The sequence below is a fragment of the Musca vetustissima genome, unplaced genomic scaffold (assembly GCF_032173495.1).
Source record: "Musca vetustissima isolate MV318-11 ecotype Yass unplaced genomic scaffold, APGP_CSIRO_Mvet_v1 utg5255, whole genome shotgun sequence".
NCBI lineage: Eukaryota > Metazoa > Arthropoda > Insecta > Diptera > Muscidae > Musca > Musca vetustissima.
In genome coordinates, this window is record NW_026878903.1 from 50,922 (window position 1) to 104,111 (window position 53,190).

At 36.6% G+C, this 53,190-nt stretch overlaps 2 protein-coding genes across 2 annotated transcripts; one reads left to right on the forward strand and one right to left on the reverse strand.

Annotated features, from left to right (window-relative positions):
• The first annotated feature begins 32,243 nt into the window (after window positions 1–32,243).
• Window positions 32,244–40,937, forward strand: LOC133323677 (eIF-2-alpha kinase GCN2). Its single transcript, XM_061532596.1, has 7 exons — window positions 32,244–32,297; window positions 32,468–32,649; window positions 34,309–35,442; window positions 35,635–36,991; window positions 37,058–38,938; window positions 39,017–39,186; window positions 40,809–40,937. Exons 1-7 carry the CDS (start codon window positions 32,244–32,246, stop codon window positions 40,933–40,935), a joined length of 4,905 nt encoding a protein of 1,634 aa, XP_061388580.1. The 3' UTR covers window positions 40,936–40,937.
• A 670-nt stretch (window positions 40,938–41,607) lies between these two features.
• On the reverse strand, window positions 41,608–45,099 carry LOC133323687 (polyribonucleotide nucleotidyltransferase 1, mitochondrial). Its single transcript, XM_061532606.1, has 6 exons — window positions 44,969–45,099; window positions 44,475–44,894; window positions 43,860–44,403; window positions 42,961–43,088; window positions 41,907–42,813; window positions 41,608–41,823 (listed from the first exon to the last, which is right to left on the reverse strand). The coding sequence occupies exons 1-6, from the start codon at window positions 45,097–45,099 to the stop codon at window positions 41,608–41,610; spliced, it is 2,346 nt and encodes a 781-aa protein (XP_061388590.1).
• Window positions 45,100–53,190: the final 8,091 nt, after the last annotated feature.

A 53,190-nucleotide genomic window follows, 5' to 3' on the forward strand; every position in this document is an offset into this window, starting at 1 on the left:
AAGGATTGTAGGGTGTGGGTGTAAAAATTCTTTAAAAATCAACGACCTTAAGATGTTGGTGAACAAATTCTTTAAAAATCCACGACCTTAAGATGTTGGTGAACAAATTCTTTAAAAATCCACGACCTTAAGATGTTGGTGAACAAATTCTTTAAAAATCCGCGACTAAGTACCCTAGGGTGTTGGTGTAAAAATTCTTTAAAAATCCACGCCTAAGGATTGTAGGGTGTGGGTGTAAAAATTCTTTAAAAATCCGCGACTAAGTACCCTAGGGTGTTGGTGTAAAAATTCTTTAAAAATCCACGCCTAAGGATTGTAGGGTGTGGGTGTAAAAATTCTTTAAAAATCCACGCCTAAGGATTGTAGGGTGTGGGTGTAAAAATTCTTTAAAAATCCACGCCTAAGGATTGTAGGGTGTGGGTGTAAAAATTCTTTAAAAATCCACGCCTAAGGATTGTAGGGTGTGGGTGTAAAAATTCTTTAAAAATCCACGCCTAAGGATTGTAGGGTGTGGGTGTAAAAATTCTTTAAAAATCCACGCCTAAGGATTGTAGGGTGTGGGTGTAAAAATTCTTTAAAAATCCACGCCTAAGGATTGTAGGGTGTGGGTGTAAAAATTCTTTAAAAATCCACGCCTAAGGATTGTAGGGTGTGGGTGTAAAAATTCTTTAAAAATCCACACCTAAGGATTGTAGGGTGTGGGTGTAAAAATTCTTTAAAAATCCACGCCTAAGGATTGTAGGGTGTGGGTGTAAAAATTCTTTAAAAATCCACGCCTAAGGATTGTAGGGTGTGGGTGTAAAAATTCTTTAAAAATCCACGCCTAAGAATTGTAGGGTGTGGGTGTAAAAATTATTTAAAAATCCACGCCTAAGGATTGTAGGGTGTGGGTGTAAAAATTCTTTAAAAATCCACGCCTAAGGATTGTAGGGTGTGGGTGTAAAAATTCTTTAAAAATCCACGCCTAAGGATTGTAGGGTGTGGGTGCAAAAATTCTTTAAAAATCCACGCCTAAGGATTGTAGGGTGTGGGTGCAAAAATTCTTTAAAAATCCACGCCTAAGGATTGTAGGGTGTGGGTGCAAAAATTCTTTAAAAATCCACGCCTAAGGATTGTAGGGTGTGGGTGCAAAAATTCTTTAAAAATCCACGCCTAAGTACCCTTGGGTGTTGGTGAAAAAATTCTTTAAAAATCCACGCCTAAGTACCCTAGGGCGTTGGTGAAAAAATTCTTTAAAAATCCACGCCTAAGTACCCTAGGACGTTGGTGAAAAAATTCTTTAAAAATCCACGCCTAAGTACCATAGGGCGTTGGTGAAAAAATTCTTTCAAAATCCACGCCTAAGTACCCTAGGGCGTTGGTGAAAAAATTCTTTAAAAATCCACGCCTAAGCACCCTTGGGAGTTGGTGAAAAAATTCTTTAAAAATCCACGCCTAAGTACCCTTGGGTGTTGGTGAAAGAATTCTTTAAAAATCCACGCCTAAGTACCCTAGGGCGTTGGTGAAAATATTCTTTAAAAATCCACGCCTATGTACCCTAGGGGGGCGTTGGTGAAAAAATTCTTTAAAAATCCATGCCTAAGTACCCTAGGATATTGGTGAAAAAATTCTACAAAAATCCACGCCTAAGTACCCTAGGGTGTTGGTGAAAAAATCTTTAAAAATCCACCCCTATGGACCTTTGTATGGTCTTGGAAAAATTCTTTAAAAATCCACGCCGAGTCTTCTGCCGAAAATTCGTTTCATTTCAAATATATCTGTCAAACAAGCCATTAACTTCGATAAATCCATTTCGTAGGCTTGTTAAACAGTTGATGTATCGCATTCATCGGCTACTATATGAGTTTTTGCGTTTAGTAATCACCCCTTAAGGCCACACGACATTCGAAGATAAACCAGATGGAGAGAACCTCTAATCGTAAGTTTAACAAACTTCTTCAAAGTTGTTTTGAAGTATTTTTTTATGACACACACGCCCAAGTTGATATTACACATATGACGTCTTATCGAAATGTCAGCCCCCACCACTCTTCCCTTCCTCACGCCCAAGCATATGGCATTTATTTTATATTTTCAACCGAAAAAAAAAATCAATATATATTTTTGGCCATTATTAACCCACCATCAATAAACATATCGAAGTGTTAATGTCCTCCCTGCGTCACCATCTTCCCACCACTTATCCCAATTAGTCATCTGCAGAAGTCATAAATGGAAAAAAATTGTCGGCCATAATATTGTGGCAAGTTAATGGCAGCCACAAAATTTTCGAACATTAACCAACTGAGCGGAAAAGAGCGAATTCTATAAAAGTGACAACATTGAAAAAAAGCAGCAACAAATATGATTGACAGCTGTGAAAAGAATGGGTGGGGACGGCGGAAGATATGGTGATAAAGGCAAGCGGGTGAAGAAATTGTGGTGCAGGCAGTAGTGGCGGAAAGTTTGCGTGTTAAGAAGCAAGAAATCGTATTCAAAAAAAGAAATTACTTTTTAATGAAAAGCAGTTGGGTTTATGATGTGCGATAACGAAATGAAAATGCTCTTAACAGTTAATAAATAAAAATATATACCGCAACTAACAAAAAAAATGCCAACTATAAGCATGACACTGAATGGAAAAGAATGCATGAATGAACAAACCGGATAGATATGATTGTTTGTTTTGTGAATGGAAAAAATTCCAAATCATTGTTTATTGTGTCACTATTTTCATTTATTTACTCGATTTTATATCATTTATTTTGTTGAAGTTTTTTTTCAGAAATGAAATTTTAAATTTAACGGACCTTGATCCCAATAAAAAAGAACTTGCTTCAGCGTGGATTTCTAAATAATTTTTTCACCAACTTCTTAAGGTCCTTAGGTGTGGATTTTTAAAGAATTTGTTCACCAATACCCTACAATCCTTAGGCTGGATTTTTAAAGAATTTGTTCACTAATACCCTACAATCCTTAGGCGTGGATTTTTAAAGAATTTTTTCATCAACACCTTACAAACATTAGGCGTGGATTTTTAAAGATTTTTTTTCACCTACACCCTACAATTCTTAGGCGTGGATTTTTAAAGATTTTTTTTCACCTACACCCTACAATTCTTAGGCGTGGATTTTTAAAGATTTTTTTTTCACCTACACCCTACAATTCTTAGGCGTGGATTTTTAAAGATTTTTTTTCACCTACACCCTACAATTCTTAGGCGTGGATTTTTAAAGATTTTTTTCACCAACAGCCTAGGCTACTTAGGCGTGGATTTTTAAAGAATTTTTTCACCAACACCCTATTGTACTTAGGCGTGGATTTTTAAAGATTTTTTTCACCAACACCCTATTGTACTTAGGCGTGGATTTTTAAAGATTTTTTTCACCAACACCCTAGGCTACTTAGGCGTGGATTTTTAAAGATTTTTTTCACCAACACCCCATTGTACTTAGGCGTGGATTTTTAAAGATTTTTTTCACCAACACCTTATGGACTTTAGGCGTGGATTTTTAAAGATTTTTTTCACCAACACCCTAGGGTACTTAGGCGTGGATTTTTAAAGAATTTTTTCACCAACACCCTAGGGTACTTAGGAGTGGATTTTTAAAGAATTTTTTCACCAACACCCTACAGTACTTAGGCGTGGATTTTTAAAGAATTTTTTCACCAGTACCCTAGGGTACTTAGGCGTGGATTTTTAAAGATTTTTTTCACCAACACCCTATTGTACTTAGTCATGGATTTTTAAAGATTTTTTTCACCAACAGCCTAGGCTACTTAGGCGTGGATTTTTAAAGAATTTTTTCACCAACACCCTCGGCTACTTAGGCGTGGATTTTTAAAGAATTTTTTCACCAACACCCTAGGCTACTTTGGCGTGAATTTTTAAAGAATTTTTTCACCAACACCCTAGGCTACTTTGGCGTGGATTTTTAAAGAATTTTTTCACCAACACCCTACAGTACTTAGGCGTGGATTTTTAAAGAATTTTTTCACCAGTACCCTAGTGTACTTAGGCGTGGATTTTTAAGGGTTTTTTCACCAACACCCAAGGGTACTTAGGCGTGGATTTTTAAAGAATTTTTTCACCAGTACCCTAGGATACTTAGGCGAGGATTTTTAAAGAATTTTTTCACCAACACCCTACAATCCTTAGGCGTGGATTTTTAAAGAATTTTTTCACCAACACCCTATTGTACTTAGGCGTGGATTTTTAAAGATTTTTATCACCAACACCCTATTGTACTTAGGCGTGGATTTTTAAAGATTTTTTTCACCAACAGCCTAGGCTACTTAGGCGTGGATTTTTAAAGATTTTTTTCACCAACACCCTAGGCTACTTAGGCGTGGATTTTTAAAGATTTTTTTCACCAACACCCTAGGCTACTTAGGCGTGGATTTTTAAAGATTTTTTTCACCAACACCCTAGGCTACTTAGGCGTGGATTTTTAAAGATTTTTTTCACCAACACCCTAGGCTACTTAGGCGTGGATTTTTAAAGATTTTTTTCACCAACACCCTAGGCTACTTAGGCGTGGATTTTTAAAGATTTTTTTCACCAACACCCTAGGCTACTTAGGCGTGGATTTTTAAAGATTTTTTTCACCAACACCCTAGGCTACTTAGGCGTGGATTTTTAAAGAATTTTGTCTGACCCTCTATGAGGAGACCTTTTTGGCTTCAATCAGGAGACCTTCTGACCTCTATAAGGAGACCTTCTGGAAATATTATCTGGTGTTCGAAAAAAGTGTGGCTTTAATTTCTTTGTCGCTTCCCAATCCTAATACTGAATGAATTTCCCTCTCTATTATGCCTCTTCAAGAACCCAAAAATTCAAATATGTCCACATTTGCTGCTCGTGTAGGAGGAGGTCAGATATCAATTGTTCTTAACCAGAAGTACCATCGATAAACAAGCATTTTTATTAGATTGAACCAACCACTGAACGATGATACCATTGACGACCATATCACAGTGATACTCATGAACGTTTCAATATTTAATCCGAAATTTGTATTGATTTGCTTTTCTATTTGTTGGTTCTGTTGTTGTTGTTGCTATTGCTGCTCGTAATGTTGTTCGGACAACATTAAGCGCGTGTGTCGGTACATAACGAAGCGCAATGTGTGTTTTATGTTATTCGCATCCGTTAAATGTGTGACGTTAACTGTTTTGTGTATCAATGACCATTTCCCAAATGGCCCACAAAACAAACTGTCCAGCAAACGAATTCCCAACCAACCAATGACGAATCAGGCGGAGAAGGAAACAGCGGAAGGAAGCCGACACAGCCAAGCCATAATACAAATTTCTGTTTGTGTTTTTATGGTTGGAGTACAAGAAAAGTAGAAGAAGAAGAAGAAGAGGAAAAACATATTCTGACATGTGACGTACACACATATATGGTGGTGGTCTGGGTCTGCTTTGGAACAGGCTGGCTGAGAGGCGGTTGGAGTAGTGAGACCACTTATTTGTCGAACAAATACAAGTTAATGCTGACCAAAAATAAACACAGCAAAGCCACAACACTTCCAAAAATATCTATCCATGGTCACTGCAAATAGAGACAGATAGACCCAATGACAGACAGACGAATGGACGGACTGACAGACAAATCTACTACAAAACATACGTTAAAGAAAAAACCCACTTGAACCCGAAAACCCCTCCACCACACCTCCTCCACGTCCATTGCTGCTCGCCCCTGAATTGATGAACTGAATGAATGGATGGATGGATGAAATATGAAGAGGTTGTGTGTGTGGTTGGGCGGCAAACAACGTTAAGTACCCAAAAATGGAATCTTAAGAGTATTTGCGAAATCTGCCAAGTGCTGGTGGTAGTGGTAATAGAGGCAGGCAAGAGGAAAACCGAAAATTTTAATTGAATTTATTTCTCTCAAGTACTTTTTTCCATATCCCCTGAATTAATTGGAAGTAAGAAAAGAGGTCCTTGTTGAAGGCGGTGGCATGCAGAGTCCTTGAACAAGGCAATATTTTACATTATCTTCCATTTGAAAATAACAAGAACAACAACAACAAAAGCACCATCTTAGCAAACCAATATGACCACCACACCAGAATTGTGTAATTTCATCGATAAGCCATTGTTGAACATGCCCAAGCAATTGTTGGAAAGCTTAAAGATCCTTTTTACTGCTTTTATATATGAACGCACTTCGATTGCTCTTTAGTTAATCCATGACGTAGGTATGTATGTACGGAGTAAAATTATGTGTATTTTATACCGCCCAGGGAAAGGAGAAGTAGGAGAACTACGCCACTGAACATAAACTCTAATCCCAGGGATTTTAGAATAAAATCCTTACAAATTTTATGGAGAAAATAATACATGCAAAATCAGGATACATAAAATGTAAATTCTATACAATTTTATAGAAGAAATAATGCATGCTAGATCAGGATACATAAAATGTAAATGCTATAAAATTCAGCAGAAAAATGGAAATCTGTCAATCGACAACAACTGAAACTTAACTGGCGCAGTTTTCGCCTTGGCGGATGTACTTAAGAAGTACAAAGCCGATATTATGGCCTTACAGGAAATGCGATGGAAAGGGACAGGCGTAAGTAAATTAGATGATTACGCCTTGTGGCTGCGGATTTATGATTAGTAGGATCATAAAAGACCTCGTCTCCAGATTCACTCCAGTAGATGAGCCAATTGCTACAATCCGTATTAAAGCAAAGTTCTTCTACATCAGTCTCATTTGCACCCATGCTCCGACGGAAGATAAAGACATTTTTTACGAGCGCCTAGAAACAGCATATGACCGCTGCCCTTGCCATGGCAATAATATTATGCTCGGAAAATTCTGCCTCCATGAAGAAACATCCGACAACGGCATGAGGTTAATTGACTTAGCGACAGTAAAAAATATGGTAGTTAGCAGCACCAGATTCGAGCAACTCGATATACACAAGGCCATCTGGATTTCTTCTGATCAAGCCACGAGAAATCAAATTGACCTTGTTGTCATAGACGGAAGGCCTTCGTCCAGTGTTTTAGACGTTCGATCGATACGAGGAGCGAAAAGTTTTGCACCCATCTTAATGTATCAGCAAAGGTACGATCTAATGTAACGCGGAAACTCGACGTCGAAAAGCTACAAACACAACAGGTAGCTGAGGCTTATTCCGCTCAACTTACCCACCTGCTTAACGAAAACACTTCTTGTCCCGATACTAGTATAGAAGCACAATGGCAAATAATTGCCCACTCCCTACAAACAACATCAAAAAGAACAATTGGGTACCAAAAAACCACCACCAACATAATGCTACTGATGTGAAAAACGCAGCGTATAGGACAACCTTGCAGACAGTAGCAACACGTAATGCGATGGAGAATTATCGGGAGAAAAGGAGAGAGGAGAAACTTAATTTCAGAAAACAGAAGAAAGAACAAGAAAAACGTGAGCGGGAGCAAATCAAGATGTACAGGAGTCAGACCGAAGCCCGGAAATTTTACCAACGGGTAAAACACCAAACCGAAGTCTTTGGTGCAGGCACACCCTGCTGTAGAGATGAAGAAGGAGACCTGGTGACATATACAGACAGCGTGGAGAATTATCGGGAGAAAAGGAGAGAGGAGAAACGAATTTTCAGAAAAAAGAAGAACAAGAAAAACGTGAGCGGGAGCAAATCAAGATGTACATGAGTCAGAACGAAGTCCAGAAATTTTACCAACGCGTAAAACAATAAACCGATATCTTTGGTGCAGGTACACCCTCCTGTAGAGATGAAGAAGGAAACTTGGTGACAGATACAGACATCGTGTTAAGGAAGGAGCATTTTGAAAAACTTTTGGTATTTTGAAAAACCAATAATAGATACCGGTATAGAGTGTATACCACCTATCCAAGATGTCAGATGTTGGTCAGGAGCATGCACCAGCTGATTGGTACAATTTGGCTAGAGAAATGCATGTTCAATGATGGGAACCTCAGAATTCTGTATACCATGCACCAAAAAGGAGACTTGGCGATATTTGCCGACTATAGAGGAATAAGTCTCGAGGGTACAGCCCAAGGCTATCTATGTACCATGGGATAGGGCAGTGAAAGAGGTTCTAGAACCAGTTTTATTTTCGGTTCCAAGTATGTTGGAACTTTAGTCATTTTAAATATTAGAAAACCCAAAAGGAATTCGTTTCAATCCACTGTGCGAAAAAGTGTAAGGGTACACCTACAGGCTATGCACTATTGAATAGGGCATGGAAAGAGGTTCTAGAACCAGTTTTAATTTCGGTTCCAAGTATGTTGGAACTTGAGTTATTATCAATGTTGGAAAACCCATATGAAATTAATTTCTGTCTACTGTGCGAAAATGCTCGAGGGTACAGCCCAAGGCTATGTACCATTGGATAGGGTATGGAAAGAGGTTATAGAACCATATTTAATTTCGGTTCCAAGTATATTAGAACTTTAATTATTTTGAACAGTAGAAACCTCATATGAAATTCGTTTCGGTTCACTGTGGTACACCTCAAGGCTATGTACCATTGGATAGGGCATGGAGGTTATAGAACCATATTTTATTTCGGTTCCAAGTATGTTGGAACTTTAGAAAACCCATATGAAATTCGTTTCGGACCACTGTGCGAAAATGCCCGAGGGTACACCCCAAGGCTATGTACCATTGGATAGGGCATGGAAAGCGATTATAGAAACACTTTTATTTTGGGTCGAAGTCTGTTGCAACTTTAGTTATTTTGAATAGTAAATTAGTTGAATTAGTGAAATTAGTTTCGGGTCACTGGATATGGCTTGGAAGTATGTTGGAACTTTAGTTATTTTGAATATTAAAACAAACCTGCTAGATCGTCATATGGCATACCGTGAGATGGAAACGTTTCCCACTAGAATACATTCTGATATTACATGAACATCTGATATTACATCAATCGCTTGACAATTTTTGAAAAAGGCCAGGTCTATGCGGCCATCTGGTCTTGACAAATGAGCAAAATCCAACAAAAGTTATTCGCCGAAAAATCAACTCTGAGCTAATGACCTCCCGCTTCTTCGGAAAACTGTTTAGGTAGCAAATAATCCGCCTGAGCTACGTAGAATGGCCAATTCGGAGTGGTACACCACAATTTGTTTGCCTTAAATCTTCGGAGAAATTCAAAAATGTAAGAATGGAAAACAAATCATTGTGCAATATGTGCGAACACGAGTTCGCCCACAATCTGTACTTTTTGACCGGTCAAAATGTGGAATTGATGGTCACTCAAGAGCACCAAGAGTTACCTGAAGTGTTTAGGAAATTATAAATGTAGGACCCAAGAATTTGCACCAAGACTTGGGGTCTTAAGTCTTGTATCTTTCACTTCAAAGTCATGACTTTGAAGGAACATAAATCGGAATTCCATCAAAAATTCTTTGTGACAGAAAATAAAAAAAATTGGCCAAAATGTAATGTTTAAAAGCCTCTACATCTTCATCGACAGTGTGTCTTTTGATGGAGTTCGTGATCCGTCGGAATCACTTATCTCAACAGATACGGTGAATGGACAGGGCGTTATAGCTTCGTGCAGCCCCAAAGGTTTGTAACGCCACGAAACCCAACTTTAAGTATACCGATCATATCTCGACTAGCTAAGTCGATCGAGACATGTGTGTCCGTCCGTCTGTCTGTCCACTGTAATTTGTAAACACAATATATGCCGCAGCGGGGTTCTGGCCAAATAAGACCCCATGATCGGTTAAGATTTTGGGAATGGAATGGACCGAAAAAATTATTGATGTCTTTTTTCTGGTCGCTCTAGAGGCGATAATTATAACCCGAACATCATGAAATTTTGCATAGAGAAGGAGAAAAGGCCAAAGAAAGATTGTGTCTGTTTGGATAAAGATCGGTCAATATTTAGCGCGTCAAAGGGGCCCAGACTTTTGTGTGAAACATTACAAAATTCGTATCCTGGGGCGTATACATATACTCCTAAAGGGCATAGATAGTATATCCAAGAGGATAGTATATCCTATAAATTGATACCAATTTTATTGTTATATCTACCGGTTGTGGGATTAAAAGGTGTCTATGTGTTATGGTACTCTTTAGTATTATTATTACTCCACTAGAGAAAGGAAATGTCGCTCTAATCGCTTTGAAATTTTACATGAAGTTCCGGTGATGGTCAAAGACGACGCTTATAATTTTCGATGATTTTGAGATGATATTTAAGGGGTGCAATGAACTGGAAACTTTATTTTTGTCAGATTTTCTAGTCGCTCTAGAGGTCATTATTATATTCAGAACATCACATATTTTACACGGTAAAGGGGTTGTGACCAAATACTTAGAACGGCTGTCTAGATGATGATCGTTCAATATTCCTAGGGTCAAATCAACCAAAAATCAAAATCAAATCAACCAAAAAAGTGACCAAAATTTTTATTTTGTGGCGTAAATATTCACCTCGGGAATCGAAGATTTGGAGAATATGCCAGGGTTACAAAGTGAAACTGCTGACCTATAATCGACGAAGAGCGTGCTAGGCTCAGAATATAGAACCGCAGAAATTTAGATTTTCGTGGTTGGTTTGGATAGGGTATCATATGGTCGGCCCCGTCCGACTACACTCAGGACAATTTTTACTATAAACAATTCCATTCCGCTAAAGAGGTGATCATAATTGGCCATCCAGATCGTGAACTTTCTAGGATCTAGGACTTCTTCCTTTCATGCCATTATAAAGGCACTTAAGCTCGTCTACGAATACTACATTTTTTAAAGTCGTTATTAAAAACAATCTGCACTTTCCTTCAGTCTACAATCTGTAGCGACATCCGCTTCAATTCGCTTTAAGGAATACCTTCTACTTCGCCTCACCTTGAAGGATACCCTGCACTTAAGATCATCTTCGAAGACTATATTTCCTTCAGATTGCCAATAAGGACTATATGCACTTCAGCCCTTCGCTATAGGTTACCTGGGCCTTAACACGTTGCTAAAGCTGTTATGACCTTTCGGCAGCAGGTCTATAAATGCTATCCGGTATTTCTCTCGCATATAAATCCTTCATTGCAATCAAGTCGGCTACAAGAACTCCCTGACTTTTACTGTTCTATTGGATAGGTCCCCCTTAGACATAAAGAACCATGAAAGAACTTTCATTAACTATTTTTCCCAAAAACCAAATTCTGCCTCAAATTAAATATTGAATATACGCACCACTAAAAGAAGCAAAAAATTTCCAACGCTTGTCGAATTTCTCACAATCTAAAAATAAACATATTTTATTTTATCGGAAATATATACCAGAGGGTTGGGCGCACCCAGCAGGCGCACTATACGAATAAAACACTAAAATTATGTTAGGTCGTCGTCTCGGTGATATAAAGAAGAAGCACAGCAGGATATTAGAATAACATTTAAATTAAAGAACTTAATTCCGGAAAATTGATGCGAAAAACAAAAACAACAACGATAGCAACAAATTAACGGTTTGGCGGGGTGGGGTTCTAACAAACAAAAAAAAATAAACAACATTTTTATTGACAAAATAGTCGTTTATTTGGGAGCGTTTTATTTGCCAAGGAGAGGCGCAGTAGAACAGTAGTCGTCACACCATGACAATATGGAAATGAAACCAAACCGACAAACATACACACACACACACTAATACACAAATTAAACGCATAAAAAATATGGCAAGACATAGAACAGATAGTAGGAGTCCACCATATTCATATTTACACATTCAGGGGCGGACATTGAACAGCTATACCGAACAGAAACGATAACGGAATAAATGAATGGACGGATGGATGGGTGGACGGAATGGAATGAATGAATGGCCCGAGAAACTAATGAATGAACATGAAGAAACACACACACACGAACAATGTTGGCAGAAGCACACCGCAATGAATTAGGAAGTTCTATGACCCAACAAACAACCGGCCATCCGTTTATTTGTCTTGCGGGGGTTTCTCGTTTCTAACGACGGGTTGGTGGTGTTGGTGTTCGGTTGTGTTGCGTTGCTCTGTTGTTGTTGGCTATCACCATCATCAGCATTGTCGTCGTCGTCATTGTAGTCATCGCCGATGACGTTGAGACACACCAGTGAGCGGTCTTTTCCTTCCAATTAACAATTTGTTTAATAAAATTATTTATTTTTGTGTTTTGTTGTTGGGTTGTTATAATTTATGTTCTAGCTGTTTAGCACTATTTATTCCATCCACGTGTCTACCAGCCAGCTCTCCAGGGTTTGTTGTTGTTATTATTAATTTAATTTGTTTTTGTGTGCGTATAAAAGTGTGAAATGTTAGAGGGTGGTGGGCTTGGCATTGGCCAAATTTATTTCTCATTATACCAACTGAGATATTTTTATACAACAAAACAATAATCCCGAATTTAATCCGATGTAAAAAAGTTATAGGTTTATTAGGTTATAGGTTAGGTCCCTATCTGTTTTCCTTTTATATGGAATTTAAGTTAGGCCACTGTGGGTCTAAAAAATAGCATAGAGCTTCGGGAAAATACGTTATGCAAAATTTCGTGTTAATCGGACAAACATTAGGAGTTTTGTGCATCATTAATGTAAAATCGGACGAATATGTATATGTATGCCAGGGACGTACGCGTAATGAATTTTTTTCACAGTAAATTTATGTTTGCAACATAGAGTTTTTTCATTTGAAGAAGAAAAACGGGACCTTGGCGCACTATTTACCTAAAATCGGACGAAAATATATATGGGAGCTATAACTAAATCTGAACCGATTTTCACGAAATTTAACACACATCATTCTAGACTTAATTCAGTATGCTATGCCGAATTTCGTGCAAATCGAAAGACGTATAGGTACTTTGGTGCACCGGTTACATAAAATCGGACGATAATATATATGGAAGCTATAAATAAATTTGAACTGATTTCACGAAATTTAACACACATCTTCTGAACTTAATTCAGTACGCTATGCCAATTATAAAGGGACCTTAATGCACTATTTACCTAAAATCGGACGAAAATATATATGGGAGCTATAACTAAATCTGAACCGATTTTCACGAAATTTAACACACATAATTCTAGACTGAATTCAGTACCCCATGCAAAATGGCGTACAAATCGGAAGATATATAGGGACTTTGGTACACAATTTACATTAAATCGGACGATAATATATATGAGAGCTATATATAAATCTGAACCGATTTCCACGAAACTTAACACACATCATTTTAGAACTAATTCAGTAGGCTATGCCAAATTTCGTGCAAAACGAAATATATATAGGGACTTTGGTGCACCATTTACATAAAATCGGACGAAAATGTATATGTGACCTATAACGAAATCTGAACCGATTTTCCCGAAACTCATCATTCTATGCTATGTCAAATTTCGTGCAAGTCGAAAGACGCATAGGGACTTTGGTACACCATTCACCTTAAATCCGACCAAAATATATATTTGAGATATATCTAAATCTGAACCGATTTTCAGGAATCTTAAAACACATCACTATAGACATAATTAATTACGTTGTGCCAAATTTCGTGCAAAACGAAAGATATATAGGTACTTTGGTGCACCATTCACATTTAATCGGACGAAAATATATATGAGAGCTATATCTAAATCTGAACCGATTTTCCCAATTTCAATAGGGTTCGTCCTTGAGCCAAATAAGTGACCTATGAGAAATTTCATCCCAATCGGATCATAAATGTACTTTGTTTACAATGTGACATGGACAGACAGACGGACGGACGGATGATGGGAAAAATGATTCTTTAAAAATCCACGCCTTTAGGTATTTGGGAAAAATTATTCTTTAAAAATCCACGCCTTTAGGTCTTTGGGAAAAATTATTCTTTAAAAAATCCAGGTCTTTGCGAAAAAATTATCCTTTAAAAAATCCACGCCTATAGGTCTTTGCGAAAAAAATATTCTTTAAAAAATCCACGCCTATAGGTCTTTGGGAAAAATTATTCTTTAAAAAATTTACGCCTTTAGGTCTTTTGGGAAAAATATTCTTCAAAAATCCACGCCTTTAGGTCCACGCCTATAGACCTTTGCGAAAATTATTCTTTAAAAATCCAGGCCTTTAGGTCTTTGGGAAAAAATATTCTTTAAAAATCCATGCCTTTAGGTCTTTGGGAAAAAAAATTCTTTAAAAAATCCACGCCTTAAGGTCCACGCCTATGGACCTTTGCGAAAATTATTCTTTAAAAAATCCACGCCTTTAGGTCCACGCCTATAGACCTTTGCGAAAAATGATTATTTAAAAAATCCACACCTTTAGGTCTGGCGAAAAAATGATTCTTTAAAAAATCCACGCCTTTAGGTCCATGCCTATAGACCTTTGCGAAAAATGATTATTTAAAAAATCCACACCTATAGGTCTGGGGAAAAAATGATTCTTTTAAAAATCCACGCCTATAGGTCTTGCGAAAAATTATTCCTTAAACAATTCAGGCCTATAGGTATTGGGAAAAAATATTCTTTAAATTAGGCATAGAGTATAAAAAATCGATTACAAAATATGTCGCAATTTTCCTAACCTCACAATTCAATATCCATAATTCCGCGATAACATCAATTGACAACTTTGTAATTAAGATGTCATTTAAATACAAGTGCAATAATGTATGACAATCGTTTAGTATTCATCAAGTGTGGTAACTACGCTTAAATGGAACTAATTATCAACATTTATCGAGACATAGGCGAGCCAGTCATCATCAACATCAACCGCAATAGCGGGCAACAACACTCACCCACCACAAGCTGTAAAAACAACAGAAAATTATTTTTTATTTTATAGAGAAATTATTATCACTTTGTCATCAACAACACACTGCATCGGGAGCTTCGCGTACATCGATGCTAGTAAGCAGGGCAGGTAATGTGGAGAACGAAAAATAATATCTCCAACCACACATCGATCTATAAAGCATGCTATTGATAATGACTTTAATGATGGATGGACGGATGGATGGATGAATACGCGATTGACTGTCTATATTCGATGTAATAACAAAGATTCCTCTAAAGTGCGAGGAAGTTGGTCGAAGGGGGTGTTTTTACCATACTCATCGATTGTTTGTAAATTGCTTTGAATGTGCACTTAATTTAAATGGCCAATCGATGATCGACCATCATCTAAGTAGTAGCTACAACAGCAGCAGCCAACAAGTAAAGAGGACGGGTAAGGCGGAATCAATATTGTTCAGGCCTCGTTCAATTTATGACAAGTGCAATAACAATAACACCCAACCACCTAGCCCAGAGTTTAGTCATTTAGATGGGGGGACCGCACACATACAAGGATATTAGATGAACAGATGACTGGCGATATTGAATTTTATAGACCACCCACGGTGTAGAATTGCAACGACCGGCAATGCATTGTCATGCCTCTTGCGCATCTCTTTTGCAGATCTTCAATTGGCTAAAAGACTGTTAACTTTATTCAATGTTTACAAGTGACTGAAAGTTTTTGTTGCTATTGCTGTTCCGCTGCACTTTCCTCTCTCTCTCCTGCCAATTCCGCCTGGCAGTACATGACAACTGAAAAAAAAATATATTTTTGCTTGATGGTCCACCGCCACAACGAACTCGTCTAACATTTTAATAATATTTTACTGACAAGCTTCGGAATACGTTAATAGCTTATAAGAAAAGCAACAGCAACCAGGCAAGTTTTTTTTTTGTATCAGGAACATCGAAAGGATAGTTGGAACAGAGTAGAACCACAAACCAGGACAAGAGTGGCGTTTTAATATCGAAGAATAAGAAAAACGATATTGCTGAACTTATAATAACTAACAGAATGCTAGGAGCTTCACCAAAGGTGAGACCTAATAGGTTAATTGAAAATCTCAATCTGACTCATATATCGCTCAATTGCTGCAAGACCGGCATAAATCAAAAATTGTGATTTTTGAGATAATGAAGCTGATTTGGTCGTTCCTTCAGACTTCATGTTGCGTAAAAAATTCCGATGAATTCATGTGTTTTTTTGTAATTGTAAAATTTAAAACAAATTTTCTGCAAAATCGATTTTTTTATTTATGTCCGTCATGCAGGAAATGATCAATATGACTTGAAGAATTAAATCTCTATAATTTTTAGTTAGTTCCCCACAAATAAGCAAGGTTCAGAACCACGGCAGAAATTGAAGGAGGTGTTGTTTCTAGGCAACAATAGATGGCGGCCCAGCTGGAATAAAAAATATTAACAAAACTAACAAAAACAAGAATTAAATCTCTATGATTTTTAGTTAGTTCGCCGCAAAAAAGCAAGGATTCCTACCACTGTACAAACATTGAGAGAAGTGTTGCTTCTAGGCTACGATGGATGGCGGTCCCATTAACAAGGACAATATGCTACCAGCTAAGATGTTGATTTGATCGCCATGTCAGACTTCATGTTGTGTAAAAAAATCCGATGAATATCTCTTTCGTACACTGATTGAGGTGTGGGTCAATTGATAACGTAAAACGAATTTTCTGATGATATGTGCCAACTATAGAGGAATTAGTCTCCTTCCCATCGCATATAAAGTGCTATCCAATCCTATGGTCAATGACATTATTGGACCATATCAATGAGACTTCAGACCTGGCAAATCCACCAGGTCTGAAGCCACAAGGTCTGCAGTTAAAGTAGGAAAGGACAGGACAGGAACGAGGATTCAGACAAGGCGACAGTTTGTCGTGTGATTTTTTTAACATCCGGCTGGAAAAGGTCATACGAGACGCAAAGGTGAACAGAAATGGGACTCTGTACACCAAACAACACATGTTACTCGCCTACGCCGATGACATCGATATAATGGGTTGAACATTGCGAGGGCTAACATCCACTTTTGAACAGGCAAATTCGGAGAAGGATAGTGTTGGCCAACAGATGCTACTATGGTCTAAGTAAACGATTCAGAAGCAAGGCCACCTCTCGCCAGACAAAACTCACACTCCCATAGGCATAAAAACAAAACTGAAAAAATTCAGCTTGAGTCCGGCTGGTATTTGAACCCTGGTTCCCATGACATCTGTTGATGTCCGGCGCCTTAGCGTTCAAAGTTACCTCCTTATCTTCCTAAGGTTGCACAATATGCAGTTGCATACCATTGAAGAAAAATATTGTAGTCTGTATGGAAAAAAAGTCCGTCACTACAAGAAAAATCTGCTCTGAAAAGGAATGTTATGGTGTGATGCCAAAATGTCCGAACCTTGACACGGTTGAATTTAATTCGTAGATGCAATTTCGCAACAATAGTCGACATAAATACAACTTATCAAGTAAATACATTTGTAAGCCACATTGCCCAATATGCATGATGAGCCGCTTAACCAACGGCGAAACGCGTCGCATAGTGGTGAGAATGTAGTATCTCTCTGGTTTTCCTTTTCATTGCAACTCCGATTATGTAGCTCATCTCGAAAGAGAAATTAATAAAAAAAAAATAATTTAATATATTTAATTAGGACATATTTTGAGAAAAAGCCTCAGCCTGAAAATAGATTTGGGCTTAAGATATTGTTCTTTTCGAAATGAACAACTCGGCATTCCTTTATATATTTGCCACATAACTATTCTTGCTGAGACAATGGAATCATAGAATTTATTCATTGTTAGAGATAATATTTACTTTAATTTAATTATAAATAATATCTATGCACCAAACATATATTTTACTTAGCTACTATAATTTAATATATTTTTTTATTTTATTTTATCACAATAAGCCTTTTATGAATGGGAAAACATTCACATGGAATTTTCAGAAAAATATAAATCTCTTGGAGAATTTACAATTAAAATACTTTCGTTTAACCGCATTGCACCGCATTAGCAGCAGCATACCCCAGCCCATGGGCTGGATGGATGTTTGTTATCTGAGCATACTGACATATATCATAGGCTATTATTATTATGTGCTCTAATCTTTAGCTGCCTTTTTCCCGTCATCTCTCTAATCTCTGTTTGTCAACGTCATCTTAAGTGCGCCACTCACCCACATCACTTGACAATAACAACCAGAAAATTGTAACAAAAAATAAAAATACCATCAGCACCCTTGGCGTGTTTATTAGCAGTCACGGTTTTAAATGGTGACATATAGCCGTTGAAATGTCTATTATCGCTCAGTAATCAGAAAAAAATGTTTATTTTTTTATGTTAATATTTATTTTAGGAAGATGTGTATGTACGTGTGTATCTTTTTTAAAATTTTTTGTAATTATTTTTTTTAGTTACCGGCAAATGTTGTTAGGTGGAATATTCCTCCAATCGGAAAAATTTGGAAATCATATGCCGGGAATTCCCTCGTAATGTAATATTAGGAAAAATAACCATTTTATGGTCTAGAATTTCAACTATCAGTCATACAAAATGCAGGATAAAATAACCGCACAAGCAAACATCGAAGATATAACTTTGCCCATGTACCAGTCGTCATGCGTGTGTGATAATAATCTGATGTGTGGATTTACCTCAGAGTCAGCAGAACAAATCTACTTACAATTGACCCCACTTAACTTGACACTGAATGACAAACGTGTGTCTTAACATTTGAACATAGATGTGCAACAAAGTAGAAAACATCCACTTGAAGCGACCACCAAGTGCATTCATAAGTGGCCGGTTGTTCCTCTGATCTTAGGAGAATGATGATAATGTATGCAACTATTATCACTATGACTAAAATTATCTTGAAAGGGAAATTTATGTCGTGTTAAGAGAAACCATAAGGATGTACATATATATAGAATTAAATAAAAAGGATACTTTCCATGGGTGTTAAAAGAAATGGGTATGTTCATGGAAATACTTGACAGCAATCGTGATGGTTTTGGGCACATTTTCCAAATGAAATGATTTTAATGATTTTGGGACAGGGTGCGCAAAAATTCGCTCGCGAATGATTCAAAATACATTCTTTTCGTTTTATGGCGATAAATTCTTTACCAAACGAGCATTCACCAAAGAATGTTCGCACACACATAAACAAACGAGTGAGAGCATACAACAACGATCATTCGTTTTGGTGGTTGAAATTCTTTCTGACATTCTCTCACGAATGAAAACAAACATTCCCGAATTCTCGCGAATGCTCAAAACGGCAACAACAATAACAACAAACGTTCGTGAACTCAACAGTTGTTGGACATGTGTTTTTTTATTCCACACACTTTCTGCTAAACACACATTCTTTCGTTGTGTGTGTTTATTTTTTATGATATTTTTGTTTGTGCTCGCGATCATTCGCGAAAATTTGTTTTTTGAGTTTTTCAAAAGAATGTTCTTCAGCAACAAATGCTCGCGAACGAACGAATCGACAACGCTTGCACCGAAATTTTATCGTTCGTGAATTTTTCGTACAATTCGAACATTCGCGAGAGATTTCAAATGCTTGTCCATTCATTGTAACTTTATCATTCGCGATAAATTGAAAACTTTCGAATTCTCGCACGTGAGCATTCGCGAGAAGGATTCATTCTTCGCACCCTGTTTTGAGACACATTCTCCACACAAGTCCGCAATCTATACCAATAACAGAATAAAATGACTGACTAGAATCTGAAAATTTTGGGTGAAGATGAAAAAATGTTGGTGACAGGCAGGGTTTTTGGAAATTTGTACTAGAATTTAATGGTACGAAAAGTACTAAAAAGTACTTAATGTGGTAACATTTGTATTTGGCGAACCTGTAGAGCTAGGTCTCTTAAATTTGAAATGAGGGTCACTGATGGAGTGTAAAATAGATATATCAAAGGTTTATTTTGAACATTTGAACTATAAATATGAGAAAAGTACTAAATTTGGTACAATTTCGTAGCATATGAATGGATAGAGCTAAAAAACTTGAAATTTGGAATACGAATTAGGGTTGAGCGGTAGGGTCGATATATATATGAAAGCGATAAGGTTTTTTTTTTAAATGTGATAACATTTGTATTTGGCGAACCTGTACAGCTAGATCTTTTAAATTTGAAATGTGGGTCACTGATGGAGTGTAGGATAGATATAGCAAAGTTTTATTTTGGATATTTGAACTATAAATATGATAAAAGTAATAAAATGTACTAAATTTGGTACAATTTCGTAGCATATGAATGGATAGAGCTAAAAACCTTGAAATTTGGACAGCGAATTAAGGTTGAGCGGTAGGGTCGATATAAGGAGATGGATTTGAAAGTGTGTACTCATGTGTACCAAAAGTACTATATGGGACAATATTTGGTACAAAATTGAATTTGTAGGTAAAATTTGGATTTGAGTGAACTGAGAGTTGAGTTCCTTAAATTTGTAGTTATGATCATTGTTGGGGCGTAGTTGCGGTATGCAGGAAATTTTAGAAATTCGTAATAAAGTGTACTATATGGTACCTCAATTTGAATCTGGGTGAACCTATAGAGCTGGAATCTTGACGATTGGAGTTTGGATCATTGTTGGCGGAAGAATTGAGAATTGATTGAAAAAATGAAATTTGGAATGCGAATTATGGTTGAGCGGTAGGTTCGATATAAGGAGATGAATGTGAAAGAGTGTACTCATGTGTACCAAAAGTACTATATGGGACAATATTTGGTACAAAATTGAATTTGTAGGTACAATTTGGTTTTGGGTGAAACGACAGAGTTAAGTTCCTGAAATAGTATGGAGGTAGTGTATGAAAAGTGCCGAATGGAACTAAATATAGAACCTGTACGTATTTGCTAAAATATTAGTTTGGGGAAAAAGAAATCTATTATTTTTTCCGCAGATGGCTATACTGATAGATTTCTCGTAAAGTATCGATCAAACAATTTTTATTTTATGCTCGTTGGAAGGAAGTGAACAAAGAGAAAATTCGGTACATTTTACAGTTTTCCTTTGACAAAGGCGAAAATGCAAGCCAAGCGTCTAAAATTGTGAATGGTGTTTATGGTTCCGATACTGAAACAGCCAATTATGTGCAGTTTTGGTTTCGTAGATTCCGTTCAGGAATTGTTGATGTTAAACATGCACCACGCACAGGTAGGCCGGTCATCGTAAATGTCGATAAAATCGGAGAAATTATCGAAATTGTCAAGCATGTTAGCAGTCGTAACAGGAGCTAAAAATCGACCATAAAACAGTTTTAAACCATTTTCACAAAGCTGGCTTCAGAAAGAAGTTCGATGTTTGGGTGCCACACCAATTAACAGAAAAAAATAGCATTGGTCGAATTACTGTCTGCGAAGCCTTTATTATCAGTTGCTTTCATATGGCCAAACGCTAAATTCTGATCTCTACTGTCAACAACGGGACCGTTTGAAGTTAGCAATTGACCAGAAACTGCCAGAATTGGTCAACAGGAGAGGTGTCGTGTTCCACCAGGACAACCTTAGCCCACACACATCTACCGTGGCTCGCCAGAAACGGAAGCTTGATTGGGAAGCTTTCATGCATCTGCCATACAGTCCGGACTTGGCACCAAACGATTATCATCTTTTTCTTGCATTGCAAAATTTCTTTAATGATAAAAAATTGGTATCTTGGAAGGATTGTGAAAATCGACTACTAGAGTTGTTTGCAAATAAAGAGCAAGACTTCTATCGGACATAACGAAGCATGTTAAATAAAGTCCTATAGTTAATATAAAAATAATGGATTTCTTTTTCTTCTTTTTGCAAAGTTTGTTTCAAAGCGAATAGTCCATTCGCATGATATTATAAAATTAATTTTCAGCACAATTTTGGCCATTTTGTGGAGAAGGTACTAAAAGGACTGGTTCGATGTTCCCCATCTTCAAACTTGAAATATGTTTGGAAACAAATATTACGATGTGCAAAGTTTGGATGAAATCGGTTACTTCCAACGAGAGTTATCATGCGCACCAGCAGGCCAGACAGACAGATGGACGAAAATCGACTCCAAATTGTCTGAAACGGATTTGGTCCAAACAAACATGAGGTCTAGAACAAATATTTCGATGAGACACATTTTTGCCGTATCAAACTGTATATACCCTCCACATTAGCCATAAGGCTGAGGGTAAAAAAAATTAATCAATTCGTCCACCTTCAAATATAGGTGATTTATAAGCGCTCCCTTGAATTTTTGGAACTTCGAGGATTGTGGAACGGTTTTAAAGCCAAGTTCACCGTTATTTAGTATATTTGATTCCGATTCGATACGGAATGTCCTTGCCAAAAATTAGCAACGGTGATCTATGGTATGTTTAAAGTTTTTATGGGTTACATACAAACACGTTGCTATGTTTGGTCGTTTCGAAATTTTTGTACCCTCCTCCACTATGAGTTGGGCTTAAAAATACCCAAAATCGGTAGGGACACTTATATGGTGGCTTTGGTAAAACTCATAAAATATTGCAACATATTTGCCCGGTTTATTATATGCAAAATTATACTTAGGTCGGAAAAGCCTCAAGCAACCTGTAATTTGAAATTACAGCCACACCTGTTGAAAAAGTTGTTTTAGACCATAAAAAAATCTAAAATGGGGCGAACGTTTATAAGGGGTACTCGGACTCGGAACGAATAATTACAGACAAGCTGATAAGGGCCATACAAATCAATAAACCAAATTCGGGACCTTCTTATTAGGCTTTGCTAAAATATAGTCCTGTAGAGAAAATTTCTATCTGGAGTAGTCGCAATATATTTCCAAAGCTCTATCATACATGTTACGAACTCGAACGTTATTTCAACTTACAGACAAACGGACAGACGACGCAGAATTTTATTCTCATCAATAATATTTATAATGTATTTTATGCTTCAAATATAATAAAATTTAATATGCACTCTACCTTATAGTTAGGATATAGAAACAAATTTTACAAAAAAAAAAGTTCTCTATGGCATAATTTGCCTCTATATTATCTGAAGAAAATTATCCACTATCATCACTCCATCATTAATGCCCATGAAACTTGTGAACAACCTTGACCTAATGCGAAATTTAATATCCCATATTATCGATTGATTGGTTGGTTGGTTGATTGGTTATCGAAGATATCTAATGATATTTCGTTCGCGAATGCATCACATAAACAACAAGAATAAAAACATAAATTTTTTATTGCTATACTTCTTTTGTTGTGTGTTTTTATTATTGTTATTGCTTTCAATTTCATACTTGTTGTAGTTAATTTAAACCGGTATAAACATGTATAATTGTGAGAGCAATAATAAAGAGAAAGAGAAACAATAAAAGTAGGCTTATACAACAACAGCAACAACAAATCAGCTAATTGTGGGTGTGTTAAATGGGAGCTAGCATTAACAGTAGCATTTAATTCTCACTTCATTAATTGAGTGGGAGTGAGAGAATTTAATTTACTCGTAATCAGTTGAACTCGGAGCAGGTATAATTTCTTGTTGTTTTATGTACACTTTTTTAAAGGTTTGTTTTGTAAAGGTAAAATAAAATTAAATACGATATTAAATAAGATATTAAGTCCTATATTAGAAAATATAGAAGTTGTTTGCAACCATTAGAGGTCATAACTGTTTACGAACTTTAAAATTATCTCCTGATCAAGTAAAATATAACAAAAAATATATTAGGTGGGGAAAAAAGAAATATATTATTTTTTCGGCAGATTTCTTGCTAAGTATCGATCAAACAAGTTCAGATTTATGCTCGATGGAAGGTAAAAAAATTATTTTGTTGTTGTTTGTTTGGTGCATTCAGTTGTGAGTTACAGGGTGTCGGAATGATATACGACAGATAGTTAGCTTATGTTGGGTTCCCCTTGCTCGAGGGGGCTCACAATCGGCCAATCTTCCGATTGAGAGATCCGTGTAACCACCCATTGGCTATTTCATTGGCAAAATCCGCTTGTTCTACGGCGAGGTAGTCGGTAACAGGTTGCTGAATCTCAAAACTATCTGGCCTGAATTCTCTCGCCAAAGAACTTCTTCGCTGCTGGAACATAATAAGAGAGGGAAAGAGAGATCAAAACCATTGTGGGGATCATAACAGATCACTGCATCTCTCACTTCGAAATGGGACTCCGGCGTAGAGGATTACTGTCGTCTAAGTGAGGACGAAGAAGAGCTAGAAACAATTGAACATATCCTCTGAAAATGTCCATCACTGATTGGCAGAAGACATAAACAGTTTGGAAGATATGAAATTAATAATCTAACCTTCTTCTCTAAAATATACTCCAAGCAGATCCTAGGGTTTGTCAAAAATCTGATATGGCTAAAATTACCATCTCTTCGCTCTCCTCCTTCTCTCAGTAAGGTTTTACTATGCATTTGGTGGGACTGGAAGGGAATTATTTATTATTAGTTCCATATGGCCAAATGCTAAATTCAGATTTCAACTGTCAACAACTGGGCCGTTTGAAGATAACAATTGACCAGAAACGGCCAGAATTGGCCAAAAGGGGAGTTGTCCTGTTCCACCAGAACAACGACAGGCAAAACACACATCTAGAGTGACTCACAAGAAACTTCAGGAGCTTGGTTTGGAAGTTTTAATGCATCCGCCATACAGTCCGGACTTGGCACAAAGCGATTATCATCATTTTCTAGCATTCCAAAATTTCTTTAATGTTAAAAAAATAATTTCTAGGGAGGATTGTGAAATTCGACTACTGGTGTTTTTTTTTTACAAATAGAGAGCAGGAACTCTATGAGAGAGGCGTTATGAAGTTACCTTTAAAATGTCAACAAAACGGTGTCCAAATCGGACATTCCGAGGCATGTAAAATAAAGCCCTATAGTTCATATAATAATAATGGATTGCTTTTTCCCCCAACCTTATATTTTGTTGAACAAAGTTAGTTCGAATAATCCGTTCGTGTGATATTATAAAATCATTTTCAGCCCAATTTTGGCCATTTTGCCTTCTGAGGTATCAGAAGGAGTGGACCGATATCCTTCATCTTTAAACATCAACTAAGTTTGAAAGAAATATTAAGATGTGCATAGTTGGGATGAAATCGGTTACTCCCTTCGAGGGTTATCATGCACCAGCCAGCTGGCCAAATCGACTTTAAAATGTCTGAAACTGATTTGCACCAAAGAAACATGGAGTCTAAAACCAATATTTCTATGAGACACATTTTTGCTGTAGCAAAATGTATATTCCCTCATTAGCCATTCGGGCCTCTCCTTCTGATACCTCCACCACAAAATGATCAAAGTTGTGAGAAAACATTCATCTTATAATGACATGCAAACGGACTTTGAAACTTTGTAGAACCAATTATCTTTAACAAGCCTATATCAAGTTTGAAGATGGGACCCATTGATCCACTCTTACTGATACCTCCCCCACAGAGGGTCAAAATTTTCAATATTTATAATACCAATATCAAGCTAATGGAATGTCCGTTTTGAACCAAACTTTGCACAACCTCTTACCTTTACCAAGCCTAGATCAAGTTTCAAGATGGGACCCATTGGTCCACTCTTTCTGGTACGAAAGATATATGGTTCGAAAGATATGTAGAGACTTTGGTACACCATTTACCTTAAATCGGACGAAAATGTTAATGGGAGCTATATCTAAATTTGAACCGATTTTTCCCAATTTCAATAGGGTTCGTCCTTGGACCAAATAAATGAACTGTGCCTAATTTCATCCAATTCGGATCATAAATGCGACCTGTACATTGTTTACAATTTAACATCAACAGACGGACAGACGGACGGACGAATGGCCATGCATAAATAGATTCAGAAAGTGATTCTATGCATATTCTCAAAAGAAACCATGTGTCTATCTCGTTTCCTTTTGCCTGCTACAAACATATGCACAAAGACATAATATGCACCCTGTGCCACAGTGTTGTGAAGGGTATAAAAATGGAAACCATTGGTCCACTCCTTCTAACGAATGGTCAAAATTTTCAATATTTATAAAGGCAATATCAGGCGAATGGAATGTCATATTTTAACCAAACCTTGCACAAACTATTATCTTTACTAACCCTATATCAATTCCGAAGATTGGACCCAGTAGTCCACTCCTTCCGCTACCTCCCTCACAAATTGTCAATATTTTATAAAATTTTATCAATATTAAATCCGAAACGTCTTTGATAAAAACATATTTATTATATAAAGCTAATATTTTAATCTGTGTGTGATTCCGAAGACCTCCGCAAACCATAGGCTGGGGGTATATATCTATCGACAACACCGACTGACACTTTTTTACTTGTTATTGATATCAAAAGTGGCAACAAATTTACGATTTGCAGAGTGAAGCTACTCTTTTTTCATACACAATTCCCTACGTCCATTAAAAACTCAGATTACATTTTCCACCTTTTTTTAACAATCCCGAATTTATGTAAACATACTCCCAGTATCTACCTGTGTCGAACATAAACACAGGTGAGATGTTTAATTTCTCTCCTAATTGGGTCTACAGTCTAATAAGAATTTTTAAAATTGATTTCATAGGTATCACAAATAATCAAATTTAAAACATTTCGAAATCATGCCAAACATTTTCTTTGCTATTCAACGAAAATATTCACATTACACCATTATTAAACCAACATTGTGGTTTTGAGTACATATTTTAAGAAACCCCTTATTTTTATAAATTCCAACTTTTGTTGAATCATAGACCGAGTCTAAGAATAACCAAACAACACTCGAGAGTTATGAGTGTATACTAACCCTTGTGGGGTAGTTGCAGACGGGCAGCCAAACAGGCATGCATACACATTAACTTCCAATCGGTAGTAGTACTAAAGCACATTGCACAAAAGGGGTAGTAATGGTAATGCGGCGGGTATCCTATTGGATTGCTCTTTAGGTTTCAAAGTATTCCTTTGCCTTTGTCAACAGAAGGATAAAAAACAATAAAATATGGGGTGTTTTGCTTTAAAGGATGTAGAACTTGAGCACTTGCCTGCCGGTGTGCCTGCCTGCATTGCAAATGAGAAATACTTGTTTAAGGGATAAAATAAAAATAAAATATTACAAAAAAAAACATAGAATTTACTTGCTATGCTTGCTGGTGCTCTGCCCTGCACGGCGTTGCAGTTGAACAACAACTTTTCTGCTATTCGTTGCGTGCAAGCTTGCTTAGTTATGTATTTTAATGCACAGGAACACGTCGTGAATGTATTTTACTGTTTTACTGTTGTTGTTTTGTAATATTTACATTTCTTGTTGTTGGCTGCCTGTCTGCTGTCGTCGGCTTTTTTTGCGATATTGCTGATTCTTTCTCTTCTTCTTCTTCTTGCCTGTCGTTGGTTTTGTGTTATTATTTTTTGTTTTCTTCTTTGACCACTTTACACTTTTTAAGGTGTTTTCTTTTACACTTGTTTTGTTGTTGTATCTTGTAATTCTTTATTTCCACAGAATTTTTGTTGTTGTTATTATTATAAATTTATTTTTTATTATTTCACTGTTGTTTTTGCTATCATCTATCACTTTGATGCCCTCACGGCGTTTTTTTGGGATGCCTCGTTTTGTTTGCTTTGCTTTGGTGGCTCCCTCACTCACTCACAATACAATCGGCGGCGGCAACAACGACGACGTTGATTACGAACACCACACAAACACAATAACTCACATGTACACTTGGGTGCCGCACCACACAAACCAGGCATCAGTGGCGGCAGAAGCAGCAGCAGTAGTTGTAGTAGCAGCGGCGGCAGCAAACATACAATAATGCAACAACGACGACTACAAACACCACTAATAAATATTCCCCAAAAGAAATTTACACAGGTGATTGGCACTTTTTATTCTACAGAAAAATTGCACAAAAAATAACACCGAAATCCACACAGAATTATGATTTTGTTGCTGCTGGTGTTGTTGTTGTTGGTTAACCCAGCTATGGGTTTTTTCTTTTTCTTCTTGCAATTCAGGGGTTAAAACAGAATTTCTTTTCCAAGTGGATTTTATTTATTTTATTCTTATTTTTTATGTTGTTTGCTTGCTTGCTTCACTCACTCACTTGGTAGTAGTGCGCTCATTTATATTCACATTCGATTCGCACCATCCATCCCATAGCAATCATCATACAATCATGTATAACATTTCAATTCCAAATGAAAGGCCTTAAATTATATTTTTTCCTTTGCTTATTTTCACGATTTGATATTTAAATCCCTTTCTTTGTGATTTTTACACGTTTAATTACGAACTGCGCGAGTATTTTTTTTTTATTTTCCTTTTGTATCGAGGGTTGGCTTTTTGGTTATTAATAATTTATTTACTATTTTTTTTTCTTATTTATTTCTCACTTATCATCGACTCACTTATATTCTGACTGGCGTTCGCGTTTTTCGACTTTTCGGACCGAACAAATGTTTACAAATGTTGAAATGGTTAATATTTCGTTCATGGTTACCCAATTGGAATGAAAATACCCAGTAATCGTCAATTTGCCATTTAAACGAACTCTCTTTCTCCCTCTCTTTTGGGAAATGAGAGAGAGAACAGTTTTGTGGATGGTATTTATTGTTGCCATATCAGAAAATTTATTCAATGTCTTGCTAACGCTGTGTTTAAACATGACATTTGATGTCATAGGGAATATACACTTTGATGCGGCAAAAATGTGCTTCATCGAAATATTGATTTTAGTCACCATGTTTCATTGAACAAAATCCGGACGATTTCGGTCTGTCAGGTGTGCATAATAACTCTCGAAGGGTGTTACTGATATTATCCTAACTTTGTCATTGCAATATTCCTTTCAAACTTAGTTAAATTTCGAAGATAAGGAATATCAGTCCACTCCTTCTTGAGTGGACCTTCCCAAAAAATGTTCAAACTTTGGCTGAATATTAATTTTATTATGTCATGCGAGCAGAGCAAACCAAACTTTACACAGCCTAATTTTTTTAACTATAAATTTATATTGTTGGGGATAGAACTAATCGGTTCGCTCCTTCTAGTACCTGCCTCACAAAGGGTCAACATTTTGAAACTTTGAAAATCAATCAATTTAAAATTTAGAAAATTTGTTAATATCCGGTTTGATGCCAAATATGCACATAGTAATATTTTTTTCAAATTTAATTCAAGTTAAAAGATCGGACCCACTCCTTCTGGTATCTCCCACACAAAATGGACAACATTGTTAAGGGATGTTCGACAACATTAGGTGAATTTGGCCGGAAACAGGTCAGACATGCAAACCTAGACACCATAGGGCAGAAAGGGGAGCAAGACACTTCTGCTATTTTATCGACTGAGACTGTAAGCTACAGGAACAAACACATGATATGTATCGCTGACGAATGCAGAGCAGCTGGACCTTTTCTTGGGAATAGGTGGAGTTTGGGCATAAAGTCATGTTCGTTCATGAATGCCTATTGTTATGTTATGGTTATGGTTCGCATATAAGAGTTAGACGACTAGTATCCTGGGGATAATAATTCCCTGAAAGATACGGCCATAATGTCGGCTGCATGTGGTTCAAGCGTAGGTGCCAGTCCTGCATTGAAAGGGGTAGTTTCAATGGGCAAGGATGTTGTTTTTTAGTTTCATATAGCCGTTTGATGTTCCAGATTCTTATGGGTTAGTAATTTCTTGGCGAGGATTTCCAGGAGCGTAAGGATGGTAGCGATATTCTGCTTAGCCCTTTATCCTACCTCTTAAGGGCTAAGCAGAATGCTCGCGTTCAGCCATCCGTTGCGTTATGTGTTATCGAAAATACAACAACCACAAGGAAACGATACCACAAACGCTAGAAGTTGTTGTGCGCTGCGCTTCGGAGTTAAATATATTTTAACTTTTTGCGTGCGTTAACGCGATAACAAAAAACGCTCAACGCGAACATTCTGTTTAGCCCTTTATTATTGTACCATGGGCTGAGGGTATATATCTGTCGAATATACCGTCTCTCCTATTAAGTAATAGGAGATCAATTCTGAATTGAATTCTTGGGGGAATTCGAAGAACAAACAAAACTGCCAAATTTTCATCGTTGTGTTAAACGGCATTTACATTAGAACTTTTTTATGGGTTAACCTACATCATGAGGATTTAATTGACATATATACAATGGAAGTGACAATTTAAATCCACTGGATTAACGAAATCCGGTACAATGTAAACATGATTTAGATGCGGTAAGTCTTTGTTTGTAGGAGAGAGGGACAAAGAGAATAGAAATGGAAAAAAATTGCTCGTACCGACAATTTTCTGGCAATTCGTTTTGTGTATTTCGTCTTTGTTGACATTTTATATATATTTAAATGTGAAAAAACAACAAATAGAAAAATATTTTGGAAACCGAAATGCCTTGTATAGACGCATGATGCAAGTTCAAAATAGAACAAGAATTGCCGCAAGTGAACTCGCCTAATCTAAATCAAGATTTACATGGCATCGTATTTTTTGTAATTTTTTATTCCCACCTCAAAAAATGCGTGGACAATGATTTTCGTCGCCCGATGACAGTTGGTCCGAGTATACTGGGCGTCTTTCGAATTGATATCATTAGATTGGTCTTCTCGCCATTTCGATGTGTTTTTAGTGGTTATTTTTCGGGATTTGGCGCAGATTGAAAATCTGGCCTAAGGTGGAAATGACAGGTCTTAAGTGGTCAAATTGTTTGTTTACGTTTTCATATGATTAAGAAAAAACGGTTCGCGCGAAATTATCTGGACATTATGGGGTATAAATATTTTGCTAAGAAAATTTATTAATAGCGGCAAATGCGATAACGTAAAATTAAAATATATTCAACTTCGAAGTGCAACGCTCAACAACTTCAAGCTTTAAAAAAATTTTTTGGTTTCTCTATTGAAATTTTCGCTTGCTTTTCCATTAGCAAATTTTTCTTTGCCAAATTTGCGAATCAAAATACAAAAGAAAGAAAATAAAAGTCAAAAGTGTTTGCATTTTAAAGATTTTTTTTTAATATTTTATTTATTTTTTATATATTTTATTATATAAATTGCAAAAATTAAAAATTAAATTTCACTTGCAAAAATTAAAGCAACAGGTTTGTAAACAAAAGCCGGCTGTGTGTCAGTAAAGCGAATAGGTTCAAAAGGAAATGTCAACAAAATTGTTTTCAAAGAACAGAGCAAAGCAGAATTTGCGTGTACGGCAAATTCTGAACAGGCAAATTTTTGTTTTTTTTCCTCGCACCCCTCTCGCCTACAAACTCAGTATTTGCCAAATAAAAATTTGCCTGTGGAAAAGCAGACTTACATGGCATCGTATTTTTTGTAATTTTTTATTCCCACCTCAAAAAAAAAAAATGCGCGAGTCTACGGGACGTCTTTCGATTTGATACCATCAGCTTGGTCTTCTCGCCATTTCGATGTGTTTTTAGTGGTTATTTTTCGGAATGTGGCGCAGATTGAAAATCTGGCCGAAGGTGGAAATGCCAGGTCCGAAGCGGTCAAATTGTTTGTTTACGTTTTCATGTGATTTAGAAAAAACGGTTCGCGCGAAATTATCTGGACATTATGGGGTATAAATATTTTGCTAAGAAAATTGATTAATAGCGGCAAATGCAATAACGTAAAATTAAAATATATTCAACTTCGAAGTGCAACGCTCAACAACTTCAAGCTTTAATGTTATCGTCTCCACATGCTTGTTGAATTATCGATAACAAATAAAACGAATGCTGACGCAACGAATCCATTCTGCTTATGCCTTAACAGCTTATTATTGCATCATAATTGTCACCATGAGGTTGTTGCACTATCAATAAAACATAAAACATTATGCTTATGTCTGCATTTATGATAGAACTACATCAAACGTGTTCAATAATACAAGAACCGCATTTCATGTGAATGGACCATAAACCGAAAAATAAACGAAATATTTGTGATGAACCTAGTTCTTGCACTTCCTTGCAGTGAATCATTTGACTGAACTAGTTATGAAGAAGTAAAGATTTTTTTTTGTACCGGAAAACAATAACAAAAAATTACGCACTGTATTTAAAAATAAAACACAAAACACGTTCCATAATACGGGTTTTCCATAATAAAACTATATATTAAAAACAATTCGAAGGAGGCCAACCAAACAGCCGACGGACTATGAACATTTGGATGCAGTTAACAAAGGCAACAGCTGTCATTACTGAACGATCAGTATCAGTGGAGCAGGATCCGTAGGAAAAATTCGAAGAAATAAATTGCACTTCTTGTGATTATGCTAAGCGAACTGCCGACGGTACAACAATAATATCAGTGTTTCCAATTGATGCGACACAATATTAGTTGATAAATAGAAAAAAACGCTTGGATCGCTGTGAATTTTGCCGGCAGTGAAATTAATGTCTAGGAAGAGAAAGAAAACCACTAGCCGATAGTAAAAATGGCAAAAGAGTCTTTTCGTGAAAGGCAAATGGAAGAACTGGAAGCGATAAAGGTAAACATTAGTGATATTATTTTAACTACACGGATATATATTTATACATATGTACATACTATGTATGTATGTTCTGATGAGTGGGGTTATGTTTTTAGGTGAATGAAAAATTTGGTGTTTTTTGATTGAAACGCAATTTCTTTTTCATTTTCATGTGTCGAATTGTGCAGTCGATATTTGGCAATGATGTTGAAGATTTACGGCCATATAATAGCAGTGCCACACCTTCACAATGGAAACCGACCGATATTCGTATAATGTTGACACCCTTGCGAGATTCATCAAATGGTCAGGCGGAGGCATATGTTCGTACGAAACTGCATGTAGTGTGTCCATCCAAATATCCTAAGGTGTAAGTATGAAACAATTTAATTTTTATCTGATTATAGTTCATTCGATACGGATCGTGAAAATTTTACCATAAGCAGTTCTAAAGGAGAAAGGCTAGTTTAAGACCCGGTCGTGGATAGCTTTGAATTTCTTTGTGGTTCGTGGTGCCCTGATTACCAGGTTGTCCGTATTTGCGGATATGTGGGCCCCTATACTTCAGAATGTAAATACATGGCGCATACAACGGTCCAAGCGGTACTTAGAATCACATATCTACGGAAATACGGATTTCAGCTGTGTACTTGGCATGGTTTGCCTCTGATGTTTATTGTCGGCACAGGACCTGTTCTAGTCAGACTTTAAGTCGATCGGTCTGATCACGAATAATATATGACATGTAATGGGGAAATCCGTGGTGTTCATCATCATCAGTTAGATAAGGACCTCTAGCAGTTCCACCGGAATTCATCCCCACATTGCTCTTCCGGTACATTTTTGGACCGAGTATGGTAATATTGGCGGATATTAAGAGAAACTTGATATTTTCCGCCTGTCCATAGAAGAAAGTCAAAAAATATAAGTAAAATTTTGATATAAAGGAAATTTTAATCGCGTAGCCAAATTTTTCAACGTTGTGGATTGGAATTGATGCACTTGTAATAGATACAGCTGCTAGGTGCCAAGTAAAATTTTGATATAAAGGAATTTTTAACAGCCGGATCACAATTTTTCCACGACATGTCTTATCACCAACAAGGTGCACCCTGTAACTTTATCTTTTTTGCCTTTTTAGGCCGGCTATTTTGTATAATTTTTAATTAAGAAGAATTTAATTGAAAATATAATGTGTACGCATTACATCCATACCAATATTACCTTCATCGAACCATAAATAATGAAGTTATAAGCATAGGAATTTATAACTTTAAAACAATACACGATCGAAAAAACATGATTATATTGTCATAATCGAACAACCCCCTAAACATGGTTTGTTCCATAATTCTTTGTCGTTTTAGCGATGCACTATCTTTAGAATTCCCAATTTAAGATAGTTTTTAAATTCTGCACGTACATTGGTTCGACTTCAAGAATGTTTTGATATGACGGCCTACGTTTTGATATGACCTCAGAACGTTGGCCGAAGAGTTTGGGATGAATTTTTCAGTAGAAGAACTGTTGGTCGATATTTCAGAGTCCTGTAAGATGACAACATCGTTGAAGAAAATGTTCAATATTGGTCTATGTTTTATTCTGATATTGGACACCATTTATAAGGTTACGACTTATTTTAGCCACTTTTTTAAATGTTTAACCGTTTTTTCCACTGTGCATCTCCAGGTTTTGGCATAGCCTCTCTATAATGGCTCCAACCCATCATCTCATAAGTGATCTCTCAACATAAGAAGTAGTATATCCAATATTGGACATCCACATAGAATCAGCTTTCGATTTGCTCTGATAACTCTTAAAAATATTTATAAAAAAACCAGGGTACTTACAGAATTATAAAGGTCCATATCACGAGGAAAATGGATTTCTGCAACGCACTACAAAGGCTTGTTTCAAGCCATGGCGAATTTTAGAAAAAATTTCTTATTTTTTATTTATTTTAGAATCAAATTAATTTTTCGTTATATTAATTTTCAATGTCTTTATTATTTTCTGACTTTCATTTCAGAGCACCCAAGGTCACTTTGGAAGAAACGAAAGGTATTTCCGATCAACTCATCGAGGAGTTACTTCAACAATTACAACAACAATCGCAAGAGTTACGTGGTGAAGTTATGATCTATGAGCTAGCGCAGACGGTCCAAGCCTTTCTCCTAAAGCACAATAAACCGCCAAGAGGTTCATTTTACGATGAAATGTTACAACAAAAACAACAACGAGAACAAGAATTACTCGATATGAAAAAGCAACGTGAAAACCAAGAAAGGCAAAATCTCATCGAAGAAGTTGAACGTCGCAAGGAGATGTTTAAGTCGGAAGCAAAAAGACGTGAACCACGTCGTAGTATGAGTGAATCGAATCATCGTCATCCCAGCTCCTCAGAAAGTTCGGAGAGTTCTTCGCCGTACTATCGTGGACAAATCTATCCCACAAGATGTGTTGAACATCGTAATAGCGAAACGTTATATTTCCATAAAGTTGGACGACAAATTCGAAGAGGTAGCTGTTTGGGTCATTCACAGAAGGGTTGTATTGCTTATACGGGAATTGATATTGATACCGGACAATTGGTCTACATCACTGAATGGAATATTAAATATTCGCAAATTGAGCAGCATTGTGGTGGAAGTGGCAAATGTCTATGGCTTACATCGGAACCAAACTGTTCGGGTAGTCATCGTGTTGATGACATTATTTCATCGATAGAGAAACAAGTCAGCACCTTGGCCCAGCTGCATCATAAAAATCTCATTCAATATGAATGTGTGCTGTGCATAAAACGTAAAGAAGGATTGTTGGTATATTTGGTGCAGGATTTTGTCTTTGGCACAAGTGTATTTAGTATTTCTTCGGCGTTGGGTTGGTGTATGGATGGTGTTCGTGGTGTGGCGAAGGGGGTGTTGGAAGCTTTGGTATTTCTCCACAATAAAGGAGTTTCACATAGCCATCTTTTGGATACAACGGTATTTATGGATAATAGTGGTATGATCAGAGTGACAGATTTTTCCATTGTTACCAATTTGCTGGAGTTAATTGGTGGTTCTGGCGAGAGATCGACACATGGTGATTTACCAGCACTTGGAACACTGGTGGATAGTTTAATGAGTACTCATACACCGGAGATGCGAGATTTCATTGATAAGTAAGTAGTACTTTCTAACAACATATATGATTTGGGGTTTAAATGTGTCGACCCTATGACATTTTTTCTTATTCAATTCTCTAACGAATGAATTGTCATAATACCGCATCTTTAATTGTATGTATCTACAGTTCTTATGATTTAGATCTCTCCCATTTATTTGAAAAATATAATTTTTTCTTTTCATTCCAGATGCCATTCCGATCGTACATTATCAGCATCCGAACTGCTGGAACACCCATTTCTACGCTGTTCCCTATTCACTAATGAGGATAAAGAAAATCAACATTTAACCATGGCTATGACAACATACAAAACCCTAGGTGGCGGCGCTGTTGGTGGAAAGCCCTCCTTGGCTGTGGCACCGCTAAAACAACGAAATAATGCGGCAGGACAACCGACAACACCACAAACCCTGGCACCCTTTTCCATACCATCATTACCCACGTCACAATCACGCCTACGAACTGAATTCGAAGTTCTTATGTATTTGGGCAAGGGGGCTTTCGGTGATGTTCTTAAAGTTCGTAATATCCTCGATAATCGTGAATATGCCATAAAGCGAATACCACTACCGGCACGAAGTAAACAGTTATATAAGAAAATGACACGAGAAGTAGAGCTACTGTCACGTCTAAATCATGAAAATGTGGTCCGCTACTTTAACAGTTGGATAGAAAGTGTCAATGAAGAGGATATCGAGGAAATGGATAAGTTGGTATCCGGCGATTGGTCCATGAGTGTGGAGAGTATTAAGCCACCAAAATCACCACAAGTTGCAAATGCCACAACGGAGACGGAAACCGATTCATCAAGCCTTTGGAATGGTTATATACCACATGATATGGATGATTCCGATTCAGATGATGGTATTGAATTTGTTGACTCTAATGGTAAGGTGGCTGTCTATAGTGATGATGAAGATGACGATGATGTCGATGAGGTTGATTCGGAAATATCTAAAGTCCTATCACCGAAACCGGTAATGCAAATCATGTACATTCAAATGGAATTTTGTGAAAAATGCACTCTCCGCACAGCCATCGATGATAATTTATATGCCAATACAGATCGTCTGTGGCGTTTATTCCGTGAAATAGCCGAAGGTTTATCACACATCCATCAGCAGGGTATAATACATCGAGATTTGAAACCGGTTAATATTTTCTTAGATTCTCATGATCAAATAAAGATTGGTGATTTTGGTCTGGCCACCACAAGTTTTTTGGCCCTACAATCTTCTCATCAGGAGCATAATAATATACAGCAAAGTCATGCTTCGCAAATAACATCAATAGAAGATGGTACCGGGACGGGCAAGGTGGGAACCACTCTATATGTGGCTCCCGAATTAACGGGAAATGCTTCAAAATCAACCTATAGCCAAAAAGTTGATATGTATACCTTGGGTATAATCCTATTCGAAATGTGCCATTCTCCATTTGCTACAGGCATGGAGAGAGCTGAAACTATAATTAAACTGAGAAGTCCCAATATTGTTATACCAGATTATATGTTACAAAATCCCAAAAATGATAAGACTGTGAAGGTGAGTTTTTTGGAAATTATGAGCCAAAATAAATTTTAACGTTCTTTTAATATTTTTTGATTTTAGCTCCTTCGTTGGCTTCTAAATCATGACCCCTCACAAAGACCAACGGCCGAAGAATTATTAGTATCTGATTTGTTACCGCCAGCTCAGCTGGAAGCAAGTGAATTACAGGAGATGCTCAAGAATGCCCTGGCCAATCCCCAAAGTAAAGCCTACAAACATATTGTAGCTCGTTGCCTGCAACAGGAAAGTGATGAAGTTTTGGAACATACCTACCACATGGGTGGTAGTCGTGCAATGAAATCCTGGAATACACCAGTGGTCCTGGAAAGTTTAGTAACTCTCAGCCCGTTGATTGAATTTGTCAAGGGTAAAGTGGTATCCCTATTTCGTAAACATGGAGCCATTGAAGTGGATACCCCCCTTATGTCACCTCTAACGAAACGCACTAATCATTGGGTCAATCCGGTCAAGCTAATGACACATTCCGGTTGTGTTGTGGTTTTACCAAGTGATTTGCGCACCGAATTTGCCCGACACATTGCCATGAGTGGTGTGAATATGATACGGCGCTACTGTGTGGATCGTGTATATCGCGAGGAAAAAGTTTTCAATTTCCATCCAAAACAAAATTATGAATGTGCTTTTGATATCATTTCACCACATTCCGCCAGCCATTTGGTAGATGCTGAACTTCTATCGCTGGCCTATGAAATTGCTTCGGAAATTCCCAATCCCCGGGAAAAGAATGTTATGATTCGCATGAACCACACAAATCTCTTGAGGGCCATACTGCTCTACTGTAATGTACCCAAAGAAATGTATGCAGATCTCTTTGCCAGCATATTGGATTATATTGAGGGGCGTATATCGAAATTTCAATTTCATTCGATTGTAAATAGCATTATGGAGAAGTCAAGGACATCTGGATCGGCTTTAATTGATTTGCTGCTAGCTAATTTCCAAATGAGTGGTAAAAACAGTGCTGATGATTCATCACTACGGTCTTTGGTTAGAGGTAAAGGTGAAGCTGCCTCCCTGGCCAAGGGTGCCCTAAGAGAAATGGAATCAATTGTGTTGTTGGCCCAAAGTTTGGGTGTAAAATGTCCCATACACATATTTGCTGGATTACCCATAAATTATGAGCGTGCAGCGGCGGGTGGTGTAATATGGCAAATGATTGCCGATGTTAAACCGAATCGTACATCCAGACCCTCGGTATTGGCTGTGGGTGAACGCTACGACAGCATGCTAATGGATTTCCAAAAACAGGCACAAGGTTTTAATCCCAACTTACCCAATCGCTGTATAAGTGGAGCTGGTCTTTCATTCTCTTTGGATAAACTTGTTGCCGCCATGGGTTCAGAAGATTCACAAAAATGTCGAACAATTGAAGTGGGTGTTTGTGTGTCGGGATCAAGACCACCCCTTAAAGATGTTACGTATATTATGCGATTGCTGTGGTCCGCTGGTATACGTTGCAGTTTTATCGAATCGGTTACATGTAGTGGTGATGAATCTCAAGATTTAGCAAAACTAGGGGCTAGCCATGTTATATTGGTTGCTGAAAATGGAGCATTACGTATACGTTCGTGGGAGAGAGAACGTTTTCAGGAACGTCATGTCACACGTTCCGAATTGGCAGATTTTATACAGAAGCTTTCGTTGCGGCAGGATAGCACAACCAATGCCTCCAATGAATATTACTCCGCTCAGCAGGCAAACACGAATTACTACGGCGGTGGTTTTGGTGGTGGTGGAGGTGGTAGCTATGGCAGTTATGGCAGTCGTGGTGATAATGCCCTCAGCACCTCGGCATCGGGAACAAATGTTAAAAATATTATCAGCTCGAGTAGTTTAAGTAATTTACCGAATATACAAGTAATATTTTCGTTGACTCAAGATAAGCTGTCGGCAAATTATCGAAGACGTTTGGAGAATCAAGTAAGTTGTAGATATTGTATTTGTGGTTTGATTGGATTTTGTTAAGGAATTAATTTTTATGTTTTTTTTTCATTGCAGGTAACTCAGCAAATGTCTTCAACTCTGGCACAATTTGCCAAAACAGAAACCATAGCTGTTATGGTAGTGGAATTATCGCCATGCACATTAAATGGCATAGTGGCAGCTATTAATCCACGAGCTGTCGATCGAAAAGAGACTGAACAAGAAATTAATAGTGTAATTGATAGGTAAGTTATTTTTAACATCTACAAATATTCCATGAAGTATATACTTGATCAGAATAAACAAGCCGGTCCCTACAAGAAAAATCTGCTCTGAAAAGGGATGTTGTGGTGTGATGATAAATGTCGAACATTGATACGGATGAATTTAATTCGTAGATGCAAGTTCGCAATAAATATAAACCTTAACGACGTTTTAATCTGTTTCACCGAGAAAACAACTTAGTAATTTTAAACAAAAACTGCACGGTAGTCACATTTTTAAATGAATTACCGGCCAATATTAGGATGGATAAAAATGTACCACGGTAACTGAAAAAATATTTTTAGGGTATATTTTTGAGCGTAGGGGTGGATTTAAACAAATTTATAGTTTAGGGTATATTTTTAGGCGTGGATTTTTAAAAATTAGTTTTTGAGGTATATCTTTAGGCGTGTATTTTAAAAATAGGTTTTTGGGGCATATCTTTAGGCGTGGATTTTTAAAAATAGATTTTTGAGGTATATCTTTAGGCATGGATTTTTAAAAATACGTTTTAGAGGTATATTTTTAGGAGTGGATTTTTAAAAATAGGTTTTTGAGGTATATCTTTAGGAGTGGATTTTTAAAAATAGGTTTTTGAGGTAAAAATAAGTTTTTGAGGAATATTTTTAGGTGTGGATTTTTAAAAATATGTTTTGGAGGTATATCTTAGAATTGGATTTTTAAAAATAAGTTTTCAGAGGTATATCTTTAAAAATAGGTTTTTGAGGTATATCTTTAGGCATGCATTTTAATAAATAGGTTTTTGGGGTATATCATTAGGCGTGGATTTTTAAAAATATGTTTTGGAGGTATATCTTAGATGTGGATTTTTAAAAATAAGTTTTCAGAGGTATATCGTTAAAAATAGGTTTTTGAGGTATATCTTTAGGCATGGATTTTAAAAAATATGTTTTTGAGGTATATCATTAGACGTGGATTTTTAAAAATAGGCTTTTGAGGTATATCATTGGGCGTGGATTTTAAAAAATAATTTTTTGAGGTATATCTTTAGGAATGGATTTTTAAAAATAGGTTTTTGAGGTATATCTTTAGGCGTGGATTTTTTTAATTAAGGTATATCTTTGGGAGTGTATTTTTAAAAATAGGTTTATGGGGTATATTTTTGGGAGTGTATTTTAAAAAATAGTTTTATGGGGTATATTTTTAGGCGTGGATTTTTTAAGATGAGGTAAATTTTTAGGCGTGGATTTTTTTTTATAATTTTGGGTATATTTTCAGGCTTTGACTTTTTTATAATTTTGGGTATAGTTTGGGCGTAGATATTTTAAAAAATTAGGTAAATTTTTTTAAAGAATTTTGAGGTATATTTTTATGCGTGGATTTTTATAAAATAAATAGGATATATTTTTATGCTTGGATTTTTTGACCTTGAAAACTCCGAGTTCTGCACACAAGGATTTTGTTTTATTAACGCCCGGCGTTAGTACTCTGTGACACAATGGCCTTTGGAAGAAGTTGAACCAGTTTTTCACAGTACCATGACCATGGTGTTACATTGGCATCTAAATACTTATGTTTAATACAAGTATTAAATATGTAGTTCTTTTATTAACATATACTCTTTCTTCTTTTTATTTTTCAGATTCCCTAAAAATCGTCGTTATATATCCGATATATGTGATGAAGTTGTAGATTATATTACCGATTCGAAAATAACCGTAGTGGCCTTATATAGTATAACCGATTCATATTATCGTGTTATAATATGAACAAAGGAAAACACACGAAGTCAACTATGGAGAAATGTCATAATGACAAATATTGAAAATACAGATGATGCCTAAAGAGGCTTGGGAAAAATATAAGGCCTTGCATCAACTACTATATACTGCTAACGGGTCGGTCCACATTTTAAATATTTCATAATAGAAGAAGAAGGCGAAAATCTATCCACGTCCCACAAAAATCTACTGGTAATATGGCTGTAATTGGAAAAATCTGCTCCACCTCTTAACTCGAAAACGTTATTTTAATTCAAACAAAAAATCATATCTTCCATAATTACAAATACTACTATTATATTAATTACATATAAACTAAATAGGATTTTGTATAAAAACAACTAAGTTTTTTTAATTATTCTTTTGCTATTTGAGTTAAAAAACACAAGTTTGCAATTGATGAATTTTGTAATTATTTCTCACACACATATATATTTCTCATTATTTCACTTTCTTTTTTTGCATTTCCAAGATTTGCAAAACATTTTTATTTTAAAGAATTTTTTTATACATTTTTTTAAACGGATAACAAATGTAAAACATTCATTCATTTTATATGTTTTTATCGAACAAAATCATAAAAGTTTAAAACAACTAATTAAACATACTTAAAAATATAACAAATAGTATTTAGTTTTATTTTTGGGTTTATATTGTCTACTATGATGTTGAGGAGGAAGAGGAGGTGGGTGGTGTTGTTGAGTTATCATTTTGTACTTCATTGGCATTGGATTTATTAAGGCTACGTATAATGCTGGTAGTAGGTTGTAGAACTTTACGCGACAAACGCATAAAACCTGAGACAGGATCACGACCAAAATATTTCACTTGAATTTCTTGGCCAACTTCAAGGCCTAAGGCGGAGGGATGAGCAACCTGGAAGGGTAAAATATAAATAAGTATGACGAAAAATTAACCAAAGAAAGCAAATTTTGAAACTTCGAAGTGTTATCGCTCACCTTTCTCTGATCCAATTGTGAATTATGCAGTAATGCCGGAGGCATACCATTATATAGAATGACCATAACACCAGTATCTCGAATCTCTGTTATTTTTGCGGTATAAATGCCACCAAATTCTAAATCAGGTATTCTCTCTTTGGGTACCAAAAAGGTGTCAATCATTTCCTTGGCCTCATGCATTGCCGATTGGGAGGGGGCAAATAATGTAAATGTGGTCTCATCTTCCGTTGTTGCCGTACAACCAGTTTCAATGTAGAGCTTTTTCAAATTCAAACCACCCGGACCAATTAAATGTGATCTTTGTTGTGGTTCTATGGTTATACGTTCCGTAACGGGCCAACAATCTTTTTTAACTTTTCTCGGCTCGCGTATTGCCTCCGACATAATGTCCAATATTTTCGCCTTAGCATCGGTAGCTTTTTGTAATGCCTCCATAACAACTTTCAATGGAATGCCGGGTATTTTCAAATCGGCTTGAATGGCTGTGAAACCTTTACGTGTACCCGCCACCTTCATATCCATATCACCTAAATAATCTTCGATACCCAAAATATCTGTCAAAATGCGATAATCTTGCAAGTGTTTGGTGTCATTATTTTCATATTTGGTAACAAGACCAATTGCAACACCGGCGGCAGGTGAGGAGACGGGTACACCGGCATCCATCAGGGCCATTGAACCACCACAAACGGTTGCCATAGAACTGGAACCATTCGATTCAAGTACTTCTGATGTCAGTCTTACTGTAAAGGGAAAATCATTTGGCAGTGTGGGAACGAGAGCTTTTTCCGCTAACGCACCGTGGCCCAATTCTCTGCGGCCGACACCGCCAATACGGCCAACTTCACCGGTGGCATATGGGGGGAATTCGTAGTGCAGCATAAAGTTTTTGGCTTTAATGCCACTGAAAAAAATAGGAGAAAAAATAAAACAATTTTAGAAACCGGATAATACACAAGCCGATAATAGAGCATCAACGACTTGACCTTGAGAATGTGGAGTCATAAAATATTTTTTATTTTTGCAATGCTTATGAGTCTTAATTTCTTACCTTTCCAATGCCGATAGTGTGTCAAGTTTCATGGCAGATTCTTGTGAGTCCAATGCCACCGTACAGAACACTTGAGTTTGACCACGTTGGAAAAGTGCCGAACCATGCAAGGGCTTGTATAAATCAACCTGAAAATATATGAATTGGAAAAGACAACATTGGGTACTTAATTAAATACAGTCTGTTGTGGGGTCTAAACTGCAATGATTCCCAGGTGCTTGTACCAAATTGGATATAAGCTGCTGCTACGGATGGCTAAATAATACCAATCTACAGATGGACAAACATAGTCCTTATATAGAAGTCCTAACAACTTTTAGGTAGTTTAGATCTTAGCCTCACTTTCCTACCAAAAGCCTAATTTGGAAGAAATTTCCCATTGGATCCTGATTACACGTAAGGGTATATTGGATACTTAAATAAATACAGTCTATTGTAGGGCCTAAAGCCACTTGATGGCTTATACCAAATCGGATTTAATCTGCTGCTATGGATGGATAAATATTTTCAATCAAGGTCCATGTTTTGACATAGTATTTATATAGAAGTCCTAACAACTTTTAGGTATTTTAGATCTTAGTATCATTTTCCTATTAAAAGGACTATAATTTTGCATTTTGGTTTCTCAAAAGAAAACCTCCCTCGGGCTAAAAACATTCGATGTAGGTCCATGTTTTGACACAGACCTCATACAAGTCCAAGATCTAAATCCCAAGGTCAAGTCTAATTTACCAACCGAAATACAATTACAAATACAATTTCTGTTTTTTCAAAATGGTCCTTACTGCTTTTAGTTACTTTGAAAGGGCTAGTCTCATGTCTGAATATCGTCAATGTAGGTCCACGTTTGACTTGAAGTTTCATATACCTCTAAAAAATTTTCCCTAAAGTATACTCACCTCACAACTGATATTCCGCAGACTATCAAAATCACGACCATCACAACGACGATCTGTTTCGAAAATCAATTCTCTAAATATCGTTTTACAAAAACGATTAAATTCATCGGTAATAAGGGCAGGATCGGTGTCTGGATAACTGGACCACACTTTGTCAATAACATTTGTGCGTACATCATTAACAGCCATATCACGTGATATTTTGTCATGGCCAGCATCTTGAAAGATTTCGCGAAGACGCATTTCACTCATGCTACGCACTGCAGCAGAGATTTCTTCATCAACTGTGGCAATTTGTTCCAATGGCCGTTTCTCTTTACCATGCAGCTTCTGCAGCCTTTCAATTTCGGCAACAATACTTTGTGCCTCTCGGGTGCCTTGTTTTATGGCCTTAAGTAGATCTTGTTGCAGCACAACATTGCCTTTGCCCTCCAACATAACAACGAGATTTTGTTTCGTAGCCGATACCACTAAATCCAGCTGGGAAGATTGTAATTCACGGCGTGTGGGATTGACAATTATTTCACCATCACAAAGACCTAATCTGCAAAGGGTATCACATTTAAAACACATAATAACTCTAATGAATTAATGATTTTAAGGGCTATTTCTCACCTCACAGCGCCTATGGGGCCATACCAGGGTATATCACTTAAACTCAGTGCCAACGAAGAGGCATTTAATGCCAATACATCTGGCGAATAGACAGCATCCATGGCCAACATATTGCACACCAATTGGGTCTCGGTTCTATACTCAGCAGGGAATAGAGGACGCACAGATCTATCAATTAAACGGGCCGAGAGAATTTCCTTTTCCGATGGACCCATTTCACGACGAAAGAAATTTGTTGGAATTCTTCCCGATGCAGCTGTTTTAAGACGGTAATCCACAACCAAAGGAGTGAAATTTGTTCCCGGTGTGGGTTTTTGTTTTGACACTGCCGTAACCATAACGGCTGTATCACCCATTTCACAAACAGCAGTGGCATTGGCAAAACGGGCATAGCGACCCGCTGTCATAAGGAGATTACGTCTGTAATAAAATTGAGTTTTAAAATTTTAAAATTTTGAATTTTACTCCAAATAATGCCTGACTGCATAACTTACCCATTTGAGAATTTAACTTCTAGCTGTGGTCCTTCTGTGTTCGAGGTAGTATGCAGGTTTTTCCGTGGTACATAGGAATGCTGACGCAGTCTAAAGTTAAGTAATTTTAGATAATTTGTTGGATATTTCATTCTTAATTAATATTTTTTTGTATTTTATATTGGAATTGTTATTAAATAATTTATTGAACGAACTGGACGGAAAATTCTTCCGCACCTTCTACACGCGAACAGCTGACTGGCTAAAGAGTTTCGGCACATGGATCAACATTTAAAAACAAAACAGTGCCCTCTAGAGAACGAAATTTGAAGATAAGATTTGGATAAAGCAATGTTAGGGATGCCAATATAAATTTGTGGAGTTTTGAAATGTAGATGGCGCCCCCACAAGTTGGAGGGCATATTATTTTTTTATTCCGTTTGCAACTCTAAAAGTTCGTCAGAGATACCATATGATAGTGCTATAGTTGGTAAACTACTTCTTCGCAGAACATTTTACGTGTAGGTCCACATTATGACATAGCCCCGCCTATGCTAGTTATTTCCATGGAATTTCCAATCGAATTGGATGTAATATCGTATTATGAGTTCTTCGGGGGTAAAAATTCCTTCCAATATTGGTCAATGTCCAATATAGCTCCGTAAACCCCATAGGTATATTGATGGAGCAGATTCTAACCGAAATGACTGCAATTTGGCATTCCGTTTTTGTAGGTACAAAAACTCCTACTCAGAAAAATGTTCATGTTTGAGATAACCCCTTACGAGGGTAAGTCTTCACTTTAAGTATTCTGATTCTCTTAGGCGCATTTTTCAACCGATATGGCCGTTATTTTAAACTTCGGGTTGTTGATGGGTTGCATAATAAAAAATTAAGGTCCATAGGTTCTTGATTTGATATAAACTCTTCATAAAGCTCCCGACGATTTTAAAAGATTGTTATGGTCTATCCGGCGGAAGGACTTCTATTTGTATTGATTGTCAAAGGATCTCAAAGGTACTTCTTTTATTTGATGTTATATTCTTTCTGGTCAGGTTTCATGAAAACAATCAGATCATCTAAGAGAATAGGTTGGGTGTTTCTATGAGAATATATTCAGGACTTCTATGATAATAGCTTTTGGGCTTCTTTTTAAAAGTCCTTCTAGTCTTCTTCGAGGAGACGTTCTGGTCTTCTGGATGAAAAGTTCTTCTTAGAGAAATACTTTTCGATCTTCAATGAAATACTTTCTGAAATTTTCTGAGAAAACCATTAAAGACATTCTGGCCTTGTTAAAGATTACGTTCTGCCTTTCTATGCAAAAATCGTCTTCTTCTTTGATAAAACCTTCGATGAAAAGACTTTATGAGGTTATCTCAGATGATAATCTCGTTTATGAGGATACCTTCTTATTCTTTGAGCTTCTGATCTTTGACTTTGTAATCATCTAAAAAAAATCTATTATTCTTTGAGAAGACGTTATGACCTTCTACAATAAAAAGTTCTTCTTTGATAATACCTTTCGATATTCAATAAAAAACCACTCTGGACTTCTCTGAGAAAACCGTCCTGATTTTTTTATGGGAGACCAATTGTGATATTAACTTTTGATCTTCTATGTGAATAACTTCTGACTTTCTCTATGAAGTCCTTTTGGTGTTACTTGAGGAAAACGTCCTGATATTGTTTGAGATTGCGTTCTGATTTTCTATGAGGAAATCTTCTTCTTATTTGAAAAAACCTTCTATGAAAAAAACGTTCTGAGGTTCTCGAGAATATATTTTTGTCTTCTAGGAAAATTGAGAAGACGTTCTGACATTCTATAAGAAAATCTTTTTCTTGAAGAAACCTCTTTTGAAAAGACTTTCTGAGGTTATCTGAGATGATATTCTTCTTTACGAGGTTACCTTCTTATTCCTTGTCCTTCTGTGATAACACTTTCTGGTCTTCTATGAAAAAAAACTTGTGGTCTTCTATGAGACGAAGTTGTGGTCTTCTTTGTGAAGTCCTTTTAGTCTTCTTTGGTAAGATGTTCTGGCCTTCTATGAAATGATGTTCCATATATGAAAAAGCTGTAGAACTTTACGATTTATTTTATGGCAAGACTTTCTACGGGGATACGTCCAGGTCTTCTATAAGAATAATCTCTGATATACTATGAAAAGATCCTTCTAATTTGAAAATATCTTCTACGAAACGGCTTTCTGGACTAATGTAGAAGATTTATTTTTTGCGAGGAGAACTTCTTCTTTGTTGGGCTTCTATGAAAAGACTTTCTGGTCTTCATGAGCTGCTGTTCTGACCTCCCGTGTGAAAATTTCTTCTATTCTAATTTGAGGAGACCAACTGGGTTTCCAAAAGATATCCTTCCTTGAGATGATGTTCTATGAGATAACGTTCTGATTTTCTATGAAAAAAACTCTTCTATGAAAAAAAAACTTCCCAGACTTCTCTCTGAAGACATTCTTGTTTTTTGACCTTCTATGAGAACTTTTGGCTTTTTTAAAAAATGGGAATAACTTATTTTCAAGAAAAAGAAAACTGTACTTCTCTGAGAAGACTTTATAGCTTTTGGCCTACTATGCGAAGGCCTTTATGAGGAGACATTCCACGAGAATAACTACAGATCTTCTACGAGAAATACTTCTGCCCTACTCTGGGAATACTTCGGACACTTTATGAGAAGCCTTTCTCGTCTACTATGAGAAAATCATTTTCTTCGAAAACACTTTTTGGACTTCTCTGAAACCGAAGATATTCAGTGTTCTCAGATGAGATATTGGGACGGTCTATGAGAATAACTAATGAACTACTTTTTGGTTTTGTTTTAAGTAATCCTTACTTTTGACTTACTGTTCTTCTTTGAGAAGGTTCTATTAGAATACCCTTTGGAGATCTATGAGAGGACCTACAGGAGTTTTTGTATATTTGTGTAGAAGACCGTAAGGCAGACTCAGGCAATTACATATTTCGAAATATTTACAATAGTAATTCTTGAGAATATAGTTCTGAACCAATTTTTTTATTTATTAGGTAACAAACAATATCATATTTTTTCTGAATTAAAAAAAAAATAATAATTTTTTTCGAAAAAGATCAACGACACATTCCACATTTATTAATAACTCTGTTCGAATTAAAGCCCGCATAAGCAGCCTTGGCAAATTTCAACATATCATCCATAATATCACCGGCCGCACCATTAAAACTATTCCTCTGTTGAACGGGAATTTCGAAAAACATCCAAATTTGCATATCCTGTTCGGCAGAGTAATAATCACGTATGGTATCCACTAACATCGATGTATTGCCTCTGGGACGTATATTCAAATTTTCCAAACATCTACTAAGAGCAATCTTACCATCCGCATCTAATGCGGCTGCAACAACTTGCATATAGGAGAATTTAACTTCGTACATGCGACGACTTCTATCCGAATAGGTGAAACGAAAATCGAAACACTCATGACCATGACAGCCGGCTACTAAATTTTGATAATCACCATTTAGCCATCGCTGGAGATCCATAGTGCTAAGGAATTTCTTTGTGCGTGTCGGACGACCCAGCAAATTTACCATATCGAATTTGCGTATATCGAAATATTCACATTCGATGCAACTCAGGCTTAACTGGGCCGATTGCATTCGTTTATCCACCTCGCAGACGAGTAAATGATTGAGAACGGCAGCGGATGATTCACGTTTTGCCACACATCGTATCATGCAACAGTTACGTTGTTGCAGCAACAAATGAGCCATCATTGAAGCCATTTCGGAACGTGTGCGAGCATCAAAACCATTACCAACACAATCGAAATGTAATTTCGCCTTGGAAGATGACGACGATAATGATGATTTCGACGATAAATTGGAAAATTGTGATCCCGACTTCTTATTGACCTGCAAGGTATCATAACCCAATGCCACAAATGGATCTGTCATTTCTGGTCTAGCTCGAACCTGCACCAAAGTTAATTTAGAGTGGGATGCATTTTGTGAACCAAATTTATTTAGTTGAATGATGACACGATGTTTTTCCGAAATCGCTTTTTCCAAAGAATTCATTTTGGGAATTTGAAATTTGTTAATTGATTTTTTTGGAAGAAAAATTTTGAATGTTTGGAATTGGAAGCAATGTTGCCGCACATGTAAACAAAACTATTTTTTGAAGTTCAAAACATACAGTGGGAGCATGATACAATTATACCATGAGTGGGAGTATTGTGCCAATGAAGTTTGAAGGCCTGCTACCGTAACCGTTCCTAGATGGCAGGAAATATACATGTACTCGATCATACTAATCTGATACAACCATAATAAAGTTGGGGTACAGGGCCTAAGGGAGAAACACATACGAGGATTCTGGCCTGCCCTGTTAAGTTGGCTTCATATGAATTGTCAATTTATAAAGGAATATAAGAGTCAAACTTTTATTTGGACGACATTCTCCTTTATTATTTTGCAATAAAATAAGCCTGAAATCCCTGTGTGTTCCCCCTTAAATATGCTATAATCCCAAACCTTCAGAGACATGCGGAACTCGAACTAAAATTCCGAGTTGGAAAACGAATGTAAAAACGACATAACCATCTAAGAATGCCAGAGGATTGAGGACGCTGATAATATGATGGAAGAGTGAGCAAGGATTTTACCAGGCTCACGTTAAGAAACTTGCCAGAAAGCAGAAGAATGCAAATCTAAAAACGACTGGTAAGGAGGCACCCTCTTTTGCGAAGTAGGCAGGAGGTTCTACAGAGTTCTATTCACTCACATTGAGCTGTTCTGAAACCTTCTGATCTTTTATAAGAAGGCCTATTGATCTTCTGTAAGATGAATTTTTGGTCTTCTTGGAGAATACAACTTTCAGAAGGAGCCTGATAAGAAGTCAATAAGAATATTGTCATGTTCACGACAAGAAAGAATGGGACACTGAGACCGAAAATGAACAGCATGAACGGGAGAAAGAATAACGTACAGTAGATGGTTTCCATAAGGATAAGCTTGACATAATCCCCACTTTCTCAGATGCGGCGAAGGAAATTAAGTATACGGAAGAGCAAACGCATACTAAACTCGAATTCAGAGTCGGAAAACGAATGTAAGATCGACATAACCGTCTAAGAATGTCGGATGAAGGAAGAGGTTATAAAATGGTGGAAAAAGTGAGCAAGTATATTGTCAGATGTGGAAACACCCAGTGTGAACAGGAAAAACAAAAGCCCTTCACACTCAAAGGCCAAAACCGCAAATAAGAAAAATAGCTTCTCATCGGTTGATACAAACAGAAAGCGAATTATAGGTGACTGAGGGCCTCATAGTAGGCTTTGGTATCAAATAGACGAGCGCAACCTCGGAATCTTCCGTAAAATCAGGGAATCCCAAAAGGACCTACCGGACTACACGAAAGAGGGAAATGGCATACGAATTTGTTAAAGACAAAAAACAGAGACGAGTCCTACTACGTAGTGTTCCACGAAATTGAATTAGGAGATCCGCAAGGGGATGTTCTGAAGTCTTCTAATGCCAGGAGGTAGTATAAAACGAGAGAGATACCCACAAGGAGAATTTTTAAAGGTCTTCAGATTCGAAACTAGAGAGAAAGCACTACAGAGACGAGATTCGCCACGCAGTGATCTCTGAAATTGAGATAGGAAACCTTCAAAGGGGTGATCGAAGGCACTATCATGGGAATACCTATTGAAGAGTTCGACTGTGTAGAGATCGATGAAATTGAGATAGGATACCCACAAAGAGGTATTCTGTGGTCATCTTATGCCCAGGTTGACAGGAGGCAATATGAAGACGAGTTAGAAGACTCACAAGGAGAATTTGTTAAAGTCTTCTGAGTTGAAAGCACTACAGAGACGAAATTGAGATAGGAAACACACAAGAGAGTGTTCGGAGGCCCTCTCTTGAGAATACCTATTGAAGAGTTCTACTACGTGGTGATCGAGATACTCAAGAGGTGTTCGGAGATCCTCCCATGAAAATTCCTATTGAAGAATTCGACTGTGTAGTCATCGATGAAATTGAGATAGGATACCCACAAAGAGGTATTCTGTGGTCATCTGATGCCCAGGTTGACAGGAGGAAATGAAGAAAAGAAGACGAGTAAGGTGACCCACAAGGAGGTTTTTATGGCCTTTTGATTCGAAACTAGACAGAAAGCACTACAGATATGAGCTCGCCCAAGCAGCGATCTCAGAAGTTTTCCTATAGGAAGAAATTGTATTATTACTCTTTTATGTGAGGTCCTTCAGTGAGTAGACTTTTGGTAGTAGAATATCAAGACCTTTCATTGTAGAATCTTATATGCGATTGCATTCTGGTATTCCATGAGAAAACCTTCCACCAGAAGATTTTCTGGCATTGTCTGAGAATAACTTCTGATCTTATATGAGATCGCATTCTGATTTTCAAAGAGAAGACCTTCTGGTCCATCCTGTTTTCCATTAGTATATCTTCTAGTATTTTATGAGAAGAACCTCTGGTATTCTACTTAAAAACCTACTTCTATGGAAATACCTTATGGTTTTCTATTTGCAGACCTTCTGGTCTTCATTCCTATCTTCGATGAGTAGATCTTCTAGTCTTCCATGAGAGGAACTTCTGATTTTCTATGTGAAGAGCTTTGTTATTCCAAGGAAATACCTTATGGTTTTCTATGAGTGGGCATGCTGGGTTTCAATGAGGAGATTTTATGTTCTTTAATAATGATTTTTTAAAGATGACCTTCTAGTCTTCTGTTATAAGTTTCTGCGGACTCCTAGAGGAAGAACTTATGATCAACTAAGACAAGAACTTTTGATATTCTTCCATTAGATCTTCTGGTCTTCTATGAAGAAACCTTCTGATTTTCATTAAGCAGGCCCTCTGGTCGTCTGTTAGAACACCTTCTGAACCCATTTCTACGTCAAAAGCTGTTGGGTTTCTATGAGAAGACCATCTTGTCTTCTATTAGAAGATAATGTGATCCTGTCTTTTGGACTTCTTATGTGAGGAGACTATGTGGTATTCCAGGAGAATATATTCTAGAAGCTTCAATAAATAGACCTTTAATGAGTATAGTTCAATGGGGTTTCAAATATGTAGATCTTCTGGGAATATTTTCTAAACATGTTCTTCAAATAAGAAGACCTTCAAAGAATATCTTCTGGTCTTCTATGAATAGATCTCTGATCTGTATGAGAAGGCTTTTTAATTTTCAATGTGAAATTCTTATGATGTTCTCAAAGTGAACCTAATCTTCTGTGGGACGACGTTCTAGTCTACTATGAGAAGGTCTAGTGATTTTTTTTAAAGATGACCTTCTAGTCTTCTGTTAAAAGTTTCTGCGGACTTCTAGAGGAAGAACTTATGATCAACTAAGACAATAACTTTTGATATTCTTCCATTAGATCTTCTGGTCTTCTATGAAGAGCCCTTCTAATTTTCATTTAGCAGGCCCTCTGGTATTAGAATACATTTAATTTTCCTATCAGATGTCCTTCAGTTCTTCAATGAGTCTAGTCGAACTTTCCGAAATAAAACCACAATATTTTGTTTTTGTTTGGCTTATATACACCTCTTTTCATTTTTTATTTATTTATGCTCGATGATAAAATTAATACATCTATAAATTGCTGAATTAGTATTAAATCAAACTTTGAATGCGTTGTACATAATATTTACTGATTTTTTTAATAATTCATACATTTATATATAAGTTATATTTTTTAAACATTCTATAGAAAAAAGTATTTTGTGTTATGTTTGAAAATAAAATCTCATACAGAAAAATAAATACAAAGCGAACAGGGTTATAAGGAACCAACACGTATTACTAAGGTTCTAAGGGTTTCTTGTGGTCAATTTTGACAATATTAAGACCCATCTCGTCCATTATAACCCTGTTGGACGCTTGTTTCCCGCATCATAATCACTATGGACCAAAGTTTGTATAAATTCATTCATTCATAATTTATTTTATTTGTATGTATTAATAACTGGCTATGTTTCTTGTATGTTTAATAGTATTTTTTAGTTTTCTATTTTGTTTTTTAATATATAATACAATAATTATTATATATAGATTTTTTATTTTTAAATTGTTATAGTAATTATATTTTCATTTATTGTCAACAAATTAATACCATTTATTTCTAGAGAATGGTATGCGGTAGTTGTATATAGTTTAGTATATATATTTATATTTAATTGTAATACAAACATTTTTAAAGAAGTTATTTTTATTTGCTTGTTTG

Excerpts from the sequence above, each read along its gene's own strand:
- LOC133323687 (XM_061532606.1), bottom strand. The coding sequence starts at position 45,099 with ATGAAATATCCAACAAATTATCTAAAATTACTTAACTTTAGACTGCGT. Across the intron at positions 44,404-44,474 it reads GGCCCCATAGGCGCTGTGAG|ATTAGGTCTTTGTGATGGTG; the intron begins GTGAGAAATAGC and ends TACCCTTTGCAG. Across the intron at positions 42,814-42,960 it reads ACACTATCGGCATTGGAAAG|TGGCATTAAAGCCAAAAACT; the intron begins GTAAGAAATTAA and ends TATTTTTTTCAG.
- LOC133323677 (XM_061532596.1), top strand. The coding sequence starts at position 32,244 with ATGGCAAAAGAGTCTTTTCGTGAAAGGCAAATGGAAGAACTGGAAGCG. Across the intron at positions 35,443-35,634 it reads ATGCGAGATTTCATTGATAA|ATGCCATTCCGATCGTACAT; the intron begins GTAAGTAGTACT and ends TTTTCATTCCAG. Across the intron at positions 39,187-40,808 it reads ATTAATAGTGTAATTGATAG|ATTCCCTAAAAATCGTCGTT; the intron begins GTAAGTTATTTT and ends TTTATTTTTCAG.